A 72,089-nucleotide genomic window follows, 5' to 3' on the forward strand; every position below is an offset into this window, starting at 1 on the left:
AAACTCGTACTATGACATATCCATACGATCCTTATTCATTGTAGCTTCTTTCCAAGTGCTCCTAATCCTTAAGCTTAGCTAATCATACTCCAAATAAGTCTTCAATGCCTGAAATTCATCAAAAACAAGAAAACATACCGAATAGGAATAGAAAAGCATAACTTAAGAATATAATGCAATAATGAACCTAAATATGAAACTAAATGCTCTAAAATGCAACCTAAATGCATCTAAAAACTATATATAAAAATGACTTATCAATCACAAACACCCAACCATTATCCTACCTACCCAATGGACACATACATGGCCACATAAGTCCATGTGAATCAATTCAAGTGGACTTTGTGTAGTCACGATCTTCTTTGTTTTGAACAAGGATCTAACTTGTTTTCTTTTGCACATGCTCCACAAACTTCATGATTTGAGACCTTGATTGTTGGAAGACCAACAACAAAATCCTTTCCATTTAGCTTGTTAAGCAAGGTCATGCTTGTGTGACCACACGTTTCATGCCAAAGGAGTGGTTCGTCTTCTATCGCAATTAGACAAGTCAGATTGTTCCTAGGAACCAGGTTCAGGTCAACAACATAAGTGTGTCTCTTCCTAGTTCCTTCTAATATCTTGGTACCTATACCTACATCACTTACTACACAACATTTATTAGTAAACTTCACATTGGTCCCCTTATCACATAACTGGGAAATACTAAGCAAATTATGTTTCAAACACTCGATCAAAAATACATTATCTATGGAATGTGACGGGGATTTCCCCACCTTACCTACAACTACAATGTTACCTGTAATATTGTCTCCAAATGTCACATTTCCTCCTTCGTAGACTGAAAGTGAGAGAAATCTAGTTTTGTTACCTGCCATGTGCTTGGAACAACCACTACCGATGTACCACAGGTTGTTTTCCCTCACTTTAGCCCATATCCAAAATTATTAGTTAGTGGTACGAACCCAGGCCCGTCCCTGAGCCTGGGTAGGAGGGGTGCCCGCCTAGGGCCCAGGGAGAAAAGGCCCAAATTACTGTTTTTGCAATCTGATATTAATGGATAAATAACTTGGCATTGCATTACATTTATCTGTTACTAGTGGTAGCTTATTGGTTTGTTGTCGTTGATTGTTTCTGTTGCATTTAGCACGTCTTAGGTTCGAACCCTCATAAAGTTTTTGTCTCACTTTCTATTTTTTCTTTTGTTCTTTTTTTTTTTTCTCTTTTAGCTTTTTCTATTTTTTTTTGCTTTTTTTTTTTGTGAAAAAAGAGGAGCAAAACTATTTTTTCTTTTGTAAGCTTCGGTTGCTTTTTTTTATTTTTTGGTTTTCTTTTTTTCCAAAAATGGTTTTAAATAACTACTTAATCTTTAGTGTGTGGTTTTTTTGCCTTTGCATATAGAGTAACTATTACTATTTCACAACCCTTTCGATTTTATATAAGTGTTTAATTTTTATGTTTACATTGTTCTTTTGCGCTACTTCGACTATGGAGTTACTAATATATAAGAACAAATGTTAATATGAAATGTTATTAAATTTATCTCATTGTAAATTACATATTTACATTCAAAATGTTCAATTTTTCAAAAATTGTACAAATTAATAAAGTAGGATAGTCAAATATATTAGATGTTAATAAAAAAAAACGCAAATGTCAAAAGTGGAATTGTTAAAAAGTGAGGAGTTCTATTATTCACAATTCAAACCCTGAAAAAATATTAAAGAAGTAATAAACGCTTACCAATTTCGTAATCCAAAACCCAGGCTCCAACTAACAACTCAACGTATAGGATGACATGATAAATTTAAAAAGCAATATATGACTTAATTTAGGAAGACGAGTCACAAAAAATGCAACCAATTAACCATTAATCAAGTGGGTACCTTATAAAAAAGTAAACTAAAATGAATCAGAATTTCATGAATTATACGAAACTCATATTCAACCGAATTTTAACCATTAATATGATTAAATCAATATACGTCAAGTATAGTAGTTGATATTGGGGAGGGCCCATTTTTCTTAGTTCGCCCTAGGCCTCCAAAACATCAGGAACGGGCCTATAGGAACCTAGTCTGACTTGGGTTACTCTGTCGGGATTGAGTTCCTTTTAACTTTCTACATTTGCTTAACTAAGCGAGTGTTCCTTTCAATATGTTCTTCTCTAGTGGAACAGGCAGATACTAAGTGACCATTGTTCCCACAGTAAGATCACATATTCGATTGCTTGGTAGATCAACATATTTATTCATTTTGTTTTTCTTCTTATGGTTGAATCCTACTCCATTTCTTCCTTCATTTTTATATTTTTGTATCCAGCTAACTGGATCACGAATTTTTGTTCTTGAAGATTCCAATGTCCTTTTAAGTACCATATTTTCATTTAAAACAGAATCGTATTCAGATTTCAATTTCTCGAAATATGTTCTGGTATTTATTTGCAAGTGAATCGAGGCACACACCTAACTAAGGGTGATCAAGTTTGGTTGTCTCTTGCTGCTCAAAAGTTGCATGTTAATCATAAATATGACGAGCCATTGGATGAAGGACCCTTTGAGATCATAGAGAAGCTTGGGTACAAGACGTTCAAGGTGTTGCTTGGGAATGGAATATGTGCTACTTTAACTTCTGCCCACTTGGTACCTTGTTTTCAAGAAGATGGAACTTGAGAACAAGTTCATTTCAAGAGGGGGAATATGATAAGGACATGGATGGCTTCCCTAGAATAAACTTTAGTTTTGTTTTCCATAATAGATTATACACTAAAGATAGATTGCTAAAATGGGGTGTACTTGATGATGCACAATGCCCTATATGCACAATCACACTATCATCTTTTGTTTCAATGTGTCTTCAGTGTTAGATTGATTCAACTAGTATTGAGCTGGCTCAAGATCAGATGGGTTGATAAAACTTTGATGAACTGTTACAAATGGCTTGGGAGAAGAAGATGCTCACAGTTTCAAAGGAAAGTGTATACTGCTAGTTTTAACGCTACTGCTTATGTTGTTTGGTGTGTTAGAAATGAAGCTCTGTGGAAAGCTATAGTTAAAACTCCAGCTTGTGTTTTTGCTAGGATCAAAAGGGATGTAATATGCAGAATCAATGCTCATTTACCTGTTAGATTGAGTAGTGATGATAGGTCATGGTGGGACAGTTTGCGTAATGCTGTGTAACTCTTTTGAGTAGTTTCTATCGGTTTTCATGTGATGAAGAGTCCAGCCTAGTTGGTTTTTTCAGAGCATGGAGGCTTTAGGGTGTATGCCTTGTTTATGATCTTATAATAATTTCTTACTTGTTCAAAAATAAGGATTTGTTTGTTTTCCTAATTCTAGTAAGAATAAGACTCTTGAAATCCTAATCCTAATAGGATTAGAACTTCTCGTTCTATAAGAAGTCTTAAAGTTTAGTTGGCTTATAATTCTAGTTGAATTAGAAATCCGAATCCTAGTTGGATTAGTATTCTAATTGGAGTAGAGTTATAGTAGTCTTAGGAGTCTAGTTAGTAGACGTCAAGTTGAGCTTGTTCTACTTGGATTAGGAGTGCCTTTATTTCTTTCTTATCTTGTTCTTAATTTCCTAGGCTTAGTAGTACTAGGGTTACTCTGTTTTCTTTAATTTTTTTTTCTACGCATATATAGGTTTTTATGTTCATTAATAAAATCAGTTGTTTTTGAGTTGAAATTATTCCTTGTGAATTATCGTTGTTTTTGCCGAGATAGAGAAATAACATCGTTGAGTTTAGCCGATATAGCTTTATTCTTCAAACCTAGTTCAATTCATACCGAGGTAGTTGAATTGTTCATATCCTTGGAAACTGATGTTCGTCCATATTATCCCTAAAACACCACAAACAAGTCCGATTTAAGAATCAGGCGAAACGTTCGGAAAGAACCAAGAAAATCAATTCCAATCAAGAATAATTATCTCATTGGATGATTTCTTCTCCCTAATGATGATAATAATGGTTGTATGGTTTTTTAAGCAAATCAAGAAGAATCGTGTAATTAAAGAATAAAAACAAGAACACCGTTTTTACACATCCAGAATAGATCAATCTATACTATTATCTAAAATCCTACATGGCAAGCTCATGTTCATCAAGCAATTTTAGAGCTTCACAAATTAAAGACTCTCAAATCTGTTGTCCATGTGGCATGTCAATATTTTGTGGCCGAAAATTATTTGTAAAATGGTACTCATTCGTGATTTATGTTAATTGGGTATTTAAATTAGGCAATTAATATCATGATCTCATATGAGATTTTCGGAAATCAAGCATATCCCATTTATATATTATATGTGTTTCACGTTAATTATGGTTACTAAAATTACGCTCAAATCCCAAATTCATATACTTTTGGCCGAAATTTATAATTCTCATATTGGTTTGGTTTCGAAATTTTAAATTCTCAAATAAAATTGACAATAAATTAAAATTATGAATCAACCTTAATTATTGCTAATGTTAATGGTAATTGCCAATCAATCACTTAATTTAAATTGATTGTATCCAAAATTCTTAACATTCACCTAAATCATGTGAAAGTTGATCACCTAAATCATGTGCAAGTTGATCACCTAAATCAAAATCATTTCTAAATTGAATTACCTGATTTTTGGGATTGATTCAATCAACTTTTAATATGGAAATTATCAATCAATGATATTTGTTGACAATTACATAATCAATCTAGGACAATAATCACGTGATTGATATCATATAAATATCAAACTTTGCATAAATTAGGGAAATAATTCAAGCATGTTTTCAATTTCAAAATGAAAAGGACCGGTGACTATTAAGTATAAATACACGTTTTATGTGGTGTTCTCCTCCACCAAATTCATCATATTTTTCCTCCATACATTCGTTTCATCACCTTGCAATTTGTCCCGTTAGGCTGAAGATTTTCCTTTGCAAGTTGTATTGGCTAGATAGAGAAATTATCATGGCCAAACCCAAACTAATTATTGCATAATCTTTCTTGAACGTAGCCTACGACTATTATATTCTATCCTAGATATAATTATAGATTCCTACTTTATCTTTTGTAATTATCTCTATCATTTGTAACTATCCTATGTAGCGGTAGGTTTTACTATATTATATCCTAGATAGTAGTAGGTTGTATTATACTACTATATAATATATACTCTGCCAATGTAACATTCTATAATTATCAGTTACAGAAAATTACCCAAGCATTTCCAATGATATAGTTCATCATTTTTTTACAAGAATTATATAGTTCATGATTATCTTACGGTAAAAAAGTAAAGTCGATCTATTATTTTAATTTGGTAATTTCATATATATTAATATTATATAAACATTTTCGTTTTTGTTTGTTTTTTCAAGCATACAAATAATCGTCAGACTACAACTATCAAAGCATATCAAATTTCTTTTTGTTTGTTTTTCTTTTCAATTGAATTCTAGCCAGCTAATGTGCTACAAAAAAAAACACCCATATTTTAAATCATGCTACACTAATTGAAAAAAAAAGATTCCAGGATTATTGTTCTTTTTAAGTATAATAGAATGACGATAGTCAAAGTTAAAAAAAAAAAAATTACTTCATAATATGTATTTGCTTAACCCGATTGCAATGTTAATTGTTCTTTATTATATAATGATGGGTAAATTTTAGATTGAAAAAAAGAGAAGAAAAAGAGTTTTTCACAAAGCCATATTTAACAGTTAAAGATATAGAATAAAAACTTACCTAATTATATAGGTGATGAAAAAGCAAATTTGTATACGTGCATATATATACAGATTTTTTCCCCTAAAATTAACCCTTGATTCACTTGATATGGTCACAATATTAGCCTTCACATACATGCATGTTATTTATTTCTTTTAATTATGGTTTTTTCTTTGTTGGAGTGTATGAATCCTTCCACCATCAAGAATTGGATATTTCTTAGAAGATCGACTAGCCCAAAAAAATTAAATGGGTTTGCTTCATGATTATGAAAAGGATATAATGAGAAATGGTGTTAATTGTTGTAGTACAGAGAATTTTTTTCAAAACATAAAATGAAGGTAGATTAGGTTTGCTTGTGCAATGGGATTTTGATTTTTGATGTTTTTCATGGTTTAGAAATTAGGAAGTAAGGTTGATTAAAGAAAAAGAGGGATATATTGGGTAAAGAGAACTAACGATTATGTTACAGGAAATTTTACTATGTTTCTTTTGGTTAGTTTTATGGGTAAGGTCTTTTTCTTAGTGTTTATCTTAATAACATACTCCCTCCGTTTCCTTTTAATTGTTACACTCTGATATTTTATACTATTCACAAATTTCACTTTGACCATCATTTGTGATTTATACGCGAATGAATAAAATATAGTCATGTTGGTTTTTGTTAGATTCATCATAACATGTATTTTATTAATATAAAAATTGGGGTTGGCTCAAGTGGTGAGCTTTCCAATCTTCCCTAGCAAGGTCTAGGGTTCAATTCCTAACCCAAGCATTTGCTTGGGATTTAAGGGGGGGGGGGTGTCTGGCTTGTAATGGACCTCTGGGTAGGGGCTCTGTGCGAGGGCAGTCCAGAGGAATTCTTCTTAATAATTTTTTTAAAAACATGTATTTTATTAATATGTACTTTTTATAGTTTTTAAAAACACAAAACTAAAGATATATGTCCTTAAAGTTTTGCATTGGCATGCGTGAAAAGTGTAAGTGTGTAGATTAAATTGAAACGGAGGAAGTACTTCTTTTTTATAGTCAACTTCCACCTGTCAAACAAAAAGAAACTATACTAACCTTTTTAAATAAAAGGTAAATAAATTAAATTGCAAGTATATAGCTAATTAGGCTATGTTCTCATCGACTTCTTAAAAAAATTTAGTAAAAATAAGTCTAGTTCAGCAAAAACAAGTTAGTTCAGCAATAATAATAAATTCAACAAAAATAAGTTAAGTTTAGTAAAAATTAATTTAGCAAAAACAAGTCAAATTCAGCAAAAATAAATTGGAAAAATTGATTTAATCAGTCCCAACTTTGGACGTCCTAACAAAAACAACCCCTACTTTCGTATTTTATTGTTCAGTCCCAACTTTTAGGGATACTTTACACGCGTGGACCTAACACGTTATCAACCTACTAATGCAGGTAAACGCTAGTCACGTGCCTCCACGTGACTTTTTAAGTTGACAAAACTTAAAATTTACAATTCTCCTATGGCAGCACATTCTCCTTCTACAGTTCTACCTTTATTTTTTTGACAATTAAACTATAGTTCTACCTAGTACCTACCATATGCGATCCTCCCATGGCATCACAACATTCACCAAGTTCCTCCTCTTCTTCTCTACTCTTTCCTTCTTCCTCGCGCCCTCCTTTTGCCATCCCCACAACCTTCCCCCCTCCCCTGCCACCCCGAAACAACCCCTTCCCCTACTCGTCCTTTACCACTTGACCACCCTTCCCCTGCCATTTGAAAACCCTCCCCTGACACCCTGAAAATTGCACTTATTGTGAAGGACAATCGCATCATCGACACGGTGAGTTTGTGGATCTTTAACTTCGATCCGCATAAATTTTTTCTTCGTCTTTTTAAATTTTTGATGTTCAATGTGAATTACTGGTAAATCGTATGAATAATATACAATGTTCCTTATCACTTTTTCTTTCTCTTTAAATCGAACAAAATATTGCTTGGACATTGAGAATTTGTCGATTTTAGATGTGAATTGCAAATTTTATACAATATTCCTTATCACTTTTTCTTTCTCTGTAAATCAAACAAATAATGTTTGGACATTGAGAATTTGTCGATTTTAGATGTGAATTGGAAATTTAGAGTATTGAGTTGATTTTGATCAATGATTGATGATTTGATCTGCAAATTTGGTGGTGATATGGTGAACGAGACGTCGGGAGTGGAGGAGAGAGTGTTTTCGGCTGCGGCTGTGGTGGTGGTTGTTGCGACGCAACAGATGTTGTTGTCTATGTTGATGTTGTCGGGATTGGAGAAAGCGGTTCATGAATCGATCACCATTGTTTTTGAGGCAGTTGTTGTTGGTGGGGGAAGATGATGAGTCGCCGAAAGTGAGGAATTACATATTGAAATTGGACAGGGGAAATTGAAATGGTGTAGTTGATTGAGGAAGTAGAGGAAGGGTGGGTGGAGGTGAAATGATGTGGGAGGAGGTGGAGTGATGGGGTGACAGGGGATAGGGAAGGCATGAGAGTGGTAGGGAGGAAGGACGAAGGTGAGAGAAAGAAAGAGTAAAAATTCGAAAAGAAAAAGGAAAATGAGGGGTTTATTTTTATTTACAAGGTTAGCAGGTAACCTGTCACCTTGGACCACGTGCATAAAGGACCCCCTAAAGTTGGGACTCAACAATAAAAAACGAAAGATGGGACTGTTTTTGTCAGGAAGCCTATAGTTGGGACTGATTAAATCAATTTTCCAAATAAATTCAATAAAAAATAAATTCAACCAAAATAAGTTAAGTTCAACAATAATCATCTGAAATGATGCTTTAGGGTGACCTACTAGGTGGAATCCTCCCTAGCTTTTCTTTTCCTCTTAAAAAAAATTAAGCTCAACAACAAAAAGTTAAATTCAATAAACATAAGTTAAGTCAAGCAAAATAAAGCTGAAAAAATAGAGTCTTAACATGTCGATATTATACCATATCAAAAAAGACATATATTTCTTCGTTCTGAATAAGTGAAACACTAATCTCTTTCATATGAGAGTTTTTTTATAGGAGTATTTCACTTATTTCGGAACGAGAAAGTATATGATTAATATAATAGATGACTCAAAATTTAAAAAAATGGTATTAGAATACATGGCATGAAGTATCTATATCATATTATTATGGACCAAAATGAGAATCTATAAAGGAGAATTTTTGAGATATTTTACCAAAGTAGTATATTATAAAAAATATAATTACATATTTATATTTTAAAAAATGATTTTGCATTATGCATGTGTCTAAAACCTATTTGATTCATCTTTAATTATATAGTACTTTGTTGTGGGTACAAGTATTTATGAGAGTTAAAAAAAATAATAATAATAGATATTTGGAATAATAATAGATATTTGAGAGTTATAGGTAAGAAGATATATGAAAAAAATAAGAGGTAGTATTGGTAATTTTTGAGGGGTCATGATTACTTAATAAAGAAATGTATTAAGTAACAAGAGACTAACATTATTGAAATATGTAACAAGTAAATATCTCAAGGATTACAAAAGCTATAAGTGTTAGTTCAACAATAATTAATTGTCACGAATATCTTTTATTTTAGATAACATGCACGATGGTCATTCAATGATGTGTACACTAACATCAAATGGGTTACTTGATATTATATCACAAAAGAGAGGGGTTGAGCAAGACTACGGAATTTGAGAGTGGTAATGGTTGCATTAACGAGTGCCAGTAATAGTGGAAATTGTTATTTTATAGGAACCTCTTAATGAACTAATGGGTTAAGCGAATATTTTTTCATTAAATAGGTTGAAGTAGAGTGTTAGAGAATCTAATAAATTGTTCGACAAACTTAAATAAAAGAACAAATAACCAAAGTGGTACACAATATGATACGGTACCATTCTGTTTATTTTTTTTTTATTTCTTATAAAAAAAAAAAAAAAAATTCAGTCAAATTTATATAAGTTCACATAAAATCTAATATAAATTAATAAGTCTGGGTAAGTTCAGAAAAAGTTATTTCAGCAAAAATAAGTAAAATATAAAGTTCGACAAACTCATAAAATAAGGTCTTATCAATTCGGATAATTTTGTTCCAATAAATTCGATTAAGGTCTAATAATGATTAATAATTTCAAAAAGGTAGGTTTATTTTAAATGTAAGAAAATCGATGATTATATTATTGAAACATTTAAGTAATCCTATTAATCATACTATATAAGTTAAAACATTCATAAATCCAAACTTAATTTGTAGAATTTCCTTAAATATAATATTTAGATTTACAAAGTTATAATACAACAAGGATTGCAAAAGTTACAAGTGTTAGTTCAACAACAACTAATCGTCATGAACATCTTTTATTTTAGATAACATGTGTGATGTTCAGTCAATGAAGTGTACATGGACATCATATGGGTTAATTGCTAATAAAGTATATCACCAAAGAGAGGGTTAAGCAAGACTACGAAATTCGGGAGCGGTAATGGTTGCGTTAACGAGTGCAGGTAATAGTGCAAATTGTAATTTTATCTGAACCTCAACTCTTAATGAAACAATGTGTGAAGCCAATATTTTTTTCATGAGATAGGTTGAACTATAGTGTTAGAGAATCTAATAGAAGGTTCAACACATTAACCATAAACTTTTCTCATCTTGCAGCATAATGTGGAATACTAAATGAGCTACTTACAAAATAAATATTTCAATGTCATACTAGGAAAAAAGGAAGCTTATATTGACAAAATAACCTGAAAGGTTTTCTAATTCCTTTGAACTAGCAAGGAAGGAACAATTTACCACATATATGTCAGTTTTCCTACAGATATTCTATATGTTTCGTATAATTATAGAGATTGGCGGAAACTGTAGATAAAGTAGGAGAGACATAAGGAGATCATTTGGGTAAATTATATAGATTACTTATGAACTCAAAATAATTATTTTGAAGTCATGATAGAATAATGTAAAAACAATCGAGTATAATTTAATTGGTACTTTCTATATTATATTCTATGATATTTATCATTTTTTCATAAATAAAGTATAATAATATTTTAAAATTAGGAGCAAAATTAATAATAAATTGGTCTTTATCCATATGAGGCATTAAAAAAGCATATAACTTCCTACTTATGTGATTATAAACTAAATCTAACAAATATAATAATTTTAATTATATTATTGTACACGCGATCTAGCCTTTTTCGTATCAAGCTAAGGATTTTATATTATCCAAAATTATGGTATAATTATATGATGATTGGACATAGCATATTAGTTAATAATAAATTCTACTATAATGTTCGAAAATCAAAATGCACTACTTAATGGGAGGATTCAACTCTGGAAGGATGTATATACGAAGTTCAATCTATATGATATAATGAGCAAAGCCAGAGAAGGATGCATCGTACAGATTGAACTTTGTTTATTGAGCAAAGCTAAGTTCCAAATTATGCAAAAAAAAAAATCATAACTTGCTTATGTAGCTTCCGTCAATCAAGGAAATACTTTTCTGCATATATGATATAATTGACGTATTGCTTATTGACTTAAAAGGAAACAATCGGTAAGAGCAAATATTTTATGTATATGTGTTTTAGGGAGTTAGGGTTTACATATCAATATTTATTTTTGAAAATATAACCTTTTTTATGAATAATTCATTTACCAGAATTTAAAAATTATAAGGATCTATCATATGTTGATGCGTCGTGATCACGACCCATTTTGCAAAAAAAAAAAAAAAGACATTTTTCATGCAGCTTGATTTCTTTGCCACATATATGTCATGTTAGTTAAACAATATTATTAGGAAACTCTTTGAATCTCAACAAGAGAAAAAATAGACAACTATTGTGTTAGATAAAGTTATGAGTTAATTAGGTGATCAGTTAAATAAGTATATATTAAGAAAATAATATGAGAGAGCATTATACTTATTACTCGAAATAAGTCAGAGGTCAAAATCGTAGAGCACATTTACGGTGCGTTCTCTTTAACTTAAAAAATTAAGTTTCAGGTCCAACAAGTTCAGATAAGTTCAAATAAGTTGCAACCAGGTCCAATCAGGGTAATAAGCTCCAATCATGTCTAATAAGGGTCAATAAGTTCCAATCAGGTGCAATAAGGTCCAATAAGTTCTAATAACGTGCAATAAGTTCCAATCAGATCCAATAAGGTCCAAATAGTCAATGTTCAATAAATATTTGTATTATTGTTTATTAATTTATTATTCATATCACTATTAGTTGATTATGTTATTATTAGAATTTTAATAAAAGTACCACAATGATTACATAGTATTACTTGTATTATTGTCTATTATTTTATTAAATATTTGTATTATTATCTATTATTTTATTATTCATATCACTATTAGCTGATTATGTTATTATTAGAATTTTTTTATTAAAGTAACACAATGTATAGTATTATACTTGTATTATTGTCTATTATTTGATTATTCATATTACTATTATCTAATTATATTATTATTAAAAAATATTATAATCATGGTCAAATAAGGTTAACAATAATAATCATTATAATTACAATATATTGCAATTCGTCTTTAAATAACTAGAGATAACATGTTTTCGTTACTAATAACGATGAAAGATATAAATGTTATCAATTGATTGCTTCATTATCATCACTAGAGTATCTTTCTTCATCGTGAGAATTAAAGTGCTTTATAAAAATTTTCAAGTGGTGTGAGAATTAATAAGATCTACTACTTAAGTCATAAATTTTTCATATGTGCCAATTTCTCAAATGTTAGCAATAAATGTTAATCAACTTTTGATTTTCTACTAGTGCTTTATGAAATCAAAACAAGACTATTAGATATATCAGTGGTGAAAGTTATGTATAGGCAAATTGTTAGTCGAGTACAAACACTTAAGCAACTACAAGAGGGGGGTGGATTGTAGTTGGGGAGATTTTCTTACTTTTTGCGGAAATAAAAGAATGATTGTCTAAGAAAGAGATAAATGCATAAACAAGAAAGAAATAAGAACACGGGATTTTTACAAGGAAAACTTCCTAGGCCCAATAGGAAGAAAAACCTTGACCACGAGGGATTTTGACTCAATTCTCTTTAATAACTTTAGGCCAAAAGACTCTATTTTGTACAACCTAAACTCGGACCTACTCTGTTCCTCTAGGAACTGGTTCCCAGTCAACTTGTTCCCTCTGAATAGTTGACTTTCTCTCTTGACTTCACTCGAAGTCTTTTCTCTTTCTCTTTCTCTTTTTCTCTCAAAATGATTACATATTTAGATTGACTCAACCCAATCTATAATACACTAAGTAATAATGAAAGAAGAGGAAAACGAATATACTTTCACTAAAATATTACACTGAAAATTCTGAAAGCATACATTAAAAGATTGTTACACAAATCTTTTTGTAGATGACAATCTTCCCATGATCTTCTCCACAATCATAGTGGAGCTTGTTTTCAGCCACACTCCTTCCATGATCTAGCCGTTGCAAAATACCGTTGGGAGTTAGGCGGTTAGTTTCCACAACCTCATCCATTAACATACGCCTATCCATTATCCCACGCCTTATAAGTAGGTGGGTTGTTGTGGTTCCTAAAATCTAGGAACTACCTCAACTCATCCTCATTAGGCGCTTGTTAGGTTTGATTTTGACGGCTCTTCTTCAAGGATTCTATCCAAAAAAGCTGCGCATAAACTAACTTCACAGAATATTATGAAGTCACAAAATATCACAATTTTATATACATAATATAAATGGTTTGTCACAAACACAAATAAAGTTTAACAACTTAATTTTTGATTAATCTCCTAATCAATTCTCCATAAGTTATTTAACATACTATTTGTGATATCTAAAAGATAATAAACTAAAAAGAATAAATCTAGTTTATGAACTAAGTTCAAACAAGAACGGCTAAATCTAATAACATAAAATTAAACTAATAACACACGAATGAAGGAGAAACTAAATTAAACAAAGTTAATTATTTGTCATTATCAAAATAGTGAAACAACTGACCTTCCCTAGATATTTGAAAGGAAGTGATGATCTTTGTTTAAGTGTCATCGACAATGAACCACTTCTTTGGCATAAAAGGTGTGGTCACGCAAGTATGACGTTGCTCCAGAAGCTAAGTGGTAAGGACTTACTTGTTGGTCTACCAACAATCAAAGTCTCAAATCATGAAGTTTGTGGACCATGTGCAAAAGGAAAACAAGTTAGATCCTCGTTTAAACCAAAGAAGATGGTAAGCACACAAATTCCTCTTGAATTGATTCATATGGACTAATGTGGCCCTGTTCGAATCCAAAGCCGATCTGGTAAGAGATATGTACTTTTTATAGTTGATGATTTTTCATGATACACTTGGGTTATTTTTCTTCATAGCAAAGACGAGACATTTGATGAATTTGTAAACTTTGCTAAAAGAACTCAAAGAATAAGTGGTTTTAAAATTAAGCACATGCGTTCTGATCATGGTAAGGAGTTTGAAAACTCCAAATTTGATGAGTTTTGCATAAATGAAGGACTTGATCACAACTTCTCAGCTCCTAGGACTCCACAACAAAATGGCATGGTGGAGAGGAAGAATCACACATTGGAGGACATGGCAAGAACAATGATAATAGCCAGCAATCTTCTGAAAAATTTCTGAGCTGAAGCAGTAAACACGGCATGCTACATCATCAATAGAGTCATGCTGAGATCCATTGTCCTGAAGACTCCTTATGAGGTACTCAAAGGAAGAAAACCCAATATCTCATACTTTAGAATCTTTGGTTGTAAATGCTTTGTACATAACAATGGTAAAGACAATTTAGGGAAGTTTGTAGCTAGAAGTGATGAGGTTGTTTTTATTGGATATGCTTTAAATAGTAAAGCACATAGAGTTTACAACAAAAGAACAATGTGTGTTGAGGAAAGTGTCCATATTATTCGATGAAACTAACCCACTGGAGGAACTAAGTCATGAAAATGACTTTGAAATTGGACTGACTTGTTCTGAGGAGTCAGTGAACCTTGATGAGGAACTAACACCTGCAGGAACCGACAAAAAGCATATTCCTGAAGAAGAGATAGTTGTTCCTGATCCTGTCATACAGGAGGAACAGGAAGAAGAGATTCATCCAGAAAATGAAACGATTGAAGATCCTCAAGCTGGAGGAGCAAAGAAAAGGAGATTTGAACCAAGACCATGAAAACACCTGAAATCTCATCCCTTTGATTTAATTGTAAGTGATATTGAAAAGGGAACTCAGACGAGATCCCAACTCAAAAATTTATGTGCTTTCCCAGTTTTTTTTGTCTATGACAGAACCACGAGATCACAATGATGCCCTTCTGGAGTCTGACTAGATAAATGCCATGCAAGAGGAACTGAATGAGTTCCAGAGGAACAAGGTCTGCATCTTGAGATCAAGCCTAAAAACCAAAAGGTGATTGGGCTGAAATGGGTCTTCAGGAACAAGTTGGACGGGCATGGAACAGTCATAAGGAACAAAGCCAAACTCGTAGCAAAATGGTATAATCAACAAAAAGGTATTCACTTCGATGAAACCTTTGCTCCAGTAGCTAGAATAGAAGCAATAAGAATTTTGATTGCCTTTGCTGCATTCATAGGTTTTAGGTTGTACCAAGTGGTAGGCTTCGTAGCACTTTTCGTACTTGTTCCTCTAGAGTGATGACCTTCCCTAGGGATACAAGCTCATTTATTATGTTGGAGAACCTTGTGAGCATTTCTTGGACAGACTCCTTAGGCTTCATTTGAAATAACTCATATTTGTGCATGAGCATGTCAATTTTTGATCTGTTATGACTTCGTTTGTTCCTTCATGAGTAACTTGAAGAAGTTCCCACATTTGCTTGGCTGATTTGCATCCCATGATTCGATTGTGTTCATGGGGACCAAGGCCACAGTGGGGAATCTTTTTGGCCAAGTTGTTCATTTCCATTTTATCGAAGTCATCTTTATCATATTTGGAGAGAGGTTTGGGGATGTCTTCACGTTTTTCATTTTTCTTTGGGACTTCGAAGTCACCAATTTCTATCACTCTCCAAACTTGATAATTTTCAGCCTTAATGAAATTCCATACGATTCTTCCAGTATGGATAATACTTCCATTAAACATAGGTGGACGCTGAGTTGAGTAACCTTCTTCCAATCTTTCTCTCGATGTGTTCATCATTTTCAGGAACTAGCTCCTCAGTGTTAACTGATTTTTGGAGGAACCAGCTCTGATACCAATTGTTAGTCCTGTACAAACAATTAAGCAACTACAAGGGGGGGGGGGTGAATTGTAGTTGGGGAGATTTTCTTACTTTTTGTAGAAATAAAAGAATGATTGTCTAAGAAAGAGATAAATGCATAAACAAGAAAGAAATAAGAACACAGGATTTTTACAAGGAAAACTTCCTAGGCCCAATAGGAAGAAAGACCTTGACCACAAGGGATTTTGACTCAATTATCTTTAATAACTTTAGGCCAAAAGACTCTCTTTTGTACAACCTAAACTCGGACCTACTCTGTTCCTCTAGGAACTGGTTCCCAGTCAACTTGTTCCCTCTGAACATTTGACTTTCTCTCTTGACTTCACTCGAAGTCTTTTCTCTTTCTCTTTCTCTTGTTCTCTCAAAATGATTACAGATTTAGATTCACTCAACCCAATCTATAATACACTAAGTAATAATGAAAGAAGAGGAAAACCAAATATACTTTCACTAAAATATTACACTGAAAATTCTGAAAGCATACATTAAAAGATTGTTACACAAATCTATTTGTAGATGACAATCTTCCCATGATCTTCTCCACGATCATAGTGGAGCTTTTTTTTAGCCACACTCCTTCCATGATCTAGCCGTTGCAAAATATCGTTGGGAGTTAGGCGGTTAGTTTTCACAACTTCAGCCATTAACACACGCATATCCATTATCTCACGCCTTATAAGTAGGTGGGTTGTTGTGGTTCCTAAAATCTAGGAACTACCTCAACTCATCCTCATTAGGCGCTTGTTAGGTTTGTTTTTGATGGCTCTTCTTCAAGAATTCTATCCAAAAAAGCTGCGCACAAACTAACTTCACAGAATATTATGGAATCACAAAATATCACAATTTTTATATCCATAATATAAACGGTTTGTCACAAACACAAATAATGTTTAACAACTTAATTTTTGATTAATCTCTCCTAATCAATTCTCCGTAAGTTATTTAACATATTATTTGTGATATCTAAAAGATAATAAACTAAAAAGAATAAATCTAGATTATAAACTAAGTTCAAACAAGAACGACTAAATCTAATAACATAAAATTAAACTAATAACACACGAATGAAGAAGAAACTAAATTAAACAAAGTTAATTATTTGTCATTATCAAAATAGTGAAACAACACAAATATATAAATAGTAAATTTTTTTTGTTAAGCTATTTATCATAAGAGATAATTAGTAATAATTATTTTTTTAAAGGACGAATTTTAAAAATTATTACTTCATAATAAAATTTGAGGGGTAGTATTTACGTTAGGGTTAATATTTATGTTATTACTCGTCAAGTTTTTTGTCTAATAAGGTCAAATAAGTTTCAATCAGGTCCAATAAGTTTCAATCAAGTCTAATAAGGCCTGATAAGTTTCAATCATGGCTAATAAGGTCTAATAAGTTTCAATAAGGTCAAGAAGTTTCAATCATGTCCAATAAGTTCCAATCAGGTTCAATCAGGTCCAATAAGTTGAATCAGGTCCAATCAGGTTTAATGAGTTCCAATCACTTCAGTTCAGGTTAAATAAATTCAGTTCAGATAAGTTCAGGTCCAATAACTTGGAGATAACACACCCTTAGTGGCGGATCCAATATTTTATAGCCGGTGAGTCACCACCGTCCACAGCAAAAATATCAATCAATTAATAATGAATGCATGAATTTAAAACTTCATAAAAAGTTTCACTGTAGAACTAATACTCCGATCCAATTTTCCAAGATCTAAACCATATTCATAGAAAATGTGTTTTCATAAAAAAAAAACCATAATAAAATTAAAGACGAATTGAAACAAGATACTCAAAACACGAGTTTTCAAATATAAAACTACAGATTAGCTAAATTTAAGCCAATAGGTACATTGGTACCACAACTTGAAGTTCTTCACCACACCCATCTAAACTTTTCTAATTTTATCAATTAAAACTTGGTAGGATACATTACCTCCTTGCAAATTAACAAAAACTCACCAACAAGTTACAAAATCAACCGAAAAAATGTATGTAAAGTGAATGGAAAAAAAGTACATGTAGATTATTGCAAACAATGGTGTCCAATGGGTGGCGTAATACAATGGTGGTGTAAGGCGACAAGATAAGGAGGTGAGAGGGATTGTAGGTAGCGGGAACAAAAGTGGTTTAATGGCTGAGTATGAGATATGGTCAAATTGTGTGATATAATCTAATCCTCTAAATGAGTAGTAGGTAAAGCGAAAAAAATTCAATCAATTTTTTTTAAAAGATTAATAATGGGTCAATGATCCACAATGATATAACTACATCAATTGCTAAACAAACGGATCATAAGCCATTTTCAAAGTATATTCATACATGATGATAAAACTTTAAATCACAAGATACTATTTATACAATGATTTAGGAATTATAACATCAAATCTTAAATTTATATATGGAACAAAATTTCCCGTGCAATTGGTATGGGTCTAATAGCAAATTAAAATTTACATTTATGTATATACTTATTTTTTAAGGTTTCAGGGAAAATGACATAAAATCTTAAATTTCTAAAAAAAAAAAAAACCCCTCATGCAGCTGCACGGGTATAAAATTAAAATCATGACTAAGTGGGCAGCTATTAGTGGGTGGCCAAATATGATGCATCGGTGGTACAAGAAGGTAGAATGAAACTTCCATAAGTGGTTGCTAAAGCCGGCGTATGGCTGAGTGTTATTGGTGGTGCGATTGCAATTTTATCCGAGATACCGTGGGAAACAATCAATAGACAGAGCAAACACTATTTCTATCAACTTTAAAAAAAATATAAGTGGGACGTGTGATCCACCATGGCATTAACTACATCAACTACTGGACACACGGGTTATAAGTCAGTTTCTAAAATAATCTCAATACATGATTATGAAATCTTAAATCACAAGTTAATATTCACCACCATGATTTTAGGACAAACTTCTTAAATTCTTCAATTTATAAGACAAAAACATTTCCCATGCAGTATGCACGATGCATGGGATAGTTATTGTTATTTCCGGAAGCAATATAGGAGAAAAAATATTTATCCCAAGAATGACACTAATCCTGTCTGACTTCACTAAATTTCCTATCAGATTTCAGATATGGCAATTTCGTTTAATTAATGATTTGTTTTTTTATTACTATATATAAAAATCAAGGACAACCTTTGTCCCATGGAATGTATCTTTTGATACCTGTTTTCAGCCATGTACAATTTTATGTTGTCGTTTCGAGAGTTACGAGCAAAAAAGGTCTCAAAATCTTTCTGTTTTATAAAGAACATTGTTTGCCTACAAATACATCAAATGTAGTTTGCAATGAAGTGTTCGAAAACATATAAATTGATTTGAAAATTTTATTTGTAATTTATGTTCATCACCACTCATACTTTATGTATTATGATTTTGTGTAATATGGGAAGATAAGTCAATGTTATTATGTGATTTCCTTTAAATATGTAACAAAGCAATGAATATTTTCGTGCCTATGTACAAATCTTAATACTAATACAAATACTATATTATGAGATGGAGGGAGTCCTATCTATTTAGTTAATCTTTGAGTGATTAAATAACTTGAGTGAGTATAACAAAGCCCCGGTTCATATAGTTTCAGTTACTCCGCACTGTTGATTGAATTGCATTAAATATCAGAAACAGCGATTCTCTCTTTTTAACTGTCCAATCAAATTCCAAATTAATAATGTTAACCATCAAATGGTCAGAAAAAAATTGATGAGCAGGACAAGTTTGTTGTATCAGTATGAAATGACTAGTCGACATGCATGAAACATCGCTGCAGTCATAATTTTGTGGAGTCTGACTGTCTCAGCCTCATAACTGGTAGCCCTAATTTTACATGATCATTGAAAAATAAGTACATTGGAATTAAGCTAAGCTAGACGGAATAAATTAAAGGAGGAGAACATACAGAAACAAAAAGAAAGAAAATTTTGTGGTTCCAAGTGTTCATCTCATCTCTTCTTTGCTTTTATATTTCAGGAGTATTATGGGCAAGTGTCACATTGAGTGTAAAGATGTTGTGAACACTTGCTTTATTGTTAATGTGTTCCACCATACATTCTAATGATTGGGTGATTATAAGCTTAGCTTGTTGGTTATAATACAAGCTAAGTAGGCGAACCAAATAGTGAGATGTTTAATTTTGGTGAAAAAGAAGGGGACGTGTTTTGTCTATGGATTATTATGCATTAATGCTCTTATGTTTATGATGATGCAATGTATATTCCCTCTTTCATATATCTCAGGGGACAAATATAAGCAAACACTTTGTTGGAAATCTATGGTGGGACTAGAATAAGGGCATTTTTCTTCATCTGAAAGTGCTTGTCTACATGTAAGACTCTCAGTTGGATTGGTGCGGTTTAGAATATAACACAAATTTAAGCGTAAATATGCAGTTTGATATTTTTTCAAACTAAATCGTACTGCACTTTTGCCAAACCAATCTAAATTGCACCACGTGAAACGGCTTGATTGGTGCTGTTTAACCATTTTTTCATCCGCGATATGAGTTATTTATAGATCATTTGATTTGGTGTGGTGCAGTGCGGTTTAAACAATTTCTTTATATTTTTGTACTATACGGTATAGTTTTGTAAAGTTGTTGGAAAAATAGTTAATTAGATACAAATTGTTGGAAAAGTAACTCATAAATGACTAGTATATGTGGTCAAAGTTTCTAAAAACCCGATATATAATCTCGTAAAAAAGTAGATAATCGGATGCAAAGAGTCCAAAAATGTAAAATAAAAAAAAACATCCAAGTAGTTTTGCGGTTTATGGTGTTTTAGTTTCACAAGGATTCAAATCCAACCCAAACTACAAACCGTAGTTTGCTTCAAATTATAAACCAACTCAAAATTTTAAAATTGTAAACCAATCTAAAGCACGAAAAAAGATTTGGGTTGCCGTTTGTAACAGTCTAGACTATAAACTATACTCCGAATAACCCTACCTATATGGTTTGGATTAGAGGTGGGCGTCCTACGTGCATGCCGTCCTCCTCCAATTAGTTTGTGTTCACTGAGATGAATCAGTGAGATGCCTAAGATAGTTGACACACATCAAAATAATTTCTCCCTCATTCACTCAATTTCCTTATATTGAAGTTTGTGATATAGTTAACATAGGCTTGACTTAGTTTGTAATATAAATAGTAGATATATTTTTGTAATACATAACCTAACAATAATAACAAAATGTAGTTCTTTGTTTTCTCTCTCCTCTCTATCCTATCTCGTTTACTCACTCTACATAAAATCCAACAATAATTGCATAGACTTCTTGTCCTTCGTCCCTCCCTAAACCACCAATTATAAGAAGCCGGGTCATAAAGATTTTTACTGCTACCATCACACAAATATCTTTACAATAGTGCATCTTTTAGGTTCAGATGCATAGAATATAGATTCAGGTATGAATTTTAAGATGTAGAGTTCTTCAAGCTAGCATATTTCCTTTAGAGAAAAATAATTTTTTCCAAGTTATGTATTTAAGCTCTGTCTTCTATGTCTATACTCGCTCTTAATATTTGAAATACTATTGTCCAACCTAGGAGGAATAAGAGATGAATCACTTAAAACCAAAAGTTTAAGCTGATGCAGCACAAGTCTCCCTCATACCTAGCGCTAAATATTCCACTGAGAAAGGAAGGATGGATGAGATTCGAACACATGATCTTTTTGTCACGCTGGCTCTTGATACTATGTCAAAGAACCAACTCAACCAAAAGTTTAAGATGATGGTTGAAATCCTAGGAATAGATCTATAGTCCATCAAAAAACAGTGATGTGAATGAACTAGATGTACTATTGGTACATCTTCCTTGTTTTATGACGAGCCTTAAAATTTTGAGGATGATAAGAGTTCTAATGATACAAGTATATGGAAAAAAAAATCATTTAACTGGATAATAGAGTCTTTGCCTAATCATGCACCGGAATTAGTTGACTTGCCAAAGGCCCAAAAGGTAGCAAAGCCATTATCGGTCAATGGTCTTGAAAAATAAATAAGGACAAATAGCATGATTTAAAGATAAAGGGAAAGGCTAGTTATAACATGATTCACACAATTTTAATGTTAATTAAAATTCAAAAGGTTGCGCTAATAACAATAATTGATTTCTGAATTTGTCAAAATTCCAAATTCAATTTTAGAAAATTAGAATAATCATCAACGAAGAGGGCAAAAAATAATTTGTGCTGGTGATGAGAAAGGAAAATGTTTGGTAATCCTATATTAAAGAAATCAATTTATTATATCCAATGACTCTGTATTATTGTTTATTCCAGAGAATAACAATGACAATAAAATTTGTTATTTTTTTTCCTTACATCACACTATTTTGAAGTTAATTATGGTTAAATTATTATTAGAGCACCCAATTACACATAGAATAAAACAAAACTATACTTAAGGTAATAAAACATGGCCTTTTTAGTTGATTTTAGTGCAATGTCTAGTTATTTTAAATGGCGGTTGTATTTTTCTTGTGCAATTATTTTTAGGTAAGATTAAGGGGCTCACTTGAAGAGGAATAAGGCGAATTTTTCAAATGAGTCCCATGAGATTGGATCCCTATACCTCAATAATACAAGTTGGGAAATGAAGCCACTACTGCACCTCAACCTCATTATTTTTTAATTGTACATATTTTTGAACAACTTTCGTATTTTTCTTGTAAACTTTTATGCCTTAAGGTAATCAACGGTACCTTAACTAAACCCAAAATAGCTTAATTTACATAAAATTTTACATATTTCATCAATAATGTTGTATTATAGCCAAAACATGGGATTAATGAGAATAATAGTAATCACTTCATTATATATAAATGATAGCTAGGTACAACGAATACAGAAAAAGAAAATTTATTTTTGTCTAATTGTAGCAAGGTCCTAACTACTACGGCCTTCTAAAACTATAATGGTGACATAATTGGTTGTCAATTAGGAACAAAAACAAAGGATCTTGAAAAGATATGGGGGGGTCCTTATTTGGTTGGGTATGGTCTGTCCTTTATGTTCTCTCTAATTTTCTACCTTCCACTGAATTTGGCTTCTTCAACAATGAGCAATCTTTCTACTATCCCCAATTTGTTAAAAATCAAGAATCATAGCCAATTTGCAGCAAAGGAATTTCTTCTCATCTATTGGAGCTGACACAAAGGAGAGAATTTTTTCCTTTTCTTTAAGCTACTTTCCAACTTGGCTCTGACCACAATGTCCCTTCCTTCTAATTAACTTGGTATTGTTGGCACATATTTCTTCATGAGCTTGACACTCTGGAATCACAAACATACACCAATATTAAAGGAGGATTTGATCAGTATAAAGCAGGAAATAAGAGCGATTGATTTAGGAAAAATTGGTCGACATGACTATAACCATTACCATACCAGCTACAATAATGTTGGATATGTTGCATGACATATGACCGTAAATTATGCCGTATTCTAGTTTTTTTGTATTTTCTTGACAATGATAAGCCATGAGTGGGGAGTGTAGCCGAGTAAGGGGGTGGAGGTGAGGTTTTGAAGGTGGTTGGACAAGTGGGCACTAACATCATCTACATTCTACAACAATATATCATCGAATTTACCAACATAAAAGTTGGTGTTGCGCTCTATTCCTAGCATTAAAGTTTGTGTTGCTCTGTTCACTCATTATTGCTTGGTGTTGATCCATATATTCAAACCTATATTTGAGATAATATAAACTAACTATCTCATTCTTTAAAGATAGTTGAAGTGTTGCGCACTACTCCTCATATTTCATGAAAGACTATTTACTTTTTATTTTTATTTTTGCCGGTTCAATAAAAAACATTTCATTTTACTTTTTATTTTTATTATGGAAAAGATATATAGTAATTTGGGTATCCTTAGCATATTAGAAAGTCATATAAATAATAAAGTAAATGTAATTCAATCTATATTGGGTAATGTATATCTTAAAGATTCTACCGACTGTGCTATAGAATAATTTTGAAGGTAACACAACTTTATTCTAATTTAGAAAACTGAGATCTAAATATTAGTCTTTGTTTTACAGTGCTTCACAGTCTCCTTGTGACCATACATGTTCAACATGTCTCCAAAAACATGGCATTATGGCAATCAATATTTAATGCTTGATAACATACTCCATTGGCATACTTTCTAAATTATTTTTCCTAATTAAATATTTCCTAACTTGATAATATCAGTAATATCACTAAAGAAAGCAGCAAATAATAGGCTTTTTTTCTTGGTTGGAGGGTGAGGGGGAAGTAGTTGCAACCTTGGCCCCTAACATGGCCTGATTGCTCAACACTAGCCCAACTCCAAACAAGGCACACATGGCCCTCCCTCCTCTCCTTCCCTGCGACCTACCCCTTATGAGTCCTCGATAATATGGGGACATAAATTGATAACATGCATATTTTTATTTATTTTAGTAAAGGAAAGAGAGCATGGCATATTGGCATGTCTAATCTAGGTTGCACATAGACGAATACGGGTACGGGTGCGCATTCATGTACGGGGACAGAAAACGGCAAGATTTTGAAATTTTAGGAAAGGATACTCGTACCATACACGATACGAATCGTATCAGGTACAGGTGCGAGTACAAGTACGTGACTTAGAAGAATTACCCATACTACATAATGTCTAATAGTACAGCCTGAAAATCTTAAAAGACGGAAAATAAATACAAGAATCAACAGGGTACATCAATAAAATTCGACCATCTAAAACAAATATTTGCGCAAATTATCTTTTCTTAATATATAGTAATTAGAGAAAAATATTCACAATGAGGCCACAACCCCTATCATGCCCCTCAGAAAATTTTCTATACAACCGCTACACGAGATGGCCACATCCTACATGACATAACTGTTGTATAGAAAATCATCCACCGGCAATCTACTAGTCCTATTGTTCGTCGACTGTGTCCAGATTTTTACAATCCGTAGCCCTTTTTTTCTGCCTATATGAGATGCAGCTACTCCTCTCTAAGGCTTAATAAGCCTGTCACAGGTAAATGCATGCATGCAAGTAATATTGGTACTTACAAGTTTTCTACTAATAGAGCTTCTTAGACTAGTAAAAATGATGATATTCACTGGAGAGAATACAAGTTGGTGCAGCTGCTGAATCCAAATTGATTGATAAAGTTTTGTCGTTGCTGCTCATTTACATCCCAGTATAAACTCCCGGTATCCTGAAAATGACATGTTTATAAATACTATTTCAAAAACTTCCAAAATTATTTATTTATTTTGGCATTCTACCTAAAGTGTTTAGACATGGGGGTCCTTTCAAAACATAACTTTTGGCTTACTAGTGTCCTACACAAATACCCAATATGTTGCACATTTAGTTGAAGCCATCTTTCTGAATTTAAAACAATTCATTTTTCCATTCCCTTTTCTTACATTTTTTTTTATAGATATCAAATTATTTTATCATTTATAGTTTTAGACCAATATCTAGCAGAAACCAAGAGTAAAACGGTTGACAGAGACATTATTAGTCCAAGTTTCATATACAAACTTTAGTTACAACACCATCTATATTAGGAAATAAACTTTGTCTATCTAGTTGGTATTTTACCCCTAGAGATAGAACTCAATGATTAGTAGAGTTCAACTTAGCACTACAACCAATAGATAAATGTATTAATTTTCTTTGCATAAACTTTAAATTATGTGTCAGGATACATTTCTACTCCCGTCGTCCTTCATTGTTTACCTTAATTTGCTTTTTCATGATTTTCAAGACAGACGTTGACTATTATATCTTTAATTAATCATATATATTAATGAAGATTATAAAAGTTGATGTTTGAAAGCTACAAAAATTATTAAAAGAGACGGTCTAATTTTAATATAAAAGTAGACCTAGTTACTAAATGGATTAAACTAGTAATCGAAAGAAATTAATCTAGTCACTATTGGGCCTATTCTCTTTTTAATGTTGGGTCTGTCATTGCCTAATTTTAATTTAAAAGTAGGCGGTCTCTTACAAGACAAACTCTGAAAGCTATACGCCACATATAATCTAACAAGATCCCGTATGATAATGCTTTTAAGGTAATAAAGTTTTGTCTTTTCCACTGGCCTTGCATTAATTTTTTTGCTTATCTTAAATACAATTTGTCGAGTGTTAGGTGTTTGATAACTAACATCTTAAGCCGCAGTTTTTTCTTTCTCCATGTACCTGTAATTGTAAAGGAAGCAAACTTGGCTTCTGCTCCTGTTGAAATAAATTGGCTGAGCTATCAACAATAGGGCCAGGGAAGGTGGGGGTTGTGGCCGAGCTCGTGGTGGAGCAGCTCAGTGCGTTCAGATTATTAGCAAAAGCTTCAGGCTGTCCAACGCTACTGCCACCATTGCTAGTGGGTTGTATTAATGGCATTGGTAACGCCATGCCATTGTTAATGGCCTACATATTTCATGTCAGTTCAAACATATAATCATCAGAATAAGTTCTAAGAATAAAGTGAGAGAATTATGAACCAAAGGTCTTTTTTTAGGAAAAAAGTTGCTGTTTGAATTCTGGGATAATAGTTTACAGTACCTGCTGAGTCCCAAACACCATAGGATTGTGATCCATTAATCCAAAATTGTAAACCATGGGGTCCAGAGAAGCAAGCTTCATTGACAAAAACTGGAAGAAAACAGTGAAATGAGAAGATAAAGAATCATGGGTACACTTCCCAAAGAAATTTACACAGTTTCCTTAAACAAAGAATAGTTATACAATATGCAGGTTATATATATGCTAACTTTGTTCCCAAGAAAAAAAAAAAACCTTTACAATCATAAGAGGTACTTCCAACTTTTTTGCAGATTTATTAGGTGGTCTGAAAGTACCAAATAAAGATTGCATTATATTTCAAGTTATCTTGCTTAGAATAGTAATAAATTGTCAAAAATGCAATTGATGCAAAAGACCATCCAAATAGAGAAAAAAAAAAAGTTATTACAAAACGGTATTACCAGAGGTATATTGACATATTTACAATTTATAGAAACCGTGAATCATGTTATATATTGCTAGTAGGAAAAAAATTGTCGCTATATTTTTTTTATTTTGTAGAGAACAGTAAGCTAAATAGTCTTACTCAATTTTAATAGTGACCGTCAATATGGAGTGTTGAAGTAAAATTCTACAATGGCATAGTTATCATGGTCAATATCAAGTTGCAAACATGAAAATAACAATGTGAAAAAGAATCAAATTAAGTACCTCAACTTGGTTTTGTAAGGACTGGACATAATTGATAATCTCATCCAACATGAGGGCCTTCCCAGTGACCTAATATCGCAAACAAGACATCTGAACTTGTTAATAAAACAATTTACTAACAAGTTACACCCCAGAAGATCCTAGAAAAGACAGATTATGGCATACAGGATATTAATTACGCCCACCTTGTTACAACCAGGAACAATAGCTTGCAACATTTTCATTCTCTCACTGATTTTCTCTCTCCTAACCTGTCATAAACCAAACAACACTACATGAATCGATGTAAACATATTATTTCATTAGATTTAAAATAAACCAAACTTTAACAAACTTATATCCGATACAGTATGCACTAAGTGACATTTTTGTAATTGTGAATAAACTCGCAGATATTTTGGGTATTTGTAGAAAAATATGATATTTTGGAGACTTATTAAGTTATTATCGGCATCGCATTGCAAAATTACAAATAGCATAAACTCCATCTGTTTTTTTAGTGACAATAAATGACTTTTTCATAAGTATATTAAAATAATTAAATGTTGCAACTAAAATTACGGAGTTATAATATTGGATATACTACACTTCCTCTAGTCTTTATTAGTTTAACCCCATTTCTTTTGCACACAAATTTTAAGAGAAATAATGTTCTGGGTCATAAAAAGAAAGAGAAACTATTATTTTATATTGAAGTTAAATGTATGCGTGATGAAAAGTTAATCCCATTACAAAAATAGAAACAAAAGAAACGGCTAACTAATAAGGAACATCTCAAAAAGAAATACGGATAAATTAATAAATACGGGAAGGAGTATAAATGTCTAGTTTGTCTACTTAAATAGTTGTACCAAAAAAATTAAAAATTACTGATATACCCTTTCAGCAAGGCTGTGACTATCTGTGGCTTGTCCCCTCCTTGCTCTAACATGAATGTAACCCTTTGGAGGCTCTTCATTAGAATTATTTTCTTTTTTCTCATCAGTCGTTACTTCTTTCTCTTCCTTCTGTTTCTTGCACTTCACTTTTCTGGGCTGCTAAACAAAAACATAAAAATTCATTGACGCATATTATCAAACATCTTACTTGCAAAAACAACTTCTTTTGAAGCTTTCGAGCTCAATATCGATGAAATACCTTAGAAATAGCAGAATTTGGGGAAGACCCTTTTCGAGACTTCCTCTTTCTTTTAATGGGTAAAGAAGTTTGAGTCACTTGCTCACCACTATCAGCTTTATCCGCCATTGATAAGCTTTGCTGTTCAAGACAGCTGCTTTCAATGGAGGAAACCTCTCGATTATGAATAATCAGAGATTTCTGAGAATTTTCATTTGATTGGTAAAAATTATTTAAATTAGGGAAGAATTCATCAAGAATTTCAGGTGTTTTAATGGCTGGCACATAATTAAAAACAGAGTCAACCAAAAAAGAAGTTGGAAACTGCTGAAAAGCTGCCATTGAAGAAGAAAGAAATATATTATAGCACAGGACTTGAATAGGATTCTCTGAAATAAAGAGAGAGAAAGAAAATGAGGAGAAAAAGTGAGGCTCTTTTTTGTTTGTTTTAAGTCTGAGACTCTGAGTAAAGCAAAGACAGGGGTGAAGGTCAGGTATATATAAAGTCTAAAAGAGAGAGAAAAAACTAGAGAAAATGATGGCATTGTCATTGTTAATTTGTTATTGTATGTTAATTATATTGCTGGAGAAAAATGATAGCATGCAAAATTTTCTGTATATGTTGACTGGTCATGTTCAATTCTCTTTCTTATGGACTGGTGTGAATAGTTGAGGTTGTATTAGGGGGGAAGGTGGGGACACTTAAGGAGATGAGGAGCTTTATCAAGTTGTGATTTCATTCATTTCTAGAGTAATCCATAACTATTAACTAAGCATATACTTACTTTTATTAAATGAGTCCATCAGGGGGAAGATGAGAACTTGATCAAATTAATATTTGATGTGCTTAAGGATAAGAAAATCTAATTTCTTGATTGGTTTGCCACATGTAACAATGATATAAGACAAAAGTCTTGATTCTATAGAGCTCTAATAAAATTCTATAAGGTAAAGTTGTATCTTTTTAGGGTTTAGATCCTTTGAAAATCTATAAAAACTCTACAACGTAAAATTTTAATAATATCAATCATTGAATAACAAACTAATGGTTCATATATTATCATTCCAAAACTCCCTCTATTTTCTCTCATTAAAATTCACCCTCTTATTTCCGCCTTCCTACCAATATGAATCCTTGTATCTTCTTAGTATTTGGATCCTTTAGAAATCTATAAAAACACTACAATGTAGAATTTCAATAATATCAATCATTGAGTAACAAATTAATGGCTCATATATTATCTTTCCGAAACTCCCTCTATTTTCTCTCATTAAAATTCACCCCCTTATTTCTGCCTTTTGACCAATATGAGTCTTTGATTATAACTAGAGGTGTCAATTCAGTTCAACAGTTTAGTTATGGTTATAACCAAACAGTTCAGTTGATATCATTTCAGTTTGTACCAGTTGAAATTATTAAAAGTTCAATTAACAAACTTTTCAGTTTAGTTTAATTCAGTTTGTTTTTCCTTTCCATTTTCAGTTCAGTTCAGTTGCAGTATAAATCAGTTTTATTCAAACAGTTAAACCAACCAACGGTTAAATCCACAACAGTTAAAATTTGTCGCGGTTATTTTCAGTTTCGTTTCGATTTATTTCAGTTTTTGACGAAAACCACGTAACTTCGGCGATAATCTCATCGGTTCGGGTAGAAATTAGATATCTAAGAGAGAATAGGGTACACTTGTGTTTTAGAATTTGAGAGAATAATAATATATGATTTCAGTTATAGAAGGAGGAATTTATATAAAATATAAAAATAAGCAGTACAAAAGGCAGAAATCCGAAAACCGCACAAAAGGACGTTCGCCCGGGTGGGTCGTGTAACACCCCGACAATTCTCTATTATACAAAATACCTTTTTATATAAAACTTAGATAATTATCAAAGTATTATTGCCCTTGTGATAACGAATTAATCGGCTTATTCAGAATTTTATAGCGGAAATAATAATAAATAAACTTTAGAAATAAAACTTCGTCAACAAAAAGTCAACTCTAAAAGTCAAACCAACCAAAGTCAAATTCAACCTTAAATGTCAAAGTCAACAACAATAGTCAAAGTCAATTATTAAGATGTAAAGTCAAATAAAGTGTATAGTCAACACAAGCTCTCAAATCTCGAACCTGTGATCTATGATCTTCAAACCTGAAATGGACGATGCACTATTGATCCCTAGAGACTGCTCATCACTTGATAATGCATTGCCATGGTCAACACATACACGCAAAGCACGTAATCAGCAAAGCTGAGTACTACATAATAAATAATTAAACAATTGATCCTAACATGATACTAAATAATAAGCAGGGATAAATAATAATAAAATAACATTGTAGACTACTTTTCCAGAACTAAACTTCACAACTAATAGATCAATTATTTTGAATGGAATAGTCAATGGAATGAGTTGTCTAACCAAAACCAGTCTTCAATATGGAAGATGAAATACCAGCACGACTTCGTATTCCCCTGACCTACGATATCGAAGAACCTTTAAACTGAAAATAGGAAACGATGATCAATTCGGTCCGGAGAAAATCCATGGGCTACCAACATGTACTCCAACTCATACTTGTCGAATACTTCAGACGTGCACAAGTCTAAAGCTATTGCTATCCACGTTTCACTTTTCATGATTAATAAGTTATTCACTTGTTATGGCATCACAAGTAGGACAAATAATGTAATCATCAAACAATCATGAACTTCCCTTTTTACCTTAGGTTAGATAAGGTGATTAATAACAACTTAACAACCCAAGATTACTTCCCACTTTAATCCATAACTTTCCTTTATTTGTTGAACCAAGTCAACAACCAACCAACCTTTTATAGGTATAATAATCAACTTAACAAATAAGACACTCGATCCTCATAAAGTAATTAAATAATCCAAAGGGAACAACACGATTCAATCATGATCAAAGCCAACATAAATATAATCCCTCATATGCATTAATATTATAAAGTTCCAAAATTTCATATGCTTGCATCAATCTTCCATACAAACATACTTCCAACATCATAATCAACATGCTTCACACAACTACATAAAACATGCAAATCCAACTTAATAGAAATCACATATGAACTAAAATTAGTTCCCTATACATGATACTACATGATTCTCATTCTTAGGATATGATACTAATCCAATCAATAGATAGATATGTACGTACCTTGTGTAGACGAAATTCGGGGCTTCTTTAATAAGATTAAAAGTCACCTAAAGAATAAATGCTTATTGATGCAATCATTAAGTAGCTTATTGCGGCAGTTTTGGTCGCGCAACAATTAAGGGGGCAGTGATATAGGTAACCAATATATTGCTGCAGTTTTAAAGCGCAACAATATTTGAATATATTGCTGCGGTTTCTAGGTAATACCGCAAAAACATATCTTTTATATCAGATTCATAAAGTATATTGCTGCGGTTTCTAGGGAAAATCGCAGCAATATGCTGTATTTATTAATAAAAAAAGGCATACTGCTTCGGTTTCTTAGAAAAATCGCAGCTATGGGTACAGGTGTAAGCAAAAAAATTTTTTTGGCATTTTGCCATTAAATTCGAAAGATAAAAAAATAGCAAGAAATCAGGAACTTCCACCAGAAAATGAAATAAAACTAACAAAGAACAAAACAACAATAAGAAAATTGTACAAAGTAAAAAACAACAATAAGAAAACTGAACACAAAAAAAAAAACGAAAATGAAACTAATGAATTCAGAAAAAAAAATCTGAGATATAGACAAATTACAAGAAACGAGAATTACACTACACGAACAAACGAAAATGAGATAACTACACTGAACAAACAAATCTGAAACAATAAAAACAAAAAAGTCCCAGCACTCGACGAAGGCCGGCGAGTTCTCAGCAGCACTCGACGAAGGGCGGCGAGCCACGAATAGGTTGGAAGCAGAAATGAAATACACTTGTGAGTGGTTTTAGTAGAGACGCCACCATCGACGACCTTTGGGTTCTCATCCATGGTGGTGGTGTGATTCACGAGCGATGAAGAACGCCGAGGGACAAAGGACGACGAGGGACGAAGGACGGCGAGCCACGAACAAAGGTGAGCCACCAGCACCGAAGAGGAGAGAGATGAGAGACGATAGTGAGGAGAAAGAGGGGGGGAATTGCAGTGCGAAGAGGAGATAGAGGAGATAGAGGAGAGAGAATAGTGAGGAGAGAGAGGAGAGTGAAGAGAAACGGCTTATGCGAGAGAGAGAGAGAGAGGGGAACAAAACCCTAGTTGGGTCGCAATTTTTTTTATACTTATACCAACCTTTTGCTGCGGTTTTTTTCAAGAACCGCCGTCATAGGTTAATATTTTAATATTTTATCTTTTTTCACGTGGTTTATTTTGACTTTTAGACCAAACATATAGTTGCGGTTTTTTCGAGAAACCGAAACAATATATTAAAATAATATTTTCTTATACTATTTTAATATATTGCTGCGGTTTTTTCGAGAAAACGCAGCAATATGTTTGCTCAACTAGTCAAAAAAAATTTCAAACAGTTTTTGTTGAAACCATATTGATGTTGTTTTCGGCCGAAACTGAACCCATATGGTTAATTTATATTTTTCCTTTTCTTTTCACGTGATATATTGCTGCGTATGGGTAAAACCGCAACACTAAGCAATTATTCTACTAGTGTCCGCCAAGAGGAGGGAGGAGAAGAAACACACGTTGAAAGAGGAGGGGGAGCCAACGGCGTTGGCCGGCCGGCTGTGCTAGCCCAATCAAGAGAGAAGGAAAATGGTGGAGGAAGAGAGGAAGACAAAGAAAAGAGAAAGAAAAGGACATAGAGAGAATATAAAATTTAGGGCGTTTGATCAAGTGGCAAAATTTATGAGATGAGGGACTACTTATAGGCTCCCATGAGGGTTTAAAAGAAAATTGGGCTTGATGGGTTAGTTTAATAAAGATGGTCAATTAAAAGTTCTAAAGGTTTGGGTTTTCAGTAATATTTAATGATTAGGTACATATTTGGGTTCCTTTAACCAATTCTAAATTCCTTTTTACTAAACTAAAAGATGTTTAGGCTATTCAATCGACTTTCAAATAGTCAACCTTTCAAGAAATAAATTATTTAAATACTAAAATATATACTTCATTCGTTTTTTTTTTAGATGTTACACTTTCTATTTTAGGAAGTTTTAAATTAGATGTTACACTTTTATTTTGGATAATAACTTCTCTCTATCTCTCTCCTATCACATGTTCACATGGGACCCATTTGTTTTTCATTCTCTCTCCTCTCCAAAAATTACCTAGGAGTCCGTGATTTGAAAAGTGTAACATCTAATAAAAAACGGAGGAAGTATAAATATACATTAAAATATATTTATAACTCATAAAATTATAGGGGATTACAGGTCGACCGGAAATCGCCCGATCGGGCCCGCAAGGAAAAACCTAGGCGAAGGAAGAAAACTTGTCTCGACCGGGCGGGCGAAACATTGCCCGATCAGGTGTGACAGACCTGATTGATGGCTCGTCTTTCCCGGGCGGGTGAACCTTTGGCCGGTCGGGCGCGACACACCAAATTTTAAATCTTTGCGTTTACTTGGATGTTATCCAACAACCCCCTACAATCGCAAAGTTAGGAATACGAGAAATGAGCCGTAAAAGGAAAGTTTGATACTTACATATTAGTGTCCAAGGATTGAACTAATACGTTAGTGAACTGGGGTGTCCCTTCACCTCTAAGTATCCTAGGATTGAACTTACAAGAGAGAGAAGTGATCCGATAACACATATCTTACTTTCAGAGCTTGAGAAACACCGCGTCATCCATGAAATATTGTCCTATGAACAGCGTACAACAGAGTTGAACATACAATTCATTTCACCTCCAAGAAAAATCACATGTCTTTCCAATAATTGTGAACATTACACAATTCAACAATCCTAGGCAACAATCTGGGATTATAAAGATTGCTCTAGAATGCCTACAAGAATGACATTCGACAAAAAGGAGGCCATCCCTTTACACTCATCCACGATGTTCTATTACGTTCAAATAAATTGAATCAGCCGGAAAGGCCATAAAAACATCATGTCCATTACGTTCAATTAATTTGAAGCAACCAAAAGCCATGGACACCAAATCTCAAAAATATACACATGCAACCTGTTCAATATGAACCACTCAAAGTAGAGTAATAAGTATATTAATGATAAATCATAAATAAGTTCAACATAGAATTCAAAGAATGCAATAACCTACAAAGGTTTCAAACCCATTCCTCCTGAAAATCTAATACTAACATCCTGCTCAGTGCTTTAGTAAAAGGATCAGTCAAATTCCTTTAAGTTCTCACAAACTCTAAAGAGATGACACCATTCACAATAATATGCCTCACATACTCATGTCTGACTCGAATGTGCATTTTCTTGCCATTATAAACATTATTGTTGGCAACCCCCTATCGCAACTTGTGAATCACAATGACCGATAAGTAACGAGTCTGTCTCCCCCACACAGGAAGGTTTGCCAAAAGGTTCCTCAACTAGTCAACCACTTGAGTAGCAAGATCTAAGGCAATGAACTCAACTTGCATAGTAGATCGAGCTATGCATGTCTGCTTTGTAGACATCCATGATACTGCACTTCCATTCATATTGAACACATACCCACTGGTAGAACTCACTTCATCACGATCAATCACCCAATTAGCATCACAATACCCTTCTAGGACAGTTGAAAAACGCACAAAGTTTAACGCCTAGTCTATGGTTCCTCTTAAATAGTTCAATAGTCTTTTATGAGCTTTCTAGTGATCCAAACTAGGATTATGAGTGTACCTGCTGGGCCTACTAACCGCATAGGCAATATCAAGACGAGTACAGTTCATCAAAAACATTAAACTACCTATGACCTTCGTATACTCACCTTGTGACACCAACACCATTATTCTTGAGTAATTGAACACTAGAATAATAGGGAGTCCTGACTTGAGGATCATCAAAACAATCAATTTCTTTAAAAATGGGACACGGAATTTTCCCATGATTGGCTTATTTTCTACCAATTTAAAGTTCAATCAGTTTCCAGCAAAATACTTCTTTTCTCCTGCATCACCAGTATCATACTTTTTCTCCAAAGAAATCCATAATGATTTTGCAGTCCTGAAGGATACAAACAAATCAATTATGATGTTTGTCATTAGGTTCAACATGTTTCCCTTAACAATCTTATTATCCCTGAAAAATATTTCCATACTTATACCTCCATCATATTTAGGGGTTTTCTTAGATTTCTCTTTGGCAGGAGTATCAACAATAACAATAGTCTTAGTTGTAGCATCTACACCAACTCTTTAAGTAGGTGGATCAGTAAACAACACATATCAAGATCTACTTGTTCACATGCAATCAGGAACTTTTGAGACCACTTCTTATAATTAGTTTCATTTAAGGTTCCAACTTTGACATATCAGGGAAAAATCTACTCTGAGAACTAGACATGATTTCAGCAGAAAAAATTCGTTTCTAAATTGTAGGATATAAATTTGTAGAAATCAAACTTAACTTTAATTATAAGAACGAGTTGCGTTGTGGTATGATATCCACTTCCTTAGAAACGAATTTCGCCATCACCGGTGCGGATTCACGATGACGTTTGTCTACCAAGGTTCACACAAATATCTCTGACTCCGTGCACCCAGATCAAAGATTAGTATTTCTCAAGAACTACTCATATCTCAGAGAGAATATGATAGGCTTTTGTTTTAAGGTTTGAGAGAATAATAATAAATGATTTCGGTTTTAGAAGGAGGTATTTATATAAAATATAAAAGTAAGCAGCACAAAACTCGAAAATCCGAAAACCGCACAAAAGCACGTTCGCCCTGGCGGGTCGAGCGGAAACTGCCCGGGCGTGCCCGCAAGGAAAAACCTAGGCGAAAAAAGAAAACTTAGTCTCGCCCGAGCAGGCCAACCGTCGCCTGGTAAGGCGGGACGGACCTGATTGATGGCTCTTCTTGCCCAGGCGGGAGGACCTTCGCCTGGTCGGGCACGACGCACCAAATCGAAAATCTTCGCGTTCACTTGGATGTTACCCAACAATTCCCTAAAGAAAACAAATCAGAATAGTAACTCATATTATAATATATAACATGTTGAAATTAAATGCTTTCTTCTTAACAGTCTTCAGTTTTGATGTATTACAAGTTTAGAACATCTCTATTGCAACCTCGAACCCAGTTTATTGATAGTGATTTTTTTTATCATCATGGAAAGTTTCAAGGGAGGGGACTGGGATGAACAAGAATTTTGTTTTTATGCTCATTGTCTGTCCACTTTTCAACTGCAGACTCATACATTGATATGATCAGGTGTGTTCGTATGAGTTTATTCCACGCTGTATGATAACATGCTTGATCATCAATACAACTTTGAAAAATTCAGAAGCATATGGGTTTCACAGTTTCGATTAGTAGACCTTCATGATGTTTCAATGCCTTGAGACCTTTAGAAACATGCTGCATAGTACATAGAAATATATAGAATGCAGAAGATAGCTGACTAGTCTTTCTTTTATCAATACCTTGCTAATATAATTCCTACAGTAAATACAAACATGAGTTGCGCTTATAAAAGGTATAGCAGCCCCATCTCGTATAAATTCGGTGCCCAGAGCTAATTAAATTATAACGATTGAACATTCTCAGTTAATAGGAAGAGAAGGAAAATCATGAGTGAGGTTAGTTTGGGAGAATAGGAAGAGACGAAGTAAAACACCAGATATAAATTAACCTTTTTGAATCTGCATCCAACATTACAATCGATAAATTGCAAAGGAACTACCTCTAATTAAATTCTTTTTTTTTTTTTTTTTTTACTTTGGGCGGACAACTAATGAATTGGACCTTTATTTACGGCCCTATGCAGTTGTTCACCCTCAACATACCTTTAGCCGCCCCTGAGGTATAGTATGAGCTCTTTGAATACATGGCTTATCTTCCATGTGTAAAGATTGATTGGTCGCATTGAGTATGGAATAGGTGTAATCTACCTAAGCATAGCTTCTTGGGCTAGTTAACGACGCTAGGTAGATTAAAAACTAAGGAGATCATTCTATATAGATTTAGGATAGATGAGTTTATGTGTGAATGTGTCGCATTTGTGGCCATGAACCTGAGACCATTAGACATGTATTCTTTGAATGTCCTTATGGTCAGATTTACTGTGATGCACTGAAGTGTTGGCTGAATATTCCGTATGATCTCAAATCTCGATGATATTAAGAAATGCATACATTAGAAATATGATGTCTGCCCTGTAGGTTGGTTCAAGAAAAAAAGTCTTCCAATGTGTCGTGGGGTGTCTAGTGTACAATATTTTGGTGGCAAAGAGAAAATATGGTTTGGAATTACTGATTTTAGAACTTCAAAATCATGTACAACAAATAAAATCTGATGTGAAATGTGGAGTACTCGCTATTATGCCCAATAAAACTAGAGATGTTGAAAAGCACTGGATGTTAGGCTTGTATCCAACTGTATAAAGAGTTAGGTGTGTGCTTCCTACGCATTGGGCAGGCCATTCCTAGAAGTCTAGAGCTGCTAGAAGATATGCCCCTCCCCTAGGGGTGAAGCATTATCTAAAAACAGTACAAACATGAGAAGTCAATTTTATAGTTGCTTATGAACTAAGCATAGAGAGTATGGCCTTCCTTGACAATCAAAATGTAAAATGTTGACTAGTTCAATTCTCTTCACTAGCACTTAATTCACAAAATATGTAAACCAGGCCTATATCTATTGTATTATCAGCCATGTAGATCGACATTATTTCCTTATAGTCAAGAGTACATGATATTTATTTTATTTTTGCAAATAAATTTGAAGCCTATTTTGGAAGGATACAAAACATATTCAGCAAACAATGTTTAGTACTCGTTTTGTTGACATCAAGATATTGGGAAAAAAAAAATATTGCATTGTTTGATTGCCATAGACACATGAATTTCCACTTACTAAAAAGTCTAACTTTTTAGAAATGAAAGACTTAACTAAACTATATGCTACTGAGGAAAAAGTGGTGGTAACTTCTTGTCAAAGGGGAATATCTACATACAATACTTAATAAATCTTTTTCTATATGTAGTTCATTGAAATTGAAATTTCATAGAAAATTACACTTTTCAAACAAACGCGAACTAAATTCCTCATTTATGTCCATTGCATAAAAGACGTTTATTGAAATTGTTGTAGGTCAAATGTCTAGAACTTTACAAGTAGCTAAATACTCTCTCCGGTTATTATTAGTTTACACACTTCTTTAAGTACAAGGTTTTTAAAGAAATAGGTATGTGGATCATAGTTTGAAAGAAAAAGTATTAAATTATTAGCATATTGCATTGAAGTTAATATTACGAGCCAAAAATGTAGAGTAAGAAAAAAATAATAATAATAAATTCGTGGGGACCATTGTAAAAACAAAAAAGATTGCTTCCATTAATCCAAGGAAGGTTACAGTTTATTCCGCACAACATGTAAAACTTGAGTTGTCCTTCATTGCACAACTTGCGTAGGGTTAATGTTTTTGCCCAATTAGATACATAGCCCCCAGTTCTTAGTTGAAACTACCATACTCCTCCTAGGAGGATGGCGTTCCCTTTATCATCAAAAGCCAACCCAATAATTTAGACGTTCAGCGCGAAGTTGTGATGTGACCATGACATCATCCACCCCAATCCATATAAATATTAAATAGGGAACGAATCCCCATTCATCAAGGTAAACGACAATTCACCCACTAAAGTAGCTTCTTTTCACTAGACTTGATCCCTTATTTTGATAATGACTTGAGCATCGGAGGAGCGATCTCGAAAACACCCCGGAGTAATCGCTAATAATAGACAACCCAAAAAGAAAAGTAGGTAAACTAATAAAAATTAGAGGGAGTATAAAATTTCATTTTACTGTCACTCTAATAAGCTATGTTTTTTTAATGTAAATTGTCATCCCCTAATGTTCTCGAACTTGTTCTGGTCACAAGTTTTCAGGAAAATTGCTAAGTACTCCATTACCTTTTAAAATACACTTTAGGCTCATAAGTATCTTTAGAATTTTTTTTCTCAGAATTTTCTTTTAAAATGCTCCAGTTGCTAGTTGGTACCTCATATTGGGCTTATAGTCCTAAAAAAAAAAACATTTTGATGTTGATTTCATTAAACCTATTTTTTCCTTATTTTTTTTATAGTTTTCTTCACCCTCAATAGTATTCTAAACCTTTTCTCTCTCCATTTTTCAGTTCTATCCCATTTACTTAACCTTAATCACTGGACTCACTCCCCTTTTTTAAAAATGTCGAATCTTCTTCTTTATCATTGAATCTCCCTTTCATCTTTCATCTTTCTTCCCCTTTCAGACCACAAAACATTTCAAACTGTCACTTTCTTTCCCCTATGTACATCAATTTGGATGATTTAACACTAGCTTTATGCCTTTATTGTAAAATGATTGAAGAAAGCAGTGGAGCAAAAGGTGAAACTTATGAAAAAATGCATACGTAAAATTAGGATCTTTTTGAAGTTGTAAGTATTAATCATTTTTAGCGGGCAGAGGCAATATATCAGAAATTAACAAAATATAAAGGAATAGAGGCTCAAGTGGTTGGAATTTAGTAAATGGGATAAAAATCGAAAATGATGGAGAGTGAAAAATTAGAGTACGAGGCAGGGTGAGTAAAACGACAAAAAAGAAGTAAGCAAATAATAAATTAAATGAAGCTACCATTGAGTTGACTTTTTGGAGGAAGTCTCCAAAACATATACGGTCTCGAATACAAAACATTAGACTAGGGATCCGATAATAATTACGAGGGGATATTTGATTTGAGTGTGAGTAGTTCGTCTAAAGGAGATTTCGCACCTTGAAAGCAAGAGTTTGACTATTCCAAGTGTGTTTTTGGGATCGCCCCTCAGATGCTCAAGTCAGTATTGGAATAAAGGATCAAGTCTAGTGAAAGAAGCTGGTTTAGTGAGTAAATTGTTGCTTATATTAATAAATGGGGATATAGTCCCTATTTAATATTTATATGGATTGGGGTGGATTATGTCATACTCACACCACAACGCCAAGTTGAGCGTCTATGTTATTGGGCTGGCTTTTGATGATAATGGGATCACCATCCTCATAGGGGGAGTATGGTAGTTTCAGCTAAGAACTAGAGGCCATGTATCTTATTGGGTCAAAATATTAGCCCTACGAGAAATGTTCAATGAAGGACAACTTTCATTTTGCATGTTGTGCGGAATAAACTATAACCTTCCTTGGGTTTTTGTTCTTGAAGACCTCTGCTTGATGCCCTCCTTGATTCTCCTAGGCAACTGGCTTCTTTGGCGAAGTTCTTGACGATGTTCATGTTCGGTAAGCGTGGTTCATTTGATGGCTTTGACGTGAGGTTTTAGGGTACTCTTTACCTTCTTAAGGAGGGAGGCGAAGCCACTTCGAAACTTCGAAGAGGGTTGACAAAACCTTTTGTGGTCCAAAATATTCACAAGACATTGAACGCAAGTGTTACTTCTTCAAACGTTAAGTGGTGATACCCCTTTGATGTCCTTTAGAGGCTCATTATTACCCCTAAGGTTTTCGGAGGATGAATAAAACCTCTTCGAAGTGCCTTGGATTGATAATCCCTAAGGACTTAGAAGGAGGGATGGTTGGACCCCTCTGAGGTCTCCTAGGGGATAATGGTCCCCAAGGACTTCGAAGGGGAAATTGAATCTCTTCGAAGTTCCTTGGGGGTGATGAGCCCCAAGGACTTCGAAGGAGGGGTGCGTGGTTAAACCCATTCCAAGTCTGTTGGGGGTCAAAGAGCTACAAGGATTTCGAAGGGAGTTAAAGAACTCCGAGGACTTCAAAGTAGGTATGTCTCTGTGAGTTCACTTGGGAGGTTAGTGGGCCCTAAAGACTTCAAAGGAAGGTATGAAATAAGGCTTTGTTGCAAAGGCTTAAGAGTTCGAGCACTTGCTAGGTCCTAACCTCGAAGTCCCACATGTAGGTTGTCATTCGAGGTATCCCTCGCTCGATCCAGGAGAGGTGCCTATAGTGAGGGATTTTGAGTTGAGCTGGTCTTTTGATCATGGGTCAACAATTGAGTTGGGTTGAGTCAATTTTTGGAGTCGACCCAATTACACCGTTGAAGCTGTCCCTAACATTTAGCTGACTAGACACCAATCCCAAGGGGGTCACAACTAACCTTATCCTAGTGCATCAAAGCCTCTTTCACTTGGGCATTAAGCATGACTCTAGGCCCATGAAAGGGGTTGTCGTCGAGCGGAGTGCTCAGATGTGTATTAATACGGGGAGAACGAGCTCATTTGTCTCATTCAAACTTCCTTCCTCTTGAGAGTGTAATTTACGAAGACAATTTCTTTCAACTATGGCCGAACCTGAAGCTTGAAAGTATTTTCTTATAAGGTACTACCCCCTTATCTATACTAATATATTAAAAGGTGTATCTGACAATGTAAATATGCCACGTGCTTTTAAAAACGTCTTAAAAAATCTGCAAAAGAAAATGAAGCAAGTAAATAAAGACGAAGAAAGTATAAATTTAGATTCACACCGTATATAAGTTAACTAGTTTTTTTTTTTTTTTGCCCGGGCGATGCCTTAGGTCAATTACGATAAACAAATTTGTTATTATTTTTAAATTTCATAATTTTCTTTGCTATTTTTCGTATTTTTTTCCATTAGTAAATTGAAAAATTTACGTCACGACGTGACGTGATAAGTGAAAAAAAATTGAAAGGTGTGAGTTTGAAAACAATACCTTCAAAAGAATTGTGGTAAGAGAATATGACATTAATATTCTCTTGTAAGTTGCGTAATAAGAATGTTAGAGATATATAAATGCATGTTTAAGTCTTTTTTGTTAATTATAATTATTACAAGACTTCATCATATTTTATTTGAAACATTAGACCCAAAAGTCATACTGTATTGATGGTTAAATTCTTATTTTCATTTCAAAGGTCACGTGTTCAATACCTTGCACTTACACATTTTTTTAAAAGTGAGGAGTACAATCACTACGTTATTATTAAATCAAAAAAACGCTAGGAGTTTCTCACTCTAGAATTCTCTCTGCCATGGCGAGAAATTCAAAAGTGAAGAAGACAGTGAGTTCTAGCAATCAAAAACCTACAGGGCCAAGCTCTGATTCGAAGGCTAAGAAAACGAGAACTATGGATGAAATTCTAGGAGTGACAACAATGGAGTTTCAATCTGAGCATCAATCTGAGGAAGATGATGTGAGAGATATTCAGAATAGTCTGAATACTCATCATTTCTTCTCGGAATGGTTGACATCAATTCACTCTTCAGCTGAGAAGATGAAAAATGGAAAACAGAGCAAGAGTGATGGAGCGCGCCAAATTGACCCGATTCCGATCCTTCAGATGTCGGATAATGAGGTAGAGTCGATTTCTTCTGATCACATTGTCAATACCAGTAATGTTAATGCTAAAGTAAAAATAGAGATGGAGGATGTTCAATCGGAGGTAGATTTCTGGTCTTCCTCTGTTCTCTGCTATGTCCTAGGAGCGAATCCTCCTTCATATATGATGGAAGGTTTTGTTAGAAGGATTTGGAGAAATTATGGTGTGGATAAAGTAGCAATGGTGAAATCTGGAATCTATATTGTGCGGTTTACTTCAATGGAGAAGAAGGACCTAGTGCTAAAGGATTCGAATCCTTTTTTTGACAATATGGTAATAGTGAAGGAATAGAGTCCAGATATGGAGATCAATAAGGATCAACTTGAAACGGTGCCTGTCTGGATTCAGCTAAGACTGGACTTCAAATACTGGAGTGAAAGATGCCTTGCTAAAATTGTGAGCTCTATTGGTAGATTTGTGAAAGTGGATGGAGCAACAGCTAAGAGAGAAAAACTTCAATATGCTTGAATCTTAATTGAGATGAAAATTGGTCAAGATCTCCCTGATCAGATAACTATATTGAATGAGAGGAGTTTAGAGATGGTGATAGGTGTTGTTTATGAATGGAAACCAATTGAATGTACTGTCTGTAAGAAGTTTGGGCATTCTGATGTTGAATGTAATAAGAAGGAAAATCAGAAGGAGTGGAGAGTGAAGAAGGTTGTGCCTCCAGTGGTTATTCCTCAAAAGGATGTCTAAGAGTTTCAGCCAGTTATTCAGAAGGCTAGGAGTGGAGGATATAAGACTAATCCTATTACTGTTCAGAACTCTTTCTCAGCTCTGAAGATACAAGAGGAACAGGTAATGGTAGGCTCTGTGGCTTGTTCCAAGAATGATGCAGATGGAATCAGGGGAGGGGAGTCCCCTGACCAGAATGGATAGCATTTTAGTGTGTCCGGGGGATCAATTGCCTGTCAAAGCAATATGAAGTGAAAAAGATTATCAAAAATAGATCCCTTGGATTGTTAAGTCTCGTTGAGACTAAGGTTAAGGCTAAGAATATGGGAAGACTGTATAGTGACTTGTTCTCATGCTGGTGTTTTACATCAAACTCCTCCTATCATACTGGGGGAGGTATTTCTGGCTTGGAACCCCCTCAGTTTCCAAGTTCAGATTGTAATGATGTCTGCACAAATGATTCATTGTTGGATTAAAGCTCATGGTCATAGTACTAGTTTTTATTGCACTATAGTATATGCCTTTAATAGTGTTTTAGAAAGGGATGGTTTATGGAAGGATCTGAGATTGATGAAAAAAGTGAATAATCCTTGGATTGCAGTAGGTGACTTCAACTGTGTATTGAGTAGAGAAGAAAGAGTGGGCAATCCAGTTAGGGAGAGTGAAATGGCTCCTTTTAGAAGTTGTTAGGCTCAGTGTTAGCTAGAAGACATTAAATGCTCTGGTTTTTTCTATACTTGGAATAACAAGCAAGAGGGTCAAGATCGAGTATACTCTAAATTGGATAGAGTATTAGGCAATGAAATGTGGAATGAAGTTTTTCAAAGTTTAGAGGCTCAATTCATGCCAGAAGGCATTTTTGACCACTCTCCAATTCTGATTAAAGCTCATAATCAAATGGAAATTGGTAAGAGGCCATTTAAGTACTTTCATATGTGGAGTGCAGCTGAAGATTTTGGATCAAGAGTTAGAGAAGCATGGTCTACTCATATTAGAGGTTGCACAATGTATAGGGTGGTTAAGAAGATGGAATTGGTTAAGGACAGTCTGAAGCAATTGAATAAGGAAGGTTTTAACCAGATTCATATCCAGGAGGTTAGAGCTTTGAAGGAGCTCTAAGAGATTCAAAACTCTTTGCATCAAGATCCTAGGAACGATAACCTGATAATGGAGGAAAAAAGAGCTGCTAGAACTTACAAGAGGTTAGCTGAGATGTATCAATCATTCCTGAAACAGAAAGCAAGAGTAGAATGGATGAGATGTGGGGATGAAAATACTAGAATTTTCCATCAAGCCATCAAAGCCAGAAGACTTCAGAATATAGTGTATGGTATCACTGATTGTCATGGGAGATGGGTAGATACTCAGGAGCAGGTGAATGATGCTTTCCTTCGGTACTACATTAATTTGTTAGGTACTGAGAGAACAAGTAGGAGGAGAATTCAAGATGTTGTGATTCAAGATGGGGCTGTTGTGTCAGAAGAGTAGAGAAACCTCCTGATGAGAAGGTTCACTCATGAGGAAGTCAAGGCTGCATTGTTCTCTATTCCTGGTGATAAATCACTAGGTCCTGATGGGTATGGCTCTCACTTCTTTAAAGATTCATGGGAAATAATTGGTGATGAATGTATTGAGGTTGTTTTAGATTTTTTTAGCTCTAAAAAACTGTTTAAACAGGTTAATCATACAATTCTAGCACTTATTCCTAAAGTGAAATGCCCTACAGTGTTACAGAATTTAGGCCAATTGCCTACTGTAATGTTCTTTATAAGTGCATTACAAAGCTTCTATGTAATAGACTGAACTTGATTCTGCCTGATATAATTGCTCCCAATCAAGGAGCTTTTATTCAGGGGAGATTCATTGCTCACAACATTTTAATATGTCAAGATATAGTCAAACAATATGGCAGGAAAAATGCTCAACCAAGTTGCATTATAAAGATGGACTTGAGGAAGGCATATGATTCAATTGATTGGGTCTTTCTGGAAGATGTATCGGGTACTTTGAATTTTCCTGAGGAATTCTTGAGGTTGATTATGGAATGTGTAACTACACCAAGCTACTCTTTGATGATAAATGGCTCACTGGTGGGTTTTTTCAAAGGGAAGAAGGGGCTCAGGCAGGGGGATCCCATATCCCCTCTGCTATTTGTGATATGCATGGAGTATTTCTCAAGAACTATGAAGCAAGTGGCAGAGAGAACTATGTTTCAGTTCCACCCTAGGTGCTATGGAGTTAGGCTCAATCATTTGTGTTTTGCAGATGATATCATAATGTGCAGTAAAGGAGATTATGCTTTAGTGTTGAGCTTGCTACAAGTATTTCAGCACTTCTCAGAAGTATCAGGGCTTGAAGTAAACAAACAAAAGTCTGAGCTATACACAGCAGGTATGACTGAGGGGGAGACAAGAAGAATTCTTGACATGTCTGGGTTCTCTCATGGTAAACTTCCATTTAAGTACCTAGGGGTACCTATTTGTTTTAAAAGAATTACAGCAAGAGAGTGTGGTATTCTAGTGGAGAAAATCACTGCAAGAATAAGAAGTTGGAGCTCTAGAAATTTAGCTTACCAAGCTAGAGTACTGCTCATTAACTCAGTTTTAATGAGCTTGCATACATACTGGGCACAGTTGATGATAATTCCTAAGAGAGTCATGCAGGATATCAATAATATATGTAGGGCATCCCTATGGGGTGGTGTTTACTTTAGTCAGAAACCTGGTAATGTAAACTGGGAGCAGGTTTGTATGCCTAAAGGTGAAGGGATCCCTCAGTGGAGTGCTGCTGCACTAGGAAGATATGTTTGGGCAATTGAAGCAAAGAAAGATAGTATCTGGCTTAGGTGGATCAATGCTGTCTATGTCAGGAATGATGATTGGTGGTCTTATGTGCCCTCCTAGGACAACAGCTGGTACTGGAGGAAAATTTGTGAAGTGAAAGAAGAGCTGAAGATGATCTATACAGCTCAACAATTGGCAAGCAAACAGAAATTCTCAATTCAGGAATGTTACAGGAAATTAATTGGTGAAAATGTGAAGGTGATTTGGAGGAACTTTGTTTGGAATAGATTAACACTGCCCAAACATAGATTTATATGTTAGCTTGTTATGAAGGAAAGGCTAAATGTAGCTATGAGATTGAGAAGGATGGGCATATTAGAAGATCCAATTTGCAGATTGTGTGGGATAATGGATTAAACTCACTCACACCTATTCTTTAACTGCTAGTTCAGTTTAGCTGTGAGTAAGCTAGTTACAAACTGTGTGCAGTTTGATATGATTGGGGATAACATTGGAAGCAACTTAAGGAACATCTTCAATAGTAGAAGTTTAAGATTCCAAAAGCAGTTTATGTTAGCAGTGTTGGGATCTACAATCTACTTCATTTGGCTAGCAAGGAACGATGCAGCATGGAATTGTAAGATTGATATAATCAGTAGTCATGTAAATAGAATCCAGAGAAGTTGTATAGATAGAATCTATAGTGTGATTCCTCACAAAATCACACAAAGAGATAGGGTATGGTTGAGAGATAGAGCTAATTCTATGATGTTTTGTAATTAGTTTGGTGTCAAGCCTTGGTTGACGGGGTCCAACCTAGTTGGTTTGTCTCTTCCAAGGTTTGAGGTTGGTTGTAATTGGTTTTTGTGAGCAATATACTTTACTTACTTAGAAAAAAAAAAAAAAGTGAGGAGTACACATAGACATAAAACATTTGCATTAAAAATCTGAGGAGAGTGCCACGTGGCACATAGACTTTCTTTCGCACGCCTTTTAATATATTTGTATAGATATGGGATAGACAAAAAGATGGATAGTGGAAGCTTGAGTTGCATATTGTGCTTCGCCAACTAAAACTGGTTTTAACAAACGGACCAAACCCTAGTCAACTAAGATATTTTCTAGTCGCGAGACTTTCCCTCACTGAGGTGAGAAAGAACAAACCCTACCGACAAACCTGCAACTCGCCGCCATTGTCTGCCAGTAATTTCCTTCGAAGGACAGGTGTTCTTCATGCAACTAACGGTGAGATCCAGCTTAGAGGTTAGTCCAAGATTCTACCGCCTTAAATTGCATTTATTTACCAGAATACAATCCATCCTCCTTACTTTCATCAAGACAATTTACCTACCCTAATCAATACACACCAAAAACAAATCATGTATCCGCACAATCAATCTTCCTCAACAAACCAACAAGATCCAACCTTCCCACGCCATCATCCAGCTAGCATCCAAAGAATGGGAATTCTTATCAGTCCTCCACCTAATTACTCCACTAATCAATACATAAACTGGCCACATGTTGTGGTCGGTTTGTTCTTCGATACATCTCCACCAAATTCTAGCCTAGTTTTTAATATCGTCAATAATCATTGGAATACACGTGCTCCTATCCGTGCATTTCGTACAGGGCCATATTTTATTATAGAATGCCAGAACATCTATGATAGGGATGCAATTCTGCATTTCAATACTACCTTTATAGATGGAAAGCCAATAAGCTTTCGCCCATGCTCCGCCAATCAAATTCCCACGAGCATTAACTTTAATATGGGGCGCATATAGGGTAGAGTTCATGATCTTCCATGGGGTTTCCTTAACAATGACTGGACAGTTCGTATTCTCAGTCATGTCGGGCTTCTCGAAGCCATTGAGAATCATGGGCCGGGGATGCCACATCAACCTTACCTGAGAGCCAGGGTTATCATCGATTTTTCTCAGCCTTTAATACTGGGGTGCTTCTTGCCTATTGAGAACGGCCGGGTGTCGTGGGTCTATTTTCGGTATGAAGGGATTTTCAAGTTTTGTAAAGAATGCGGGTGTGTGGGTCATAATACGGGCCGATGTCCATTATCTGCTTATGATGCAGCAAGAATTATCCAAAGGCGGGTGAGGAACTTCGAAGCAGATGGAATGAATGTCTTACAAGCTCAATCTCATATACCATTGTATACCAATCTCATCCGAGGGCTTCATGATCGTTTTTTACACAGAAACCCGCGGCTCGACCTACGGCAGGTTCCTCCTCATCATGTACGTCCTCTATACGATCCTTATTTATATCCTCATCTATATCTTCATGATCATGGCGAATCGGATGGTTCATCGGACGATTTTTTTGATGCAACTCCGGACTTCCAACAGCAGCGTATGGACCCTAATTTTGAATACTATTCAGATGAAAATTCCCAAAATCACACAAATCCACCACCAGATTTCTCTAATGCATCCTTATTTGATCGTAGTCCAATTCGTTGGGAGGAAAACATGACTCCGTCACCTGGGCGGCGATTCGGGTTTGAGCCACCAGCCACTGCCTTAGCGAATATTCCGCCCTCCGTCAATCAAGGAGAATTGCAAAACACGTTACCTATTGATCTGAACCTTCCCCCAGATTCTTCAGGAGTTGGGCCTCAGGAAGTGAGTATTCCTCAGCCTGCACAGGGACCGAATGCTCAAAGATCTTTATTTCATCAATTGGGTATATCAAATTGGGCCTCCAGAGCAGCTTGGCTTTCCAGAAACTTGTGTGGGTCTTTTGAGACGCATAGGAATCCCAGCCCAGTTCTTGTTACTAGTGAAGAAGGTCAGCCGGCCCCTAACACGCTGGAGGCGTAGCCAACGAAGGTTGGCACATCCAACCACTTGATCCACAAGAAGCCGGTCCAAGCAATTGGCTTGACCGGGCCCATGTAGAACTCAGGAGTGATCTTCCTGGGTAATTGGTGGTAGACTCTTCAAACCAAAGGGAACACACCGAGGATTCAATTCCGGAGCCAGATGAGCTTCGAAACATTTCTCTTTTTATTAACAGTAGATTTTGCATTTCCCCACCCCCAATTGCAGATTATTTTAACCCACTTTTGCAAGAAAATCTTAACGATTTCGATCATGATCAAGGAGTTCATGATTATGCTGAGTTGTGTTCCCCTACTTCTCCGTTGGATGTTATACAGATAAATGCAAATTCCAGGTCTTCACTAGATAACATGTATGGTTCTCCTCAACCTGGAAGCTTGGAACCACAAATTGTGTTTACCTTACCAGTGCTGGCTGCGAATTTCATGGGAAAGAAAAAACATGGCGCTACGGCCTCCAAGAGCCAATCACACAATTCGTTTTTTCAGTTTGGAGGTGATGAAGTCCAAGCTAAATTCAAGCGGCGGAAACGGAAAATGGACGAATGGGATGCAAAAGCGGGTTTCAATATCCCTATAAATTCACAGAATAAGAAATTGCGGAGTAATGCGATTACTGATGTGGAAATGGCGACAATTTTTGGAGTCGAACCAAGTGGCCAGTTACTTCAAGCACAGAAAGGTAAGCGTCCAGCAGGTTGTTCGCCAGTTCAGCCACTTATGCGATCGACTCAGAAAAAGAACAAGCAAGATGCGACTCACATGCCTTCATCATCCGAATATGTTGACTGTACAATCTCCTCTATGGAAGACATGCTGCATCTAACACTGACAGTGGGTGCAACGCAAGATAACAAAAAATGGGACGTGGTTGACCCCACTCAACCACCAACATCAAGATGAATTTTATGGCTTGGAATTGTCGAGGATTAAATGATCAAACTAGTCTGACAATTCCGTATCCGAGGTGGCTTCTTTCAAGCTACCGTCCTACCTTTTTGTTCCTACAAGAAACTAAGTCCAATGTAGATAATGTAGGTCAAGTACTTCGTTCAACTCAACCATCATCTTTTTGTGGAGTTGATGCTGTGGGCTCCAGGGGTGGTTTAGTAGTTTTTTGTTGGGGCCCGTATGTAATGGATGTAGTAGCACAGTGTAGCAACTATGTACTATGTAAAATATTAGCTATCAATGGCAAATCTTGGCATTGCCGTTTCTTGCATGGCACGACCCAGCTAGAATTGAGAGCGGCTCTTTGGAATGAGCTGACTCAATTACTCCGTCAATTCTCATCGTATCTAATAATTGGAGATATAAACCAGGTTGATTCTTATGCGGATAAATTAGGAGGTGCCATCTTCATTCGTGGATGGGAAGATATTATAAACTGGAAGCACGATTTGCAATTAAAAGATATTCCATATCAAGGGTCGCGATACACCTGGACCAATAATAGAACAGATTCCAACCTTATTATGGAAAGACTTGATAAAGCTTATGCTTCTCAGGAGTGGTTAGATGAGTTTCCTTTGATAACAATTCAAAATTTCCCGATTATCCAGTCGGACCATGCTCCTATTTGGGTCCAAACTTCGCCTGCCCTCACACAGCCTAAGCGACCCTATCAGCTTGAGAATTGGTGTTTGCATTGTCCGGAGGTTCTGTCTATTGTCCACGAAATTTGGTAAATTCAGGTAGAAGGATCAGCATCGTATAGCTTGTTAAGGAAAATGGAAATGGTTCGTAATCGTTTAAAATTTTGGTGTTTGGACAAACGATTGTTTTGGGGTGTTAACTGGAGGACCATATTCAATGATCTGCAAATCCAAGGGAACCAAGTTCAGTCTATCCAGCATGGTGCTTCGTTAGTACTGCGTCATCGTAGTTTAATCAGTGAAGGCGCTTTAGTAGTGACCTATTGGCAGCAACGCATTAAAGATCGGCACCTCCGTCTTGGGGATATACCATCAAAATTCTTATTCAATTGCCTCTAGCAAAAGAAACATCAAAACTTTGTTTATATGCTTTGTACTTCGAATGGCGATTGGGTGGAAAATTCATCTGACATAGGCCAGATGATTCAAGCGTATTATAAAGAAATATACAGAGTTAATGATTCGCCCCCTTTGGTCAATACCCAACATGACGAGGAGATCGACCTTGTGCTGCGTGAACTTCATGTTCCTCGTCTTTCGGATTCAGAAGCTCATGCGCTCTTAACGCCTATTTCAGGGCAGGAAATTCGGGAAGCTTTATTTGATATTGCTAATGACAAATCTCCTGGATTAGATGGTATTCCATCGAAATTTTTTAAAATTCATTGGGATATTCTAGGGCCTTCAATAATACTGGCCATCCAACGGTTTTTCTCTACTGGTCACATTTTGAAAGAATGGAACAATACTCTCCTGGTTCTTATTCCTAAGACTACACCGCCTGAGGAGGTAAGCCAATTTCGCCCTATAGGATTATGTAATGTTATTTACAAATGCCTTGCAAAATGTATGGTTCACAGAATGAAATCCCTACTACCAAGATTAATAGCGGACTATCAAAACATGTTTGTTCTGGGACGTCATATGGATATCCTAATATCACATGAGTTGACCCACATTATTAATAAACAAAGAACGGGAACTCGCTATCTCGCAGCGTTGAAATTGGATATAAAAGAGGCCTATGATAGAGTTAGTTGGTTGTTCATTTTAAAGTGATTGGCAGCCTATGGGTTTCCGGCTTATTGGATACGGTTAATTGAACAATGCATTTCGACGGTATCGTATCGAGTTCTGGTTAATGGGCCTGCTTTTGTGTCGAATTGTGGTCTTCGTCAGGGTGATCCGTTATCTCCATATCTTTTTTTATTCTGCATGGATATCCTCTCTCGAATGACAACTTTAGCTACGAAGATCCGTTAGTTCAAAGGTACCAAAATTGGCAAACAGGGCCCTACTATATCACAGCTTTTTTTCGCAGATGATGTCATATTTTTCTTTCATGTCTCGGAGGCGGCATGTAGGGCTATTAACACAACTATATCAAGATTTTGCAATATCTCGGGCCAAATGATCAACCTTCAAAAGTCTTTCGTGAAGTTTAGTCCAAATATCATCCCGGAGCACTGCCAATGCTATAAAAATATTCTTCACATGGAAGCAAAATCATCGTTAGGATCATATTTGTGATCAGCAATTGACATCCAAGGTTCAACATTCTAGCCCCCTGCTGGATATCATCTCGAATAAGATTGCTAGGTGGAATCATGGCTTCCTTACGCAGTCGACAAAGCTAGTGATAATAAATTCCATATTGGTTGCTACTATTATGAATCAGCTCTCCATATTCCCGATTCTAACAACTATAGTCAATAAACTAAATGCCATGATTGCCCGATTTTTCTGGAAATCTCCTTCGCAGACGGACATCCATTGGAAAGCAAAAGAGGTTATACACCAACCATGGGGTCAAGGAGGACTTGGAATCCGCAATATTGGAGTTTTTAATAAAGCACTCCTTATGAAGAAAGTGTGTTGTATTTCCAAGTACCCACAGCTCTTGATTTCCAAAGTGTTTCAATCGGCTAGGCCTACTCAATCCTGGATTTGTCCTACCTTACACAACCTTTCGTGGGGGCGCCGGGGTCTCCTTATGGCAAGTCGTAACCTTCAAGCAGCGTGTGCCTGGAAAGTGGGGAATGGAACGGATATTCGTGTTGGGTCTCAAGCTTGAGTGCAAGGGCGAATTCCAACATTTTGGGATTGCGTAACACTATGGGAAGCGCAAAACAACCATGTCGCTGATCTTATCCTCCCACAAAATCAAGGTTGGAATACGAGACGAGTTAATAAACTTTTTGTCCCGTCTGATGCTCGTCTCATAAAGAGTATTGAACTCCCTCAAGACTCTACGGAACCCGATACACAATACTGGCCATTTACGAAATCAGGAGTTTACACTACAAAGTCGGGATGCAATTTGGTACTTCAACAGCAGCAAAATGAAATCTATAGCGTGACAGCTCCAGCTCAAACGGCTTTCTTCCGCCATCTCTGAGGTCTGAACATCATGCCAAAATGGAAACTATTCATCTGGAAAATGTGGAACAATTGTTTGGCAACAACTTCTAACCTTCAATATCGAGGCATTCCTATATTGAACCAATGCCATATTTGCTTATATGATAATGAAGATGACAAGCACATTTTCCGTCATTGCCCGTTAGCTTTGGAGGCTTGGGATACTAGCACACTAGGTATCCAATCTTTACATCAAACGGATCTTTCACTCGCCTCCTGGCTGGAATTTTGGTTTGGTATATTCCGTAAGGAGGACGGTTATAGGGGGACTAGATTACCAAAGTTTATCAATACTCTCTGGGCCATCTGGAAAACGCGGAATGATGAGATTTTTAATAAAGTGCGGGCTACGATTGCGAATCTCCGTGCACATGAACACGAAGGGGAACAACAACATCTAAGGTTCATTGAGGAGGATCTTCCTTCAGTTCATCCACCACCCGCTCCCAACTATGACAAACCACCAGGGTTTATCACTGCCCAACTAGGGCGTTGCCCACACGGAAGGCCGGACATAACTATCCAAATCGATGGCTCTTAGGAGGGTACAACTGGAGCAAGTGGCGCTGCTTGGGTTGTCCAGCAATATCAACAACATCTTCACCATCAGGGTATCTTTCTTTATGCGTCGTCTGCTCTCCAAACCGAAGCGGTGGCCTGTCTTCATGCGGTGAACTGGGCTCGCGCTTCGTCATATTCGAATATCCTCATCACAACAGACTCCTCATTACTGGTTCGGTTTTTGGAAGCTAAGATAAATGCGGACATCTCAATTGGACATACATTACAGGCCATTCGCGTTAATTCATCGGTCTTCAATTGGTGCTGTATAATGAAGGTAAGCAGAGATCAAGTGCAGCAAGCGCATGATATAGCTACGAGATGCCGAAAAGCTAGTGTTTGTTTTGTTTAGTTTGTTTCTACGTTTCTTTGATGTCAAAAAAAAAAAAAAAAAAAAAACTAAAACTGGTTTTTACTGATCAATACGGTCTTTTATTGACTAAAAGTAAATTTACTATCGAATATCACTTTCATAAGTTCATCAAGTGAACAAAATGTAAGTTGTTATAGGGTTTGTTAACCTTTTTTTATCTTTGTTGTTATTGCTCACTAACATTTTAAGGTTAGTAATTCTTATGTATACAATAATTAAGTGTTGAATGATACCATTTCTCTACTTTTGGTCAATGTGATATGGATTAATTTTGAAATAACATACAGGAAGGGATTTCTAAAGAATTCTAATTTGTTTTCTGGTACAAGGCTAGGTAGTCACATGCACAGCTCAATCTAAACTTATTCGCCTAACATTTATGTTTAGTGGAAGTGTTGGCGTCTAATTAAGAGAGGTCAAAATAATTCTCATTTTTGCATTTGGAGGGATCAAAGTAAGTTATTTTTGATACCTTTAGTATTAAAGCTCGATAGGTCAAAATTTTGTTATTTGTAGGTACCAAATTAAAAGTTATTTTGTTGTTACTTGTACCAAATCTCAAAGTTGATATCAAAGTAAGTATAATTGGTACCAAAACTCAAAGTCGATACTAAAGTCCATTTACACTTGGGTATCAAAGTAAGCGTTATTTTGGTATTGGTACCAATTTTACTGAACTTTGTTATAAGTTGGTAACAAAGTTTAGAGTCAATTTTTTCTCTTTCCGCGAAATGTCAAAAATGCGCCTGTAAAATGCCATTTTTGCTTTTCACGATGAAACGCTTGTCCAACCCCGTAGGTTGAATTCTAACTCACCCGTCACTACTTAGTTCAAACTTCAAACTATCTTAAATTAATTGATTATGTTAGTGCTGACCACCATTTGGTAAAAATAAAAGTCGATAAATCCAAACCTCTTGGACATGCCAACATCCTAGCTCGAACTGGTAAACAAAGTTCCTAAATGATTCGAACTTAGTGTCTTCATGGTTGACTTCTAATTCACAAAACCACAACCCAACTCTCTCAATTCTCATAAGCAGTTACAAACTTACAATTCAACTCTTTCAAAGCTCCATGAACAATTACAACCCAATCTAAAGTTTCGACTGCTCCGTATCCACCAGGTCCACCTCTAGATTTTCGTTTTATGGCCCTCTCCTTTTTAATGAGTTCGCTAATTCGTATATTTTAGAGTTATAATTAGAGCTGTCAATTTGGCTGATAAACTGTTGGTTGAATTGAAATAATTGAAATTTGAATTGAATTAAACTGAACTGGGATTAACTGTAACTGAAATCCACGTGAAAAATGATAAACTGCAACTGAAATAAACTGTAAATAAAGAACTAAAACTGAACTGTAACTGAACTGAAACAAACTGTAACTAAAAATAACTGTGGAAAACTGAAAAGTTGATCGATCAATTGAACTGGATATGCGACTGATTAACTGGACTGATTCAAACTGAAAGTGAAATTGAAACTGAACTGAAACCGAAACTGAACTGAAACCAATTTAAACTGAAATTGTTAAAAACGAATTTTTAACTCTAACGAACTGAATTTACATATTACCTAAATTCATGATAATATTCCAATTCACGAAATTTATGATGATAGTATTAATACTCTCACATAAATCTATGATGATATTATATTACTAATATAAAGTTATGACATTATTGCTATATTTCATTATAAAATGATATATTCAAATCTATTAAACCTTTTCTTTATTTCATTGAAAATTTGAGCCACAAGACATTTGAAATATTGATCGTATACTAACTTCCCATGACAAGATCTTTTTTAGAACAAAAGATTTTACACATTTACCATTCTACATAAACATGATTTATATATATTACCTAAATTAGTCTTTAATTTCTCAACATACCTTTCACAAATTGCATATCAAAATCCTTCTATTAATATTAAATAATTTCTATTAATAAAGTTTCTTTTGAATATGTTATCTCAAACCTTTAGGTAGTTTGAATGCTATGAGCTTTAAAGAACATTCACACTAAAAATTACTATAAAGAAAAATATTTCAATAAAAAGAGAAAGTTAGGACAAAATTGCTAATTTATTTATCCTCCAATATTCATATTTTACAAAACTAAATTAACAATACAAAAATCATAAATTTAATAAATTGCAATAAAGATGAGACTACTCTACATCTACCACCCTCCATTAGACCATCTGCCTTCCTCTCAAACACATGCCATAATCTTCTACTGCTTCTTGGCAAAAACAGAACACAAACTTATAAACAACTTGATATAAAAAAAAATGCTGACAAATTACCTTAAGTTACCATTGCCATTGAAAAGATTAATATTATTTAATGTATTGGCTCTCATATTAGATAACAAAGAATCACAAAGCTCGAAAGCCCAACTTTATTACATGAAAAATATCGTCATCGAGCATCGTCCCAAATAATTCCCACAACCAATTAGCTTTGGTGCATCCAGCAAGGAGACCTATGGGCATTTCTTTTATTGAAACCCAAAAATACCCCAAAAAGAAGAGTTCCCAAGCATAGGAATTCAAGGGTCACAACCAAAACTGATAGTTAAGAAAACCCATCTGCACTTTATTCATCAAGCTCAACAGAGTATAGGGACAACATATCATTATCGAAAACCAACTCAATGGAGTAATAATAATTATACCATTACGGAAAACCGGCCCAACAGAACAAAAGGGGCATGTGTCAAGATCAAAAGAGAAGAAGAGATAACATAAGCATACCATTTTAGACAATAAGCCCAACAAGACAAAAGGAGCATATTCATCAAGCTCAACAGAATAAATGGCACACCATTAACAAAACCCAAAATACCTCAAAAAAGAAAGTTCCAAAGCATAAAAATCCAAGGGTCACAACCAAAACTCATAGTTAAAGAAACCATTCGAGAATTTATTCTTCAAGCTCAACAGAGTATAGGGATAGCAGCAGTATACCAGTTTAGATGACCAGCCCAACAAGACAAAAGGGGCATATTCATCAAGCACAACAGAACAAACAACCATTAAAAAATCCAATACCACAGAACAAAAGGCTTGTTCATCTCCTTCAATAGAGTCAAAAACCAGCATACTCGCACTGAAAACCAGCCAAACAATGAAGTGAAAATAGGCCCAACAGAACAAAAGGGGCTCATCAAACTCAACACTTGGACAACTACCATCACCAAAAGAGGCCATCAAAAGAACACAAAAGATTATATTTATCACCACTTAGTATCCACCAAAAAAATGAGTAACCAAAAGTTGCGAATATCAAGTGTTAGCAACACTTGAGCACTGATGAGAAACAAAAACTCACTAATCAATGCAGTTGGGACACCATTCAACAATCTGGTGATAAATCTACATTGTCAGAAACTGCATCTTTAACAACCTCGAAAGACTCATCAACTTCCTCTTCTTTTAAGTATCCAAACAACCAGTTTTGGAATGTCAGGAAAGCCTCAACATTTTCGGGAAGAAGAGATGACCTATATTTGGTCAAAACTCTCCCACCCATGTTGGATGAAGATTCCGAAGCAACCGATGTAATAGGTATTGCCAAAATATCTTTGGCCATCCTAGACAAAACAGGATATATAGAAACAGAAGACAGTCAAAACTTAAGGACATCAAAATCAACATCACCGCGTGGAATCAAGGGTGCATTTATATATGCATCTACACCACTTTCAGCATTCGAGCCACTATAATTATTGGCCTCGAATTGCTAAAAAAAACAGAATAAGACATAATAAGACAACTTATTCACAACATTTACAAATAAAAAAATAACTCAATTGTTTGAAATAAACAGCTGAATCATGCTAGCCATTGTTTGAGTAGATGTAGAACTGGTGTAAGAGGTGGATGAGGAGGTGGTAGAAACGTTGTCATATAATTTGTAAAGCTCCACAAATGCATTATAAACAACTTTTACTTTTTTCTCCATTTCAATTCCCAAAACCAAACAACCAAACATGCTTTGAACAAACTTCAACTTATAGCGAGGATTAAAGCAAAACATCAATATAAATCACAAGTGAATAATCAGCCCAATACTTTTCAAAATTTTTTCAACATTTCCTTAGCCATTTCCCTAATGCTCTCAACTTCATGAATATGACCTACTTCTAATAATCTTTCAATTGTAATGATATTCTTAACATATAAATTAGCAGTTGGATATTTAGAACCAAAAAAAAAAACAGTAATATGGCAAAAAGGCTCAAGAAAGTCATAAACGTACTTAACAATCTCCCATTCATCTAAAGTTAATCCATAATCAAAAAAAGACTCTCTAATAGCAAATAAATCAATAGCCTTTCTAGCTTGGAGAGTACTCATAATCATCAAATAGGTGGAATTCCACCTAGTGGTAACATCCAACCTTCACTTTCCAGAAAATGCAATATGATAATCAACAACACATTTTTCAAATAAAGAAATTCGTGTTACATGAAGACGATTAATTTAAATGGTGTTTTGAATTACTTAATTAAACTTTTGGCTTACATTAATGAATTGATGTAATCTAATAACATATTATTTTATTTCAATTGTATAACTTTAATGAGTTCATTTACTTAAAACAATCAAATTATATAGACCATTGTTATATTCAGTAGAGAATACGAGTATATCAGAGTATAAAGTATCTTTAACATAAATGGTCAATGTAAATAGAATACAAAGTATTTCATAATACAAAGTATCTTTAACATAAACAGTCCATGTAAATCATATACACAAATTAAGTTATTGACTTATATCAATATATAGATCTAATTCAATATCAGTAATTCAATATACGTTAGCCTTATGCAATAACAAATTGTTTCAATTTATTTATGTCTTTAGATGTATTCGAATATATATAACGTCTAATCAAATAAGTTAATAACAACTTCACTTATCAACTTGTTTTGCTTTAGAAATATGTTTTGTATTTGCAACACATAAAGCTTAACCAAGGTTTATTTTGATAGATCATTACCCTTTTCAGTTACATTGTAAGCTTACATTGATACATTATATAATTTAGTATCAACTTGTTTCAGTTAAATTAGATATTTGAGATTTAAAATAATTGTAACTTATAAACGATTAACTACATTTTTAGAGTGTTCTTATCTTCATTTATGTTATCATTTCACATTGATACAATATCTAATAACCTTATACTAACTTGTTTCACTTCAATATTATTTTCGAAATCGTAATGGAGGCATGGAGCAATGTTATCTTCAATCAATTGGTCTTGTAAGAGACATCATACTCTTAATTTTAAACTGGACAGCGGTCCAATCTCAATAATAAGAAGAGAACAAACCATCTTTAGTGACTAGTTTAATCTAATTAGTGACAAGTTCAATCCATTTGGTTCTCACATTCTTTAATCGTTGTAGTTCGAGATTCGTTGTAATCCAATATCAATTTGGTTCACTCGAATATTATGTTTTAAAATCAAAATGGATACAACTTAATCTTACTTTAAATTAAGCAAAGTGATTTTAAATTACTTTATTATCACACATAGATACCTTGATCTGATATAATATTAACTTATTTTACGTCGATTATATGTTTTTCAGCCTCAATGACTAGTATCGTTATAGACTTATAGTAAGCCCTTATAGTTAAAGTAAGACATTAATATAATCAGCTTTTTTAAAATGTCTAACTCGTCTTTTGAGGAAGTTTATAATAATTTATATTGATATGATACGTCCTTCTAAACCAAATATGATATGATTTGCATACAACTAAAAGTTTGATATTGACTTATATAAATTTGTCTTATTACAAACCATATATATCAGTAATAAAATACACTTTTACCGATGTCACTTTCTTACACGTTTTTATGAAGTACAACTATTTCTTTTGAGGCAATTGCGGAAGTGCCGACAACACTTATTTGTTGTATTTTTTTAACAGGACCAGAAAAAACACCTGGCCAAAACCCGACATGAAGCTTAATTTTTCTCGAACAAATACAAGAATGTGGAGCAGTTATTGAGAAATACCAATTTTTCATCCGGGTGCACGGAGCACTAGTAGAATAATTGCTTATTGCTACAGTGATATTGTTGCTGTTTTACCCTTATACAAAAATGTATCATGTAAAAAGAAAACAAAAAATATAAAATAACCATATTGTGGCGACTTCGATCGAAAACCGCAGCAATATGGTTCGAACAAAATTTTTCTGAAAATTTTTGACTATTTGACCAAACGTATTGTTGCGGTGTCTGACAAGAACCGAAACAATATATTAAAATAATATTAAAAATTCTTTTTTGAACCTACTGCTGCAGGATCCACAAAAAACCGCAGCAATAGGCTTTTGAAATTAATAATAAAAACTCACCTAGGGTTTTAAACATTCCTCTCTTCCTCTCTTCCTCTCTCTCTTCAGTTTTCACGCCCTCCTCTTCAATTTCACTTGTTCTCCTCTCTTCCTCTCTCTCTCCCTCTCTTTCTCATCCTCTATCCTCCTTTCATCCCCCCCTCCTCTCTTCCACGCACACCTCTTCGGTTCGTTCATCGCTTGCTAGGTTCGTTGCTTGCCATAGTTTCAACGTTCGTCACTCGCCAGATCTGGTTGTTCTTAGTCGCTCGCTAGATCCGACCGTTCGACAGCGTTCGTTCGCTAGTGACGTTTGTTCGTTCGACGACGTTCGTTCGCTAGTGACGTTTGTTCGTTCGACGGCGTTCGCTAGTGGCGTTTCAACGTTCGAGGCTCGCCACTAGCGGTTTTGGCGTTATTTTGGGAATCTGACGGCGTTCATTCGCTAGTTGTGTCAGCTAGGGTTTTGTATTAGGATTTTTATTGATTTTTTTTTTAATATTGTCCATATCTAATTTTTTATTTTTATTGATATTTTTTTTAGAATGAATATAATGTTAGGTTTTTTTATTTTTGTTTTTTTGTGTGTATTTTTCCTTTATATATTTTTTTATATATTCTTTAAAGTTAGTTTCCTATTCTGTTGGGATACAAACTACACTGTATATTTACCTTTGAGATGAATGAGAAAGGAAAGGAAAACAATTCAACCTAATTCTACTGTTAACAACCTAATTCTACCGTTAACAATGTGCTAGAATTCGAGTTTGTTAGTGTTTTATTGTTTTCAACATTTTTATTTTCTCAAATTTGATGGTGAAATGCTAAATTTTTTTTTTATACCTGTACTAGTACATGTTGAAATATTAATGTGGTTAAAAACCGCAGCAATATAATATTTACCTATTACTGCACGACCAAAACTGCCGCAATAGGCCACTTAATGACCGCAACAATAAGCAATTATTCTACTAGTGGAGTCAGAGATAGTTATGTGAACCTTGGGGGACGAACGTCATCGTGAATCCGCATCGGTGATGGCGAAAGTCGTTTATAAGGAAGTGGCCATCATACTACAGCGTAACTCGATCATTCTTGTAATTCAGGTTAAGTTATTTGATTTCTGTAGATTTATATCCTACAAGAAGTCCCAACATGCACTAATTTTCAAGAATCAAATCCATGTAAGATTTACAATTGATGAACATTGACAAGAAAAATAAATCTAAGAGACCTAACTTAAATTTTCTAGAAACGAACTCAGAACCAAAAATCATTGATTTGACGATTCGGCATATTCTCGATTCATTGTCTCCAAAGAATTTTTCACGAGTAGATTCGTTGTTCCATAAAATTGAGAAGAAAACTCTTGTACTCCCTAAGTCCCAAAATACTCTTAATACTTATCAACGCACGTAGTTTTAGATGATAAGTTCTTGTTTGGTTGTCAATTGTTATTTTATTGAAAAATATATGTGATAGGAGTTAGTAGTTCGTAAAAGTAGTATTAATTTATTTTAAGGAGAGAGAATGTGGGTCATGGTTAGAGTTGGTAGGTAATAAGAGTAATATTATTTTATTTGGTGGAGAGAGAGTGTGAGCCAATAGTTAAAATGTATAATGATTAAAATAATAGTGGATCATATCCCAAAGTAGAAGTGTAAATAGTATTATGAGACAGATAAAAAAGGAAAGTGTGAATAGTATTATAGGACTGAGGCAGGATTAACTTATAGCAAATTTTAGACGAATAATTGATAACCTTTGTACAAAACCACATAAATAAAGCATCTCTAAACCATTAATATCCTCTATCCATAATTTGAATGACTAAAATCTTGAAACTTCTTCAAAAAAAAAAAAAAAAAACCACCTTTAGATGGACAAACAACTCTCATAAAACGTCGCAAAAGTTTTCTCTAGATGCTTGAATTTTCCCATGTTATACGGTGTGTTCTTTAATGCTTTTTTTTAATTATGCTTGGTTGCCTTAATTATTCTCATTAACTGTTGTTTATAGGGATCGCAACGGGTCAGATTTTGACCGAATTATGTATAATCCGACTTGCACCCTGCAAGAAATCGGATTTCAAATCTGACTCCAACATTTCGAGTCCGAAAATCCAAATTCAATCCGACTTAAAATCCTAACATCCGACTTCGAGTCCGATCCGTCTTTTTTTCTCCCCATTTTTTAAAAAGTAAGAATCTTATAATTATACAAATAATTGAATTATTACTATTTTTTTAACGGTTATTTCACCAAATACCCCCGACAAATAAAAAAAATCACCATATACCCTCAATGTTTCAGATATTCACCATATACCCCTGACTTTTCAAAATTGTGCACCATATACCCATTTTCTAACGGACGTTAAGTCGCCGTTAGTTTTATTTACGATTTTGCCATTATTAACCCTAAACCCTAATTGTAATCTAACCTTAATCCTAACCCTAATCTAACCCTTACCCTTACCCCAAACCCTAACCCAGCCCAACACCCCTCAACCCTAGGCCCAACCCCCACCCCTCCCCCTCCACCGCCGCATCCCCCTCCCTTCCACCGCCGACCTCCCTTCCGCCTTCACCACATGGTAGTCGGATTTTCGCACAGGGGCGGGGGAGTCGACGGTGAACGAAGAGGGGTGGGGGACTCCGGTGCAGAACGAAGAGGGGGTGGGGGACTCCGGCGAAGAACGAAGAGGGGTGGGGGGACTCCGGTGCAGAAAGAAGAGGGGGTGGGGGACTCCGGCGAAGAACGAATAGAGGGTGGGGGGACTCCGGCGCAGAACGAAGAGGGGGTGGGGGACTCCGGCGAAGAACGAAGAGAGGGTGGGGGACTCCGGCGCAGAACGAAGAGGGAGGGTGAGGGGTGGCGAACAGACGCGCAGGGAGAGGAGGGGGTGGCCGGCACGCGCAGCGACGGTGCGGTGGGGGTGGGGGAGGCCGGCCAAACATCGACGGTGGGGGAGAGGGAGGGGTAGAGGCTGGGGTGGAGGGGAGGGGGTGAGGGTGGGGGCTGCCAAGGGGTAGGGTTAGGTTAAGGGGGAGGGTTTAGGGGTAGGATTAGGGTTAGATTAGGTTAGGTTTAATTAGGATTAGGGTTAATGATGGCAAAATTGTAAATAAAGCTAACTGTGGGTTAACGGCAGTTAGGCAAAAGGGTATCTAGTGCGCGTTTTCGAAAACTCAAGGGTATACGGTGCATTTCTGAAATATTGAGGGTATATGGTGAATTTTTTGATTTGTCGGGGGTATTTGGTGAAAAAACCGTTTTTTTAATAATCATATATATGGAAATTAAATATTTCTATTATTTTTTACAATCATAATTTCAGTGGAAAATCTTATAAAATACAATTGCCTCAAAGTCAGAGTCCGATCATACATACATAAAAAATTAATATCCATATAAAAAAGGATTAACTGCCTTAAAATCAGAGTCGGCTTCCAATATGTTTTTTTATGGGATCTGACTTCGCCCCTCCTCGTACTTGTAGTTGAACTTTTTAAACGGAGTCGGATTCAGATTATTTTTTTTGTCAGAGTCGCCTCGAACTTTTTTTTTGAATTGGAACGTACTAGGATCGGATCCAAACTCGATTGTCATCCCTAATTTTTTAGTGTTAATTAAAAGTAATTATTCGTCTTTAATTAGTCTATTCCCTATCGAGTTTTCGTTTCCAAGTTATGAAAATAAATGAAACATACACGATAATTAAATTCATAAAGAAAAAGCATCTAATTACTAGAAATAGCTCATCAATTAACTTGTTTTCCTCCCCTTTTCCAATGTCAAATGGATTACTTTATAAAGGGCTAGCAATTATCATCCTCATACCATGAGACACTTGTACAAGAAGCATTTTAACTTCATCGACATTGTAGTTAATGGGTTGGCCATGAATCGAACCTACGCAAACTCTAACATGGCTTAGCTCGATCAATTAGCCTCGAATTTGAAGTCCTTGTTCAAAGCAAACTTGAGTAGTTGAGCTTGGACTCGATAAACCATGTTCCAACTACTTGCTGGCAGTCGGTAATGATTGCAAGAAAAAACTTTTTCAAAAGGATAATTGTCACGTTCTCCATATATAAGCACTTGAAATATATGGATCTTCAATAAATTAAAGTGCCATGTTTGGACCCAACTCGTGCATCAATATAGCCGAGGCCATTATTATATTATTCAATGTGATTATTTAAATTCATTTCGCCAAGCTAGGTGAGCCACTTAGCAGAGGGTTGAGACTGAAGAAGGAATAATGTCCAAATTTTAATGCATATGAAGAGTGAACACTGAACACCTACAATATTTGACCCGAATCTCGCCAGTTTAAAACGGATTAAATTTAGTAGGGTCTGATACGCCCAAACCCATAATGTTATGCTAACTGCTAAGTAATGAGTGACAACTCGGGAGTGAGCGTGATTGGCCGGCCAAATCTTTCGTTTTGGACATATTGAATTAACATCTATATGTACTACAGTACTAGTACGTAGACTGTAGCATATCTCCCCCAGATCTTACACATAAAGACATCAATATGATTCGAATAACCAAACGTACAATAACCATTAACTCAATGGAAAAAACAAAAACGGGCAACAATAATTTATTCTGTAATGGTTGAATAATCAATACGGGAAGGTTTATCAATTTAAATCAGCACAAATATCGCAGTATCGCACCATACTTTTTCATGAAGTTAAGTTTTGTATTAACATTAAAAGAGAAAGGACAGAGTGAGTCTACGAGGCTGTAATAGCACCACAAGTTACACCAGTATTACACAATTATCTTCTTTTATCGTTGCATAAGAAATCCAATAACTGATAATGAAAACAATGTAAATCCCAAATTTTGGATATGGCCCTTACAAATTACACAATAAATTAATTTATCATTGTATAGTTGAAATTTTAAACATATATTATACCCTAGAATTTATTTATTTATTTTTTTACAATGGGAAAAATTACATTACGTAAAAATGGAAGTACAACCAAATGCTAATACAACCAGATAAAAACAGCGAAACTAAACCGAGCGCTAAGCTAAGCACCCTTACATGACAATCACAGTAACATAAAAAAACTAAAACTTGAATAACACTGCTCAATCTAGAGGTTTGTGTTTTGAGAGAACTATAGTGAGGCTCTTCTGCTAGTAGATGATGATCACCAGAAACCTGATGAAAGTAGTGGAAGGAGTGGAGTGATTTCATAATTGGGGGAACAAAGTAACAGCGAGATTAGGAACTCGCAACACGCTCAATCCCAGAGACCTTCTGTCTCATGGGATTCTTGAATTGGGATTCCTAGAAGAGTCACATTCCTTTATGACTCCATACCCTCTTGGATGGATATTTCAAGCTTCTCCTTTGAATACAAGAATAAATGAGTTGACGCGCTATAAACCAAATTGACAAATTGGGGAGCCACCTTCAGATGTCGTTTTGTCAAGGCAATGATTGATAAAATCATTACCAACCAGGACTGAAATCTAATTATTGTTAGATCTCGAACAACCATCCGATTCTCAAAATCGGAGACAACAAATCCCAACCATGAAACCTTTTGCCATGCAAACCCTAAGCACCCACATAAACCAGCTCCGACAGCTTGAAGACGAGGACACAATCTCCAACAATTAACAAAAGTATCAAGCCAAATAGTAAATAAACAACAGACTCATACTACCATAATCAAGAACGACACAAGCTAAGATCGTCAAGTAGTACTAAAAGATATGTGTAGTTGTGGAATTAGTATAAGGGTTCTCTAACTAATACACCAAATGTGTATATGTTCAGCTATTAGTTTTTACTTTTGCGCAACAAAACTGATATAGTGTATGGCATAGTTTTTAAAGGAAATTATTCTCATAAATGATAAATAAGTAGAGAGGGTGCAAGATAGAATTATCATATATGAAACTTATGACATGTTCTATTTATTTTATTTTTAAGCTTCAAAACTAATTTTTAACAAATCATTTTTAATTGATATATACTCAGATTTACTTACTCCGTTCTTTTTCTTTTGCAGCAATATGAATAGATAAATAAGCAGATTGGTGTTATATATGCGTTACTGATTTCTACTTACTCCGTTCTTTTTCTTTTGCAACAATGTAAATTTTACACTATTCACTCACCAGTCTTTCACTATCTCTTGTGATTTATGGTGGACTGCGATCCATCACGGCTCCGAGCCCAGCCCGATGGTATGCCCCCCTGCTGGAGCTATTAAATTGAACACAGATGCCAGCTTGGCTGATGAAGGTTGGGTGGGACTTGGCGTGGTTGCCCGTGATTCGGAAGGTAAGGTGTGTTTTGCTGCAACTAGACGAGTGGCCTCCCGAGGTAGCTGAATGTAAGGCCATTTATATGGCAACCCGCTTGGCCAAAGCTCATGGGTATGGTGATGTGATTTTCGAGTCCGACTCTCTAGTAGCTACGAAAAGATTAACAAAAGCAGCAATTTTCTTCTCAGATTTGGATGCAATACTTGGGGACATTCTTTCTATGTGTAATGCCTTTTCTTCTGTTTCTTTTTCTCATGTTAGAAGGGATGGGAATTCTGTTGCCCATAACCTCGCTAGAGTAGTGTCGTTTGGTGTTGAGCAATGTTGGGAGCGTCATTGTCCTAGTGTTGTAACACCTTATGTACTTATGGACACCTTGTCCCTTTGATTAATGCACTTATCTTTCCCCTCAAAAAAAAATCTCTTGTGATTTTTACGTAAGAAAATATAGTCATGTAGGATCTTATTATATTCATTTCGATTTATACTTTTAAGATATCAAATTTCTATGTTTTTTTACTGAAAAGTAAATAGAGTTTTTTATTCTTTGCTAAGCAAGTGAAATATATTGATAAACCAACAATTTACAACCAAACCAATCTAAAAAGAGGCGAACCAACTAGGTTAGACCACCTCAAAATTAGATCAGAACAAAGCTAAAGCTTAATATATTTCTTGCCTTAAGAACACTACTTACAAATTACGAAACTATGTGAAATCAGCTCTAGAAATCTTTTGAGGAATTATAGCGTGAATTCTTGCTCTAACAGTGCTTTTTAATTGCTTCCTAATCACATGAAGACCATGGACACACTGTTGCCAAAATGTTGTATTCCTACTATGCCAAATCGAATATAACAGGGTTGCAATTCCAGCTAGCATTACCTGGTACCTGAATTTAGATCTCATACTATTTTGGATTTATCTTACTTATCGTTGAAGATTATCGGTAAATGCAGAACAACCTAACTAAGCTTTTAGATAAGCAAGACTCTCAACACTAAGATGACATTTGAAAAATAGATGCTGATGAGTTTCACAATGAGTATCACACAATAGACACAAGTCATTAGTATCAATTCCAATCTGCCTCGACCTGTCTGTAGTTCTAATCTTTCCTTGAATAGCTAACCAGAAAATGAATATGTGCTTAGCCAAGTTTAATCTATTCCATATCGCTGTATCTTAAGACACCCTGATTTTGTCACCTTTCAACTTATCATAAACAGTTTTTGAATAATGACTTATGGGAATGAGTTCAGCTTGAGTGCACACTTGCTTCATCTGGTCTTTAACTTGGCAAAGCTCCTTACACTACCAACTTGTACCTGAGTTAGGTATGTAACTCCACCAGTCTGCACCTCTAAGGTAAACAACATTAATCCATTTCAACCAAACACTATCTTGTTTAGTTGAAATACCCCATACATACTTCCCTAGGCTGGCAACATTCCAACTAATCACATCCCTAAAGCCTAGTCCTCACATATTCTTAGGAGCACACAACTTCTACCAAGCAAGTAAACCAGGTATCTGAGTGAAGTACTGACCACTCCATAAAAAAGCCCTCTCACCTTTAGTATTTCACATAACACTTTTTTGGGCAACATAAAAACCTGAGCCCAATAAAGATGCGGACTAAGTAGCACTGAGTTAATGAGTTGAGTCTTGGTCGCATATGACAAGTCCTGCAGCTCCTTACTCTGATTTTGGCAACCATTTTCTCAACAAGAGCTTCACATTGTGCAACTGTTATTTTCTTGGCACGAATTGGCACTCCTAAATACTTGAAAGGTAAGGACTGAAGAGAAAACCGAGAAGGATCAACAGTTCTCTTTGTTTCACTATCAGCCATGCCACATGTATATACAGCTTCCCCATATTTGCATGCAAACCAATAGTATTAGAGAAGAGCATAAAAGCTCTTAGTAACAAATAACAAGAGGGGTAATCACCCCTACAACACATTATCAAATCATCTGTAGAAAACGTGTGTAAGCTTAACTTCTTTGCACCTGGGATGATACTGAAACTGCTCCAATTCACCAAGCTTAGTCAGTATCCTTGAGAGATACTCCATTCATAACACAGATAATAAAGCAATTACAGGGTCACCTTGTCTTAATCCTCTAGAAGATTTAAAAAATCCTTTCATAACTTCATTTATCATCAATGAAAACATGGGTATAGTGACACATTCCATAATCAATAAAGGAGGGGGAAAACCTAAGGCGTCAAGTATATCATCTCCGTCATGAAATCCCAATTCACAGTATCATAAGCTTTTTGTAAATCAATATTTAGTACACAACTCGGTTGAGCATGTTTTCTACTATAGTGTTTAACTAAATCTTGAATTACCAAATCACTCCCTAGAGAAAACTATCAAAACTAATGGCTAAATCAAAGATGAATAAAATATATTCTAAGTTGGCTATTTATACTAGCCCTAAAACAATTAGGAGAACTCTTATAAAAATAGCCCGAAAATCATTAAATGCGCGTATCGAGCAAACTACCCAATGAAATCGGGCTCAGTAAACGAGAAATAGTCCAAAAACGACTTGCGACCGATGCGATCGGGCCGACCCGCCCGACGTCATCGGACCGCCTTCCATCTTCATCAATGCACATAGCACCAAATCATGGGCGCCCTATGCAATCGGGTCGTACCGCTAGTTCAGGCTTCAACAACGTCTTATGACAGGCATAAGCGCCCGATCGAGCCTGCAACCAACATGGATTTTGTCTCTCATGGGTACCTAATGGGACTAGGCCTGGGCACTTTTCTTCGTTTCTTTGCTCCAAGTGCCAAGTCTTCAACTCTTCTTTTGCTCAAGGGTCCCGAAAATTGTCATCGGGACCTTGGGACTCAGCATCAAACCTCTCCAATCCTGTATAGCGGTCATATAACAAAAAAAAAAAAAGGAATAATTCCCTAAAACCTGTGATTCAACACAAAGTAACAAACCACAACTAGATGGAGAAAGTTAAAGACTTGGCACTGTAGGTGATAAAGTATTCCTGAAAGTATCACCCACCAAAGGCGTTATGAGATTTGGGAAAAAGGGCAAGCTGAGTGCTAAATATGTAGGCCCATATGAGATTTTGGAGCGCATTGGGAGAGTAGCTTATAGATTGGCATTGCCAATGGAGTTTGAAAAGATGCATGATGTATTTCATATATCCCAATTGAAGCGCTATATCCCTGATGAGCGCCATGTGTTAGAGCCTGAACGAGTTCAGTTAGATAGTAGCCTCACTTATGAGGAAAGACCCGTCAAGATTCTCGACAGAAAAGTGCGTAGTACGCGTAACAAGGATGTTCATATTGTCAAAGTTCTTTGGTCTAACCACGAGTCAGAAGAGGCAACGTGGGAAGCCGAAGAGGATATGAAGAAAAAGTATCCAGACCTATTCCTTGAGGTGAGTTACGAGGGCGTAACTCGTTTTCTTTAAGGGGTAGAATGCGATAAATTTCGCGCTTTTGTCTATTTTTATGACATTTTCATGTATATGTATGCCTATGTTGGGCAATTTGCACATGTTAGTGCAAAAGAAGTAGAGTCTCCGCATAAGAAAAGTGTTCGTAAGTAACACAAGTGTTTTAAAAATGGGAAAGTGCACGAGAGGCACTACCTTTTCTCCAAAAAGTTTTCGAAGTGTTTAGTTCAAACTTTTGAAAGAACGAGGGTTTTGTGTTAAGTTTCGGGACGAAACTTCTTTTAAGGGGGGTAGACTGTAATCCCCCACATTTTTAAAGGATTTTCATAAATATATTTAAGTATTTATGTAATTATATTTAAATCCAAATGAGTTTGGAAAATGATTTGACTTTTAAAAAGGGTTGACTATTTTAAAAGTCAACTAAAAATATTTTTTTTTTAGCTTAATAAAGTTTGTAATATTTTAATTAAGCGTGTTTTAAATAAGAGTTTAATTATTAAAAGCATATTTGAAAAGAAACTTAATGGAATCGAAAGCCCAAAGTAATAAAAAGGGAAAGGATAATTTGATGACTAAAGTCCTAATAAGCCCATCTTGTTAGTCATCAAAGTTTTAATTATTGAATTCCTTTTCCTAAGCCCAATAGGATTAGCCTATTTAAATATCCTAAAACCCAAATATTTTGCCCTACACTTTATTTTCTCTCTCCTCCTTGCACGTGATTTCGAGCTCTCCTCTCTCACTCGACATTTTCTCTCTCCTCTTCCTCTTGAGCGTGACTTTCATTTTTCTCTCAAAAATCGTTTCTTCTTCGCTAAGTAACGTTTCTTGTTGAACAAGAAACGTCACAAACCTTTCTTGAAGCCGAAAAACTTGTTCTCGCGCGGTCCTTGCTGCTGTCACAGCCGCGGCGCCTCTTCCTTCTTATTTTGGTTGTTTTTCTTTACTTCTCCTTTAAGATTCCATTAAAGTTCTAATTTTTATTGTTATTTTATTATTATTTGCATGATTACGATTTGAGTTATTATTTTTATTATGAAAGATATATTTTCGGATCATATGTATAAAAGAAAAAATTTCAGATTTATTATTTTTAGTTTTAATCATGAAAGATGTGATTTTTAGGGTTTTAAATCACTAGAAATCGTATATTTAAAGTATGAATATGAATTTTGATTGGAATACGATTTTTATATGCATTTAAAATATTTTCAGAAGTTTAGAAAATTTTATAGATGCTGGAAATTCAGAAATTAATATTTTAAGGTTTTTAATGGTTTTTAATCACTAGAATAGTTGATCTATACTAGGGATTAAAAATAATGAGAGTTTAAATTATAAAAACGATTTTTAAAGAAGTTTAAAAGGGTTTGGGACGTTTTAAAGTTGCTGTTTTTTTTTAGTTCAAGTATTTACTTGATTATTTGGTTGTTCTAGGCGGAGAATTCACTGTAGGGGACTTTTAGAGCATAAAAGTGGCCTACCGTTGCGTTTATACAAGGTACGTACATAGTCTACGTGCTATATGGTTTAGAAACATGCCTTAGGGATGTTTTTATTATTAGTATCATGTATAGGACCTTGTTGTTCATGTATATGATTTACTATAATTCTTTACATGTTACTTGCCTGTGTGCTACATGTAAATGAGAATATGTATGAGTATGACTTGTTTGTATGGAAGTTTGATGCAAGCAATAAGTTCAGTTTGGTATTAATTCGTAAGTGGATTAATTTAAGTAAGTTGGAATCATGTGTTACATAGATTCTTGGAGATTATTTATTTATCTTATAAGAACCGTGGATCTTATT

The 72,089-nt window shown here is 34.9% G+C and overlaps 1 protein-coding gene across 3 annotated transcripts; it reads right to left on the bottom strand.

Moving 5' to 3' along the window:
* Nucleotides 1-22,786: 22,786 nt before the first annotated feature.
* LOC104893894 (basic helix-loop-helix protein 80) lies at nucleotides 22,787-29,066 on the bottom strand. Of its 3 annotated transcripts, XM_010680028.3 has the most exons (8): nucleotides 28,365-29,066; nucleotides 28,106-28,264; nucleotides 27,413-27,478; nucleotides 27,228-27,296; nucleotides 26,556-26,645; nucleotides 26,196-26,420; nucleotides 25,049-25,197; nucleotides 22,787-23,273 (listed from the first exon to the last, which is right to left on the bottom strand). In XM_010680028.3, the coding sequence occupies exons 1-7, from the start codon at nucleotides 28,683-28,685 to the stop codon at nucleotides 25,096-25,098; spliced, it is 1,032 nt and encodes a 343-aa protein (XP_010678330.1). In that variant the 5' UTR covers nucleotides 28,686-29,066; the 3' UTR covers nucleotides 22,787-23,273; nucleotides 25,049-25,095. The 3 variants fall into 3 exon arrangements, with proteins under 3 accessions (XP_010678330.1, XP_048500438.1, XP_010678331.1); XM_048644481.1 differs by lacking the exon at nucleotides 22,787-23,273 and having other exon boundaries at nucleotides 24,734-25,197; nucleotides 28,365-29,065; XM_010680029.4 differs by lacking the exon at nucleotides 22,787-23,273 and having other exon boundaries at nucleotides 24,734-25,197; nucleotides 28,106-28,261; nucleotides 28,365-29,061.
* Between the last annotated feature and the right edge of the window lie 43,023 nt (nucleotides 29,067-72,089).

This window comes from Beta vulgaris, chromosome 5 (assembly GCF_026745355.1).
Source record: "Beta vulgaris subsp. vulgaris cultivar EL10 chromosome 5, EL10.2, whole genome shotgun sequence".
Classification (NCBI taxonomy): domain Eukaryota; kingdom Viridiplantae; phylum Streptophyta; class Magnoliopsida; order Caryophyllales; family Amaranthaceae; genus Beta; species Beta vulgaris.

Excerpts from the sequence above, each read along its gene's own strand:
- LOC104893894 (XM_010680028.3), bottom strand. The coding sequence starts at position 28,685 with ATGGCAGCTTTTCAGCAGTTTCCAACTTCTTTTTTGGTTGACTCTGTT. Across the intron at positions 26,646-27,227 it reads CCTTACAAAACCAAGTTGAG|TTTTTGTCAATGAAGCTTGC; the intron begins GTACTTAATTTG and ends GTTTTCTTCCAG. Across the intron at positions 26,421-26,555 it reads TGGTGTTTGGGACTCAGCAG|GCCATTAACAATGGCATGGC; the intron begins GTACTGTAAACT and ends TGAAATATGTAG.